General features: G+C 32.1%; 1 protein-coding gene across 1 annotated transcript; it reads right to left on the minus strand.

Annotated features, from left to right (window-relative positions):
* Window positions 1-19862: 19862 nt before the first annotated feature.
* Window positions 19863-34763, minus strand: LOC139498294 (perlucin-like protein). The gene is made up of 5 exons (XM_071286656.1): window positions 34689-34763; window positions 33197-33291; window positions 21955-22048; window positions 20860-21070; window positions 19863-19947 (listed from the first exon to the last, which is right to left on the minus strand). Exons 1-5 carry the CDS (start codon window positions 34720-34722, stop codon window positions 19917-19919), a joined length of 465 nt encoding a protein of 154 aa, XP_071142757.1. The 5' UTR covers window positions 34723-34763; the 3' UTR covers window positions 19863-19916.
* Window positions 34764-72089: the final 37326 nt, after the last annotated feature.

Genomic DNA, 72089 nt, shown 5'->3' on the forward strand with positions numbered 1-72089 from the left:
AATTAAAAAGTTTGGTAAGTCCTGGACTCGTCACTTTTGAAAATGGTGAGTCCCAACAAATTTTCATAATCTCTCATGAGTCCCAGAATTTTATGGTGAGTCCAAGCCAAGACGAAACAGTACAGCAATCAAAATATCTAGTAGAATATGTAAAGCATAAACATTTTACAATATACTGATCTTCAATTTCACGTATGTTATGCGTCTGTAAAATTAGCATTTTTTGGCATTTTTCTGAGGCTTCTAACTTTTACAGATTGGAAAATAAAGATGTCCTTCTTTGATACAAGTTGCTCCTTTTGTCATAAACGAGTGCCATTTTTGAAAAAAATGCTCAATTCCAAAATTTTGATTTTTAGCACATGAAAACTATTACTGAAATGAGGGATAGTTACTCATATGAGGGGTAGATACGATAACGTAACCCTGTGTTCGCTTCTCTCTCGACAGGGTTACGATTCCTTCCCATTACTCGTAATGACGCAGCCCAGGAGTGATTCATTCCTGGCATGTAAAATCGATTTACATAGTTTAGAATGTTTAAATTCTGCCTTGACTTAAAGCTAAAGTAACTTTAAACAACAAATAATTAATTTTATCACAAAGAAGCAACAGAATTCAAGAAATTGTCAGTTTTCAATTGAAAAATCAATTTATTTGTATGAAGTTCAAGATTGCATTGTGAACGCTGATAGTCAAAATTGAAAGGTTGTGCTTGTAAACAAATGTCTCTAGCAAGAAATTGCAATGTATTTATGATAGTTTTGCAATAAATCTCGTTTTAAATCATGTATTGCCATTAATTTTCTCGTAATAGAGAAAAAGTATTGCGTCATTACGAGTAATGGGAAGGAATCGTAACCCTGTCGGGAGAGAACCTGTTCAGTGTCTATCTTCAGATTACCTTATCCTTGGACATACCAAAATCAATTTATGAATGTTGTTAATCGTAAAATTATTTTGAATGGTGGAATCAGCCATTGTTTTTACTGGAAGTGTTTCCGTGGAGTTCAATTTCATAAAATTTGCATAAAGCTCGGGAAACCTTATCACATCAATGAAAGGAACATTTCAGGAAACTGCGTATAGTGACGAATGTCATATGTAAACAAATGATCCTCATAGAAACGAAGATGGCGGAATTACAATGGAAAATATTCTGGAAAATGTGAAGGTCAGGATTATTACAGTGCGATCACTTAAAAGGTAGGTCAGTAGTGGTTTTTCTTTTTGCGATTTATGAATGGAATGTGAAAAACTATATCTCGAGTGAACGCGATTGATACTTTAGATTATTTTTACTGATAATTAACCGCTACGAATTTCAGCTGACGGCGACTATAATGACGACCCTGCGGCACTTTACACACCTGAATTAACGACTGTCTGACAGGTAAACATCGGAAGCCATTTGCATTTCTTTTTTAAATACCGCTTCGACTCGGACCGGACACGTACGCAATACGGATGCATACGATAACAATACGGAAAGAATGATGCGTCCGAGACGAAACTTACGCGCCTTACAAGTATCCCTGTGACCAGGCTAACTTTCAAAGGGGCATAACCCTAACAAGGAGTCAACAAATCATTTCCATCTAAATGTAACAAAGTAAATGTACCGGTGCCAGTTGCTGAATATTTTCGATTTTTGTCTATGTCTACCATTTATGGTTACAGAGTTTGAATGATAACAAGGATCTCTGGTTGGTGGGGGATTAATCCGCACCGACAAAAGTTTAAGTCTCAGAGGGTGAGTTTTTATTACACCGATACAATACATATTAAAACCTCAGTGCAGTAAGTTTTACAGTTAGTGTGAGTTGGGGTGGCGGGGGGGGGGGGGGGGGGAGGGGAGGGGGGATGGCTTTTTCTCAATATTTAGGCAATTACATCTATTGGTGACATATTTACAACTAGATTATCGTTAACAGAGTGTTTCTTTTTTCTCAAACGTCTCTTTCTCTGTCTGTTGGATTTTATCTCTTTTAGTGATATTTTTTCCAAAAACGGAATTTTTTTATTTCGAATAGTCTCGTTTGAATTTCTTAAAATAAATAAAGAGATTCCAAAGGGAAATTTTGGCGATACAATTTTTTTTTCTTTTGTTGTTGGATACTCTTCTCTGAATTACTTCCATGTCTTCAGTGGTATCAGACAGTTGTGTTTTAGAAACTTTTCTCTTTTTTTTATTAATTCGTTTGTAACCGTAGCATAGGAGAGTAAAATTGAAGGAGTATGAATGAACAATTGAATTAAATGTGGTCACAACGTTTCATTAACCTGACATTGATACCCATGAAAATAAATAAATTACTGGACATAGCATGTATTAGCCTACTTGTCAGTATCCTGTTTCGCATATAAGTTGTTGAAGTGCAAGATAATATTAAGTGGTCAGGTCATTACTGAATGTTCTTTTAACTTAATGATTACAACTATTTATAGTTGTTTACAATCTTGTTGAGGGTTTCCATCATCAAAACACTGGTTGTATACATGTACTTTGATTTTACGCGGCTAGTACTCGTAAAAGATTTCAGTTAGAATTGACTTTTAAAACAGATATATTTGAATATTTAGAAAGAGTACAATGTCTTTGATGTGTAATCCTTCTTTGCTTACTTATTTGAGCTGTTGGTTTCTGTATTTTCCTAGTCCGAAAAACAGCATTTGAAATTCAAATTCAAGAATGGATACCGTTTTGCAATTAAAATAGGAAAAGAGTTGTAAAAACGCATGATAAAAAGTATTGGTGTTTACATATATGTTTTATACGTAATGACAAATAATATGAATAATATTAACAAAAATACCGACCTCTCATTTTTTAACAGAAAGGAAAATACTTGAATATATTTACATGATCAACAAACGAATGAAAAAAAAACTGTCATAGCTTAACTTGTTAAAGCCCTCAAAATGCAAACAAGATGTATCATGTCTTTTTTATCAGTAAACATTGCTACAGTTAACAGGGTTGAAACTTAAAATGTAGTTTCCATATTTACATACATTTTGGACTGACCTCATTAGTACACGTATATTATATCTGGGTGATAGTTGGAAGTAGCTTATGGTCAAATCAGATGATAGTGTGCATTTCTTTTTACATTAGCGGATTGAAAAGATATAAGTATATCAAAATTGTTTGTTGTAGGGGAGTTTTTTAGCAGTCGGTTATTGTCAGTCACCCCTACATGTTCGACTAATTAATTACTGTATTTAAACACGTTATAATACATTCATATAGGTATTACATTTCTATACATGTATATATAAATACTGTCAGTTGTAAGAACAACAATAAGAGGTTAAGAAATTAACACATTGCAAATATTTAAACAGTTATCGAAAAAAAAATGTAGTGCCTGTAGTAATTGTATGTGACTTTTAAACATCAAACAAAATCATTTAAAGCATCTTAATAACGAACATGTAGTTTTATAAGTATTATTTGAAAATCAATTGCTTATTAAAAAGCTGAAGAGCTATAATCCAAAATGCCGGGCAAGGAATCGCAATTTAGTGTCGAAAACAACCCAAATTTGGCAACCATACGTGCAATTTTTCTACATCTATTGGCTGTCGCTTAAGGTGGCTCGAGTGTCTTCCTCCATCTTGGATTTTGAAGAAGCAGATAACGTTGGTCTGGATATATGATGAAATGTGCAAATTTTGAGAGTTGTATGTAATTTATGTATAAGACTTTTGATCTAAATAAACTAATTTGTGTGTTTTATTATAATTTCAGCAGCTGTACTATCTCGAAAACACCTTGTCTTAGTCTGGTTGGATTTTTTTCAACTTTGCCAACTAAGGGGTGATAACTCAAATAAAGTAATTTTTATAATAGAAAGTGTTATGAATTTACCTATTTTGATATGTAGCAAGAAAAGTTCGGTGAACCTTATTTTTCTTTCTTATCTGAAATAAAATTGAGAAAGGAAATGGGGAATGTGTCAAAGCGACAACAACCCGACCATAGAGCAGACAACAGCATGTTAAAAAAGTAATCTTCTCACATTTTATTGTAAAATTCTGAAAGAATGTTTTCTTTTTATAACACAAAATTTGATTTTCCATGCATAATCTAAACAAAATCTTACAATTTTGCACAATCTGTAGCGTCCGGTGACCCATACTATTTAATATATCTTTGAAAAAAGCATGATAAAATCTTCATTTTGACAAGTGATGAACATCTTCTATCAATTTCAATTAAGACTCCCTAGCCACCTTAAGGATAATTAAAAAAAAAACACGTTTACAAATATTGCTGATATATACTTTGTCATGTTCGTACGATTTCATGCATTTTATAATGCTTCCTGTGGACATTTGTCATTTATGTTTTACGTTTTTCGATGTTGTAATTTGAGAGTTTATTTCGATTTGATGGGTATGTATCATGCATAGGGTAATGATAGTTTGTAACTGTAATGCATGGAAATAGAATACATGTTTCCAAGTAATTGGATAGCATGTGTCATGCAGTATTTTTCGCATTACATGTAATTGTAATTTAATGCATTCACTGATAAAAAAAATGTGTAATTTCATGCATTACATTACAATGATTACATGGCATTACTTTTTACATACTTCATATCGATCTTTAACAGATTGTTTGAGATTTAACTAAAGCAGAATTGAAGATTTCTGGATTAATCAAAAATATAAACATTTGGACATTGATTCTTTTTTTTTTATTTTGAAAGATTCACTGTAAAATTATTTTGCTTTTGTTAAAACATCAACGAATTCCTTGTTATGATTAAATTACAGGAAAGTTGACAATTGCAATAAAACACTAATTAGTTTGTTGAACAATCAATTTTTAAACATTATTTAGTAAGGAGAGAAATTCTCAGTCAATCTTTTTGTTGGGAATTGATAAAACAATGTATATTCATAAAAGTGAAGTTAACATTAGTTAAATTAAATATCAAACTTTATATTTTTTTCAGAGACAAAACAGAGATGTATACATTAAAACCCTATAATGTTAAAATGTAATAGTTATATTGAATAGCCGTTTTACTTGATGCAATATAATTGATTTGATATGTATAAGGAACAGTTACTGAATATGCCAAAAACCTTTTTGACTTCATGTTGTTTTTCAAAATGTTTGATTTTTTTTTCTCTTAGTATTAACATTTAAAAATGTTATGTGTAAGGCAATGCATTACTTTGCAAAAGTAATTGTAATGCAATGCATTACTTTGATAAAAGCATGTAATTGTAATTGTATTTTTATGCATGGTTTCGTCAAAGTGATAGTAATATAATGCATTACATTACAATGTAATTCGCCTAATTACTGGTATATATTTGACAATGCCTCTATAATGTATTTGCTTAGTAAATCATCGTTCTAGCAATATCTATTTTTTAAAATATCAAATGATTCCTCTGAATGATGAAATGTTAAGTGTTTGTATGTTGATTGTAAATATAAAAACAGCAAACATATTGCAATAAAAAACAGTTCTTATTATTTCGACATTGCTATGGTCTCATCTACTTTCACAACACATCTGTTTGCAAGATGTTCTGAACACTGTATCAAATAGCAGATACATAACAGGATTAACAACATAATTCAGCAGATACCCTCTGTAAAAAGACAATACAGTGACGTATTCAGCGTCTGATAAGTTATCCCAGAAATTACTTATGACGGATTCTACAATCATCAATGCAATTCTCGGGAAAAAGGAAATACAAAATAATAATGTGATTAGGAAGAACATTATAGAGAATCGATGTTTACGCTTGATTCGACAAAGAATTCTTGTTAATTCAGGTGTCCGTCTTTTACGGATTGTCGGAGGAACAGTACACACATGCTCTTTAGTATCGTATCCTACTTCTGCCTCCTCTTTTTGGTAGCGTGTCGATTCCATGTCCGTGTTGCAGGATTCCGATTTGTCAACATAATAGTTTGTTTCTTCACATCTAGATGAACTAGAAACTTGTATATACTGATTTGAAATACCACGATGTTTATTGACGTCTAAAGGGCGTATGGCTGATCTATTTTTTTTTCTGAAAGATTCTTGCTTATATATAATGCGGAGTAATACGCAATATAGTGCGACGAGTGCAAATATTACAGTCAAACAGAATAGTAACAGCGTAATTGAATAACCAAATAGAAAATCTCGATTTACATAAGGCACAGCGCCACAATTGTATCCCGTTATTGTTGTGTTTTCGCTTTGCAATGGAACCTTCGCTTCACCGTACAAGACAAAACACGGCAATGATATAACAGTTGATACAATTATGATTGCCGTAATTGTCAATCGTCTACCTCGCAGGCTCAATGAAGAGTTCGATAGTCGACTAACTTTAATATAACGTTGCACAGCAATTGCTAAAAGCATCAGACCCGAACTCGTTGCGGTAAGTGTATTTGCACTCCAGATCAATTTACATATCAAGCCATTTTGAAAGTTCAACGGATTAAAGTTCATCATTGTCCCAAATGATACACCTAGTCCACATCCGATCATATCAACAACAGCTAAGCATGGTATAAAATATCTGTCATCTGTTTTTGATCTCATTTTGAATGTGTATACGTATACAACTAACCCATTTCCAACCAGACTGGCGAATAACAGCAAAAATAAAAATACGGTATTTGGTATCAATAACGTAACCATATAATTGTTAAGTTCCTCCAGATATATGTTGGTGTCGCTTTCGTTTGAATAAAACATCATTGGTTTGTGCTATGATCTAAAATAAAAGAGTACATATGTTAAAATTGAGAATGAAAATGGGGAATGTGTCAAAGATACATCAACCCGAACATAGAACAGACAACAGCAGAAAGTCACTAACAGGCCTTCAATGCAGCGAGAAATTCCTGCACCAAGAGGCGTAGTTCAACTGGCCCCTAAACAAATATATATATATATATATATATATATATATATATATATATATATATATATATATATATATATATATATATATACTAGTTTAGTAATAAAAAAAACGCCATACTAAACTCCAAATTGTACACAAGAAACTGGATATAGTGCAACAAGCAATTATGAATGATAATAACTTTATTATATAATATAAGATTTTTCAATTGCTCTTACCAATTTTTGGGACAATCATACTAAGTGGAAACTGATCGATCTGTTAAAATTGTATTGCCCCGATAGCGAATAATTGATATTTTGTTTCGATTGACAGCTTATCGTGTCACACAGTAAATTAGCATTCGGTACATGAATGTAAACAATATGGATTTTGACAAACAAAATAAGCGTATATAGAATATCATTACAATTGGTGGATTCGAAATAAAGAATAATAATAAAATCAATTAGTTTAAATGTATTCATACATGAGTATATTTTGCGCTCCGCTTCGCGTTCCTTTGATATGTAAATTTTCTATCTATCAACATTTTTTTTACCTGTTTTATTTTATGGTTTCTACTTATAAATATCTGTCCAATCGCATAATGAATGTGCTCATATAATATCCGATTTCTTTTCTGTCTTGTTTTTATTACAAAAGTGAATAATCAAAGCGATCTTTTAAATTTTACACCTTTACTCTCATACTATCTAATGGATACATTTCACTAGGTAGATGGATCTGAAGATATACATGTACATGTATCGACTCAGAAACAAGTCATCATGTGATACGTTTTTTATACAAGTGTTCTCATTAACTTTAAAAAGTCTGCACATATCATGATGAGTACGTACTACTTTGCTTCATAAGTAGGTTGTTATCCATTCGTTTGATGTTTGAGCTTTTGATGTTTTAAATTTTAATGTTTTAGTTTTTGATGTTTAAGGTTTTGATGTTTTAATTTTTATTTTGTCATTTGAGAAGGGATTTACCGTTTAAATTTTACCAGGATATCGTTATTTTGTTTTTTTAACTTTTCGGTACTTTTGTTTACTAAATTATTTTAAGGAATTCATATTAAACGTAGATTAATTTTTAATTTGATTTATTGAATTCCATATGCTAGTTGATATATTAGTTTTTTTTTTTTTTAGAAAAATACAACACACTACCAAACTCCAAGGCAGAATCTGCTTACCCTCCCTGAGCACCTGAGTTTTTGACGGGGCTGTGTTGCTTATTCTTTATGGTTTTTTTATGTTGTGTCATGTGTACTTGTATTATTTGTATTTTCTATCTTTAGCAATAGATCAGTTACATTCGTACGTACTAAATTCGCAAAAATCAATCATTGTTCAGAGAACGATTGAAGGTCTTTCCACATCAAAGAAATTTTGAAAAGAAGCTAGTTTCTTCAGACTGATGCAATAAATAAATGGTTTTGATATTCTTTAAAGTGAATTCAACGAGAAAATGTGCTTCTTTTTGTTAAGTAAATGTTGCTTCCTGTCTCATATGATATCTTATTTCACATTGATTCCAAAAATACATAGTTTCTTAATACGTTTGGCTGTAAACCCGGATATAATTGACAACTTCCGGTTTATAGAAAGTCACTTCTAGTCTTTAGTGGTAAGAAAGTATATTTAAATTACAAAATATATGGATTCTGAGTACTTTTTTTTAAAAAAGAGAAACAATAGCTACTTCCGGATTTCTCAAGGTTGTCATTTTCCATGGTCATTTGTCATCCAACCTTTTGTTACAGGTCATATGGCTTTATAAAGAACCAAGTTTAAGTAATAATACATTAACCTTATAATTAGACATTTAAGGGGCATTAACCTCTATAAGATGCCATCAAATGGTATCAGACCAAATGTATCATATCTTCATTACCATAAAGCAATCATATTGCACTTATTGTTTTACACATATGTTTTAAAGTGTTGGAGAAAATCCCAAAACACGGAAAAAGTCCTAATTGAGAACTTGACCTTGATCTTTGACCTTGGTCTAAGTTGGGACCTAGGGGCCTCAAATAAAAACATTCCAGGGTTAAGCGGTTAATGGTTTATGAATTAATAACACATACCGATAGGTAGATAACTCATATAAAATTTCAGCGAATCGCTTCGATTCAAATTATCCAAAAATTCCTAATAATAATAATAAAACTAATAAAATTAATCATCAGAACAAATACAAAAGTTCTTAACACAGAAAAGTCGAAAGACCTTATTAAACATTTCTCTTTTAACAATTCAAAGGTGTCATGTTGAAATTCTGATTTTTTACTTTGCATTGTTTAAAAAAAAGTCAGAAGATACCAGCATGGATATTAACGCATATAATATGAAGACAAACTGAAAATTAGCTGATAAAAAAAGAAAACACGCTCGAAGCAAACAACTTTCTACAAAACAAAACATATAGTTACATGTATAAAGACTAAACAATCAGTGGTCGTTTCAAATGTCATAGAAAGGTAAACAGGCTAATTTTTACATGTTTCTGGTAATTGCGTTACGTATTTGAATATCAAGTAAGAACCGGAAACAAAATCAGCAAATACTTAAAACACGTGGTCTTTTGTACAGAAACATTTTCGGGAATTTGATTTTGGAACCAGATTTGTTCTTAACAATCTATTTCAATACATATTTATTCATTGTCATTGTTCTACAAAACAAACATATCTATTTTACCAATCATACCAATATCAATTAAGGTATTAGTCATAATAATGACCATGTCATATGTGTTTTCTTTGAACTCGAGATTTTGTTAGAATAATAAATCTACGAAAACAATTTTTTCGAAGATCCCAATAAACTTGTAAGTGCTATAAAACTAAATTTTATTTGTGTCTTTCATATATGTTAACTAGGCCTTAAAAGCAGTTATTACAAATAAGTACAACCAGCCACTATAACAATAGTTTGAGATGTTTTTTTTATACATTAACTAAGTCCTCAATCAAAAGATATGCTTTAGAATATGCATTTAACCGTGACGTCATTGTGAGTTGAACAACCAGCGTTTTTGGCAAGCTTTTCACTATTTAGTTTTTTTCAACTAATACATGTGTACATGAATATGTTTCAAAGACATACTTTTGAAGATTTTTTTTTTTTTGTATCATTGTTATCAATCTATAACTTTGAATGAAAACATACATTTTCCTTCCATAAATGAAAGCTGCCACTCGGCCACAACGATTGAAATCCTCATTATGACACGGTACGAAATATATTGAAAAAAGAGATATGACATTTCATATTATTATACTTCACGTTAAAATGCCATGTTTTGATTGGCTAATACGAGGGTGTCAATTTTCTCTATCACATAGGTGAGAGGATGACAATTTTTTTTAATGTTACCCTCTCGTCTAGACCAATCAAATATCGATAGTTGAAAGGACAATGAACAGAATTTACATCAAGTAATTAAATACAATGCTAAAATTCTACGTTTTGGCTCAGATTATAATATTTGACTGTCAAATTAGAAAAAACAACATCTTTTTGTTTTTTTCTTATATCCGTATTGTTATGTACTTGACGCCATAGAAAATGCTTTTAAAAATAAAATTAATCATTAAAAGACTATAATGATAGGACATTCAGTATAACAAATTAAATAACACATAGCTGAGAGGGTAATAGAGCATATTTGGTACCCCTCGAAAAACCATATTCAACCTTGGCTTCGCCGCGGTTGACACTGTTTTCGCGGGGTATCGATCTGCTCTATCATCCTCTCAGCTATGTGTTATTTATATACTGTACCTACTGAAGGTATAAAGAGAACTAACTCGCAAAAAATCGACGTTGTCTTCAAATTTGTCGAGGGCACTCAATTTCGCCGACATGTGCAAACAATATGTCATATTGCATAAACTCATCGTAATGTATATTTAGAAGTTTGTTCCTGCTCGAAAGAAACAGAGTTTATTGTTTTAAATATTCTTTTGATTAAATAGGGTGAAGGAATAGCAAAATTGTTTTGAATGTTATAATGAATTTATTATCAGCAGGATCTTTTATCCAATGATTTCGTCAGTATCATGATATCTGAAATACAGCGAACGTTTAATTAATGATAAATTAATATGAATATTGCTACAATGTATAAAACTGAATATAAAATACGAAAAAGTACATTTTAGTACCAAAATAAACATTAAAAGTGAAGTACGTGTTTTATCAAAAATTAGGTTTATGGTAATTAAAAGTAGGGTTCTGGTACTACGAAATGGTATTATACTTTCATTTCAATCATTGTAAAAGAAAACCGAATCAGTTACAATCTGCAGTTCATGATAATCAGTTAAAACATTTTAATGTAGAGAACGATTTGATATGAATATTCTTGTTTATGCTTATCGCTAGAATCCACCAAGATGTGTATTTTTTAAACGGTTGAAGTAGAGATTTGAATAACTTTCAGGATCAGTGTTCTTAATTGATTCAACAATACGACTGGCAAAACGGAACAGCAACCCAAAACGATTGATTTTTTTTTCGATTGAGCCGGTACGCCGAAAGGGAGAAAATCAATCGAGTTGAGATGACCAATGAGAATCTTTTAATACTATTTAACCTATGACGACGTTGTCAATTTAATTGCAATGTCCTTGAAAACGCTACGTGCACACTTAATTTTTAGCGATATTTTTTCATTCTACTTGACCCCGCTGAGAAAGAAAATTATCAGTCAGCAAGATCAAAGGAAATTTTCGTAACATGGCGATAATACCAATTCAAGTCTGTAAAACAAAATGTTTTTATGACAGTCAATTGCTTTAACATGGTGTAATGGCAATCAGCATCCTCATGTCATTTGGATAATTTGATGGACAGTTGCACAAAAAAAAAAGCACTTTGGTATGTAACATGTGTTTTGCTTAAGCAATTTGAAGGGTCGATCTCACGGGGTTTCTATCGATGTATTACTACACCACATAAATCATATTCATCAAAGGAATATTGTACTGTACGTATTCAATGACAACAGTGTTTACACCATGAAAACACTTATTGAACATTTTATAATTTCTCCCAAAATGTGAACGTCATAAAATAAAATAAATGTCGTCACAATGATAATAATCATTTTATGACGTTAGAGCTGTATCACTTACACGTTTTTGGTGTCATATAACAATACCATATCCATTTAGAACATTCGAAGACACCTCACCGATTTCATTTGTACAATAAAAAATCATTTTTCTTTCGGAAATAAGGTGTTTTAAATGTGCATTAATTTCAAATCTTCTCTGCAAATAGAGAGTGTTTAGTACAATAAGGTTATATATTTTTTTCCTTGACTATATCGGCTGCACTGTTTTCTGGTTTCCTGATTTAGATTGTCATTGAACTTACATTTTTTCACATACAAACGAAAATGAAGCTGTGCAGTCATTGTCATCCCAATTATATTGCCATTGGTTGAACATACAAAGACAATTCTGAATGGTGTTACCATTAGGTTCTCCTGGTCCCCAGGCTGTGTAATTGAAAGCCATGTCTGTTGTTGACCAAACCCATCTTCCTTCCTTTACATCATCCCGTCCCCCAAGCCAATAGTCATCATCTAAACAATTATATGTTACACAATGCAATTTATACATAATATTTTAGTCATATTATATACTTATATGCTTCACTAAACAAGACATAAAAAGACCGATTAGACCACAAGAGCAGTTGTGTTTGATATTATCGATGCCTTGTCCTATTGATTGTCCTTAGTTAATTACTGCAGTAACTATTTTTCGTTGAGTTAAAGTATTTAAGAATATACCTAGATTTATTTCCTCCTTCTTTTTTCACTAAATGTTATATTTTCATTATTCGTATTGTTATAGACCTTTATTAATATACAATGTAAGTGAAACTTAATTAATTTAGTTTACATTTATGAAATTTGAAGTAAATAATTAATGCGTTCTTTTTAATACGTGACTTCTGAGAGACTGATCAACTTTGTTGAACATCATAAAGAGTTTTCTTTTTAAATAAACGATTTTCTGTTTGATAATTTACGATTTGATGTATCTAACTGCAGGTATAATATCTTGAACAACAAATAAATCTAACATGATCTCAGTAATGCTTTTAGGCAACACAAATGGATAGGGACGTATCATTCCTATGATTTGGTTATAAAAAATTTAAAGTTTTAGCCTACTAGTATATGCATTTTAAATTATATGTGTTCACACTTTCTTGTCTGACAATGAATAACATTTTGATAAATTCATATGCAAAATTTAATTGAATCAATCAATAGCTATTTCTCATCTATTTGACATTAATCTACTCGATATTTGAGTTACAAAATAGTGAGTTTTATATTATAAGGTACATACTTCTATTGAAACGTAATGCTAAATCTGTCAAAAAATCTGCCTGTGCTTTTGTCGTAACTTCAGCAAGTCTTGCATCGTGTCCTCGGCATGAACCTTATCGAAATAACAAAAACAATTGATCTCTTTGCATTGTTGATGCGCATGTGACATGCGGTCATTTGTCAATGTATCAACCACGACCTAAAGTATAACATGCAAAATTAAATTACCAACGTATACATGGAATACATAATCCTTTTCTTTCGAACAAAGCAATCATATTTAGCCAAATAAAAGATTTTATAAAATAAAAATTTCGATTGAACGCATACATGTTTCTTTTTTCTTGAACGCCAAATATTCAGAGTTTCGAAATTATCAGGCAAAGCGAGACATGATTGTATTATGTCTTCAAACCGTATCAAATCGCGAATTTCTTTATTGAGGTTTGATGCCTACAAGGAAGCTGTTATACTAAGAGTTCAAAGTAGTGAAATTGAAGTCATCCAATCGTACATTTTGCGAACTAGTCTGACGTCGACACAAGCATTCTGAGATTTTACATCTTAGTACTGCATGCATTGCATGCTTAAAAGATGAGAAGAAACAAGAATATTCATATCTTACGTTTGGTTTATGATTGAATCAACGAATTCGCACTCAAGACTAGCACACTGATGTGGTTGCATTGGTAATGAAGTCATTTATCTTATGTGTTTTTAGAAAGAGTAGATATTTATGTATGGTATTTCATTTACCAGTATAATTCTTTGTAAAACTATCAAAACACCAGAAATAATCAAATGAATTAGTTTTATTAATCCGATTCCTCGTTGTTGGTAGTATTTATTTATATATTATTGTGTGTGTTTCTCATGACGTGCTGATATGAGATTATTCTTTCAGGCGACACTCTTTCTCTCAACTGTATACTCAGTCTGTCTACATCTTCTGCGATGTACGCATTGACGCATGATTAAGTTATTTGGGTAAAGGTTAAGGCCGTACTATATATAAAAGCTTTCGATGTGTCTAATTGATGTATAGTTAAAATGTGCTTGTTTTCCTAAATGATGTGACACATCTCATACCTCTGCAAGATACCAATTCAGGTGCTCGGCGCTGAACAGGTAGCATGATTCGCCGAAATGTATCCAGCCCAATGGACACTCACCAGTAGTTAATCCTATCAAATCAAAAGATTATTCAGAATGTATTATACTGGTATTTAACATATATGCTTTTTCTCAACTCATTTAAGATGTTACTAGCTATACAAAATACAAATCCCTATTACATAATAATTTACAAGAGCATTTCTAAAGACTATTAAACCTATATTGAAGCTCACGATTTCTAGATGAACATGCAGGTTCCTTGCCACGGATTATAGCTAACGATAATACATATGCCAAACAAATAAAGAAAAGTGTGCGTGACAGAAAGCAGTAAAATAGATCAGTTGTGACAAATTTTAGATGAACTATGTTTTGAAATTATAATTGATATAATTGATTATTGAAACACTTAGACAAGTCGGTTGTGTTCATGAATCGTTTTGTTTGCAATTAAAAAAAGATAAATGATTCGGATAAACATAAAACTTAAATTAAATGTATATAGTATTGCTATATCCGTTGAATAAATACTACACACATTCACATTTTCCATTATTTTCACAAAAATCAAAATAAACAATACTGCAATGGTCGACTGTGTTAACTGTAAGGTTTAAAAAAGTGAGGTGAAATATATCATTCAAACGCTATCGTCGAAAATAAACTGAGCATGTAAAAGCAGAAAATAAGAACAAGCACACGACAAACAATGGTACATAACATAGTACACAAAACACTAAGCAACGTAAACCGATGTTTATACCGGATTGTTACTTGTTTTCTCTCTTACACTAAGACATCTTCAAATTAAAAAAACATTTCATGCATCGTTCGTGAACATGTGCTATCGGTAACATCTAACTAGATATCTTAGGAATGTAATCAGTTGGAAAGTTATATACAAACGAACATATTAGGACGTCATAGAGGATTGAACAATGAACGAAATCATTTATGTATTGTATCGTTACGACCCTATACTCTAGGTTCTACGTATTGAGATTATTTGAAACTTACTTAGCAACATATTCCTATGGAATGAGTGAGTTCATTTGCTTCCGGACAATGTGCGGATCCTTTTCAATAATTATGAGGAACTAGTCTTGTTGTTGCTGTAAATGCAAACTGTTTTATTACGAAAGTCATATTTCAGAAAAAGAAGCTGGATTTTGGTTACACTTGGTAATATATGTCGTCATCTGTGCAACATATACTCTAAAATCGTCAATCAACGTATGATGACGACAGTTTAATGTTTGAAAGGAATACTTTAAAGTAGGAGTTGAACAAGTGCGCTTACCAAATGCTAGAATAAAATACCAAATGCATACACTGAGACTATATACTGCCATTGTGTAGTGTGAGACAAATCTGGTTCAGTTTGACCTTTTGATAAGAATAAGATTAGTTAGAGTCTGCAGTGTTCTTATTTACGGACGGTGTAAATTCGGTATTGATACATGCAATCTTAATATTGATTAAGGTTAATATACTAAGATATAATTCCTGGTTGTCAGATATATATTGTACGATATCTGAACCTTTAATTTAAACGTTACATCAAACATTTTTTGTTCAAAATAATAATGTTTGCAAAATAAATATAAAAAGAAATGAGTCACGAAGACAACGCTTTAATGCAAAATTTCCTTTCGGACAATTCGGATCACATTTTCAAAAACATGCATTCCATGCTTTAACTGCAATATCCTAATTGTTATAAAGGAATTGTTTGCCGTCAAAGGTTCTGCTTTAAAAGAAGAATAACTATTATATTTCTTTAACTATACCTAGACCTTGGAAATGTATATCTTACGGAGAATGAGTCCCATAGGATATTGAGTATAAAATTGATAAAATCTAAAACTTCACGAGATTTCTCGCTCGATGTCTGCGAATTTTGGAAACGTCTGACTGTAAAACTATTGTAACTACTAGATAAACATGATAAGCTAACCCATAAATTCAAACGTTTAAAAATGAACTGATCAGTTTTATCGTAAAGTGGACATATTCTGTCATACAAACGATTAATATTAATGTGTTTTTGTTTTGTTTTTTTTAATTTGAGTGTTTATGATGGATTGTGAAACTTGTGGTCACTGGGAATGTCATCGGCTCCATTATAACAGAATTTGCATTCTGTATCATTCTGTGAAGAAATTATTGTAGTAATTACAAATTAAATGACAAATTAAAAGTTAAACAGACTGGCATGACTTATAACTTAGATTGAAAGACAGTTTATTGCTATTACCGGTATCATGAATATTAAGAAAAAAGAAAGTAACGTATATCCCACATGTTCATTTACAGTGTATACAAAGTGCGAATCAAGCAAGTTCATTTTCACTATCATATGCGAGTATGTCTATTGTAGAATAAAGAATCATTGGAAAACTGTATATGTCTACGTTTCAAAAATACCAAAATAATTGATTTTAAGTTTAGTTTCAACATATTTCATTGTGATATGTCTTTTAATTGTACAAACATAGCATAACAGTTCAAATAAGAGTTATAAAATCAACAAAACATAGCATATCGATTATTGAAAGCGATCCATTTTAACTATAGATGCGATGAATTATCACTATTAGAAGTGGGACATTTAAAGACGTATCGTTTCCGTATCTGATACTTTGATGTATGTGTCTATTGGTTATTGCTACAAATTCATTAGTTATGTGTTTAAATAGTACATATTTATGGCTTTTTGTTTGTTATGTTAGATGTCTTTCGGTCATAAATACACTTTTTTTTTATTAAATGATAGTTTTCAATTTACATGATTTATGTTCACTTGTTTATACATGTATCTAAACACTCGATATTTAAACCATCGATATTCACATTTAAGGCATGAATTTAAATGATAATGATAGCTAGCTAATGGTTGAGTCAAAAACTGTGATAAAAAGTTCGAGAACAAGAACAAATATTCCTTTCATTTTTGGTGGCCTTCTGTTGTTTTCTGCACTTTGCTCAGGTTGTTGTGTGTTTGACACTTTCATTACTTCAATTCTCAATTTTATAAAAAAAAAAAATCACGATTTTGTCTCGCTGATATCGTATAATGGGGATTTAAAACTAAAGTCACATAATACAGTGTTTCGTAACCCAGGTATATTTAAATCTGAATAAGTTGACGTTTTCAAAATTGTGAACTAAATAATAATTCATGATAAAATCTTTTAATTTATCTTGTATAATAGATGTTTTTTTACTGTTAATATTTCTTAAAACATAAAATAGATCAACTAATTTTCAGCATCTACTTTAAAAATAATACCTGTTGGTTTTTAGGTATAGCTTATAGGTACTCTTGTTAATTATCGTCTTAATAACGTGTTGTTGGTGTTCTATTTATTAATTTTTGTATAGTTGTATCTTGTTTATTTCATCTTTTATACTATCCACTACCGCGTTTTTGTTCTATGTTAATTTTTTGTATTCGTGTCTATTAATTTTATTTTTGTTTATGTGTTTTGTTGAAATACTTCATTGTTATGTCACCCGAACGACAATGTCGGGTGACATATTGCTTTCCTCTGTTTCTTTTTCTGTATTATTATTATTCTTCCACCTATTTTGTCCGGCAGTTTTCTCGGAGCCAATGGAACCAATCCTTATGATAGTCAACTATAATGAAGAACACAAAATTCCGGGTTACAGTAGGTCTTAAGACCATTAAAAATGGCTGCCGTTACCATGGAAACGGAACAAGTGTGAAAAATTCCAGTTTTTTGTTTTGGTGTATTATTTGGAGATGCTTAAACTTAGAATCATTATATTTTGATACAATGTAGGTGGCGGCCATTAACTGATTTTGGTACGATTTTGGCAATCATTGGAACAACTATGTTGCCATAGAAACTACACCAAAAATTTCAAAAATATCAAAATACTCCAAATTTTTTGAAACTTCACAGTAACGATGAGCAACATTGGTAGATGTGCAATTTGGCGTTGGAATTTCGAAAATGTCTACTGTTACCATGGAAACAAGTCAAAAATGGTCAAAATGCTTCAAAAACCTTAAATTGGCATTTACTTTCTTAAAATGGTAGGTCAAATCCATTGAAACTTTGATGGTATGTTCCCTCCCATGAAAGAATGTGGTATCAGCCATTAGAAATTTGGACTGGTCTCTGTTACTATAGAAACCAGCCAAAATGTCAAAAATTTCAAAAATTTCAAAATGCTTCAAAATTGATGAAACTTGATATGATTGTTGACTGTCAAGTCTGCATGAGACTTTTGAAGTTGGAATTTCAAAAATGGCCACCGTTGCCATGGAAACTGCAGAAATGTCAAATATTTTCAAAATGCTCCAAACTTAATGAAACTTGCTATTATAATTAACTGGCATGTATAGATGAGACTTTTGACTTTGGAATTTTCAAAATGGCTGCCGTTGCAATGGAAACTGGAACAATGTCAATTATTTTAAAAATGCTCCAAACTTAATGAAACTTAATATTATTGTAAACTGGCATGCATAGATGAGACTTTTGATTTTGGAATTTTCAAAATGGTTGCCGTTGCCATGGGAACAGCAGATATGTGAAACTTTCAACCATGCTCTAAATGTACTGAAAATTTTACAGAGATATATATCCCAAGTCTGAATCTGCATTCACTGTTAAATTGTTTCTAAATTGCTGCCGCTTTAGTGGCAATAGGGGAAAGGGTGACATCCGCTATTGCTTACAATGGCAATTCTAGTATTGTTTTCAATTCGTTTGTGCTTTTGATTTAGCCTTTGGGGCATTTCTGTTGTTTTACTTTTAATAAATGGCACTAATTCTTAAAAAAAGACAACTAACAGTTTAATCACTGCTGATATTTGTGGAATGTTATATGGCTGATACATGTACGTTTTGCTTTTAAATTAAATATATTCAATCTTCATAAAAAAAGACGATATATGAATTACAAGTATTATATTGCTGTCCGAAATTAATATATAAAAAAGAAATCCTGATCACAAACGAAAACAGTCTGAAACACAGCAAATATAACACGACAACAATGGAACAACAGACGCACTGAACTGCAACAAAAGTCAACGACCTCTCTTTATCGATCAACCAGCCAGCAAGCCAACCAGCTAGCAAACCAGCAAGCCAGCTAGCAAGCCAGATAGACAGTCAATATAGACGTAATAAAGTATCATTGTAGTGGTCGAGCTCTTCAGGCTTTGTACTGGATGATGGGGCATTCTCTGTTATTGGGTGATTGAAGTAGTGTATAAAACATTGTCTTCTTTTGCACTTATCCCTAACATCAAAATCAACACTTCTTTGTCTGAACCTATTTAAAGGAACATAGTGGAAGCAAGGTAAAAATAGGTGTAGGAATAATGTTTGCTGTCTCATTGATGATTTACTCTAAAAATCATTTAATTAAAAGATATATTATTACTGCAGAATTGGAGTTATTTAAATTATGCCTTCAGTGGTTGAGAAAGTGCTACAAATAAAACCTTTTACTTTACGAATCTGATATATTTAATGTTTTTCACTACAAACAAGGTTTAACTAACCAATGATTTCGTCTGAGCCTGGATACCTAAAATAAATAGTCATATTGTCAAATTGGTTTACATTTTATAACTTAAAGAGCAAGTAACAATTTTCTTAAGTCTGAATTAAACAAAATGATCATGGCAAATCTTCATTTAACATCTAATAAGATATAACTAAACGCCATATACAAGTATGCGATACTCAAATGTCAAAATACGGTGTGTATCACTATACTGATGTCTGTACAATATATATAATTCTATTTTCATATGACACTCAACTGTGTGGATTTTAATAAGTAACACATTCAGATATAATCAAGACTGTTCTTTTTTCAATAATCCCTATAAATTAGAAGCAAGAATGTTAATTCACAAAATTATCTTTGATTAACAAACACTAACATTCAAATATACTTTGTTGATTTGGAGTTTGCACTGATCAGTAAATAATAAAAAAATTTGCTGTGTTTTTTGCTGTGTGTATGTTAATTCCACATAAGTTAGAGGTATGGGTAATATCTCAATATATATGTTTAACCCCGACGCATTTTATATACATTTTGTAGAGAACCCGCTATGCGATATTTGTAAATTTTCGTAGTAGACGAACAAGTGTCTAAGACATACTGCAAGTTGTTCAGTATAATCACCCTCCTAATTGACACACTCAAGCCGAACCTACTTATTTGTTAGGTTTTTTTCTTTCCTCTTGTCATACATTAGAATTGTTACAAAGAAAGATATATATATATATATATGGAGTTGTTTAAACCGATTGAATCTAATCGAATATAAAAATACAAAATACGCTTCGCTAGAAATGCACTAAAACAGAAACAGAAAACAAAATGTCAGGATCGAAATCTTTATAATTTATATACAGCGCATTTTGAAAATACACAAAAAACACAAACATAATGTAAGCAGTGTGCACGTGACTTAGTAGAACTAACTTTTTTTCGCAAACATAAGGACGGAGACTGGTACAAACGTCGTCGTTCCATTTCCATTGGTGTCCATAATACATATCAAGGCAGTTTTCATTGGCATGACCGTTTGGTTCTCCTGGTCCCCATGCCGTATACGTAAAAACTCTATCTGATGACGACCATGTCCATATCCCATCGGTAGAATCATCCCGCCCGCCAAGCCAGTAATGGACATCTAGACATAGGAATAACTGATTATTCCGTGCCATACAAGATTTGAGGGATGTAAAAAAACTGTGTTTGAAAAGAAACAATTCAACTTGGTATGTAGCATATCGGGTGACATTTTATATATTTGCACTTTGTAAGTGTAACATTATTTCAGAACTGCAAAAATGTGAGGCCGATTTTTTAGATATTTCTTAGTAATTATCTTCCGTTGTAGTCATTTTGTATTCTATATGTTTATACCTCGTTGTTAATTCAATTGGCAGCTGGGGATTAACAAGGGGCTTTCAATAAACACAGGCAAACTATCATGGCCAAAGGAGAGAAAGGCGAACAGAAAATCAACACAAACGATTACATTCTCAACGTTATCGCTACATTATAGTTCTGTATCACGTGAGAGCAAAAGTTTTATCCAGACGTCATTCCTAAGCCATAAATTTGGTACCGCGCATGTCAATTTTAAGGCAGACTACACAGATTTGACATCACGGTGATTTTTCACAAAAGAATGCATATAAGCTATGTCTATCTGATTAATTAAATATTTCATAGGATACATACCTTAAGGTGATACATTTAAAACTAATTTTGCGACAGAATTAGAAGTTTTAAAAAATAGATTTTACTTATAGTTAACTGAGGAGTCTAAATTAAAAGTCATTCACAAATATGCCTGACGATGGCGTTCAGCAGCTGGAGTGTATGAATTAAAAAAGAATAATGCATTATGGGATGTTTACTGCAATAAATATACAACACTGTGATATTTGAACGATCCATTTAGATTTTAAAATATTTTATATGTTTTATTATACTTAAAATTTATCAAATCTGATATATTCTAAAATTGTCATCAAATCCACTAGCTTTATCTGAAAATGTACATACTTTTATTCAACAGTTTTGCCACAGAGATTAGATAATCAGCTAAGACTTTTGTTTCAACTTCAGCAAGTCTCGCATTATGCGCTCGACAAGAACTCTGTAATGAAATAAGGCTATCATTTGTAAAAGAATAGTTTAGACAACAGGTGTATATGACATGATTAAGCATTACTTACATCATACATGTATACCATTAACTTTTTTGTATGAGGAGCAAGCCAAAGCCCCCAATTACCTATTATAAGTGAGTCCGTTGCATTCAAAAATACAGTTACTTTGTCTTGACAACCAAAATACATTGAACGATCCTATGCATGCTACAGTCCGTGTAACGTAAAAGTTAACAATACGAACGATGCCCGAACCATGAACGGACGATGCCCGAACGATGTACGTACGCTTCCCGAACGGTGTACGAATGCAAACGAAACGCTGACCGAACGTTGTACGGACGCTGAACGAATGATGTACGAACGAAACCATGTACCATAAACCATACCATAAACGATAACATAAGCGCCCTTTAATCGTATATCCTATGGTTTGGCGTAAATCGTTTCATTTAGCGTATACCGTATCGTTTAGCGTACATCGTTTCGTTTAGCGTATATCGTATCGTTTAGCGTACATCGTTTCTTGGCGTGCATAGTTTCGTTTAGCGTATATGTTTTTTTTTTTAAATATCAAACATGAAATGTGTTCTGTTAAATCTTTTTATATAGGTGATAATATGCGTAAAATTCGGATCAATCAACATTTTTTTTGAAAATAGCCTAAGGTATCACCCTTTTTTTTTCAAATGAACAACAATTCAAATTATTTTAGATGGAAGTCGGAATTAATGTAATGTTCTTACCGAAATATATTACGGATCTTAAGGTTGACTTTTTGTTTAAAAAGATTATTAAATATTTTTTATGTATTCTCTTTCATAGCATGTATTTTAAAATCGACTGAATAGCAGTTTTATCTATATGTCGTAATTAAACCATTTAGTTTTGTATTATAGATGTTTTTATTAATTTCAAAATCAGACGAAAAAAAACAAAATATTCGAGAAATTTCAAACAAAAACAATTACTTATTATGTGCCTCATCAACTCCAAACATAAATCCCTACCAATGTACAAACGATTGTGTATTATTTTACCAGTCCTATAAATGCACTTTACTTTAAAAAAAAACAATCATCAACAATTGTCCGGCAAAAAACTAGACCATTTCCCTCTATTCCTGATTTTTCTTATACCATTTTCCTTAATTTTCTTTTACGATTTTCCACTGTTCTTTATTTTGCCCGTTATACTCTTAGACTATTCTAATTTTGTATTTTTTTGTTTGCTTTATTTTCCTGTATTTATACCTCCTTAATTCGGAGCAACCCACCCTATGTATACATATGATACACACGGTCTATATGTCATCGTTTGTGCCGAAATACACATGTTTGCATAACACAGGATGTCCTTGTTCATATTTATTTTAAGTATTGAATGCTTTTTTTGTTACTTCATTGGGGTGTAAAAGCGTCGACCGAAGTACATTTTGTAAGAAGCGCTTCATTCTAAAAATGTGCGCACGGTCAACGCTTTTACAACCCTATGAAGTTACAAAAAGAAGCATTCAATACTTATAAATACATTTTTTAGCTAGGATTATGAAAACACGATTTTTATCAAGTTTTTATTTAATTTTCCTGTCCACTCTATTGTGGTACCTCGTGTATCTTGAATGATACATTTTATTGTGTAATGAAATTGATTAAGGAATAACGCAAGATTGCAGTGTAGCCAATCAGAATAACGTATTATAATTCAATTCAAATCTTTATTGCCATAAAACTACATATTTATATGTATGTTACACAACATATAATGAAACATACATCTAATGTTATCATAACATTGTAAATGTCCTCCTAATGATACATCTAATAGTTGCCACTGGACATTAAACAGCTAACTATAAATTCATCCGTCATATTTTTGTTATAATGTGAAAATCAAACAACATGATGATACACTAATTATTGCAGATTTTCAATAATGGGAAATAATTGTAAACAAAACCACTCAATCACATCCCTACGACACAAATTAAAGTCTACCCTTTTCACATTAAAATACGTTATTTTTATCTATTTCAATCTATTCTGAATAATCTTAAACAATTTCAAATCAAACGGTCATTTTTCTTATTTGCCATAAAAAAAACCCAATTATTTTCATTTCTCATTTTAAACAAATCGATTGTTTTTCAATGGTCGGTGCCTGTCAGCATTTATAAAACCGTGTTTGCCAGAGAAAAAAGCTACATAGAACAGGAAAATAGCAATGTCTTAGAAATACTTCGAGTCCCTACCTGTATTTTCTAATTTCTGTTGTAATGTGTAATGCAAAGTGGTAATTCCTGAATACTATTTTGTACCCATCAAGTATCTAGGGTTAATAACAAATCTATGGACAGTAGTCTCTTTTTCTTTACTCGCAAAGTATTCACCTAAATCATGTTTTATTTATGAAAATTGCTCATTGCTGGCGAATGTTAAACATTGATCTCTAGGTTTTCAATTGTTTAGTTGTTAAGTTACTTTCTGATATTGCAAATCTGACATTTTATGGTAATTGTTGTTTGCATCCAATTGCACCAATGCATCTAAAAGATATAAAGCGACACCGTACAAGAGTCGTTATTTTACATAAACTATTAGTATTTTTTTCTTTAACGAAAACGAAATACGAAACCACTTCTCGCAATTCGCTTTGGGGTTATTGTGCTTGTCTTTTGACAAAATATAGCATTGTTTCAAAAACAAAAAATATAAGAGTAATATATAAAACGGAACTAGAGTGAAGAGTTGAGAAGTAGGAATTCCGAATTTTAATTGAATGTTTTAAATCTTAGTGTATTTCTGATATATTTCACCGTCACCAGCTAATAAAAGCAACATATATATAATATTTTTGAGATGAACAATTTAAATTTTGTATACCAAACATTTAAAATTTTACTCGGCGTTTATAAATAGCATTGAAAGTACAACATCTTATAAACGATAATCATTGATAACAGGGGCGTAGCTAGAATGAAAAGGTGTTGCAAGCAACTACCTTTACGGGACCCTTTTATGCAGATTTTTTTTTATTCAATTTTCGATCATAGGACGGTAAAAAGAGAAGCTATATGTAGATAGGGCTTATAAAAACATATGAATGTAAAACTATAAATAAATCTTCTGAATAGAGTAATATACATAAACAGCACATATTTGTGATACAGAATTTACTCAAAATTGTCAAAAATCTGCTCTTTGAGTCTAGGCAGAAACAAACTGCTCTATTACTTTGTCAATATTCACACTGAAATCCCGATGAATATGCAGTAATGCTAGTAACCAGTGGCGGATCCAGAAATTTTCATAAGTGGGGGCCGTTGACTGCCTAAGAGGAGGCCCGTACCGGTCATGCTTCAGTTTTTCTAAGAAAAGGGGGCCCGGCCCCCCTGGGCCCCCTAAATCCGCCTCTGGTAATTGTCGTTGTTCATTGTTGATAGACATTTGTTTTCAACATATGTAGTACACTGATAGATCTCCATGGTAGCACTCGCGAGAAGTTATAAACCAGCGTACGTGTTCGGCATCGAGCGACCTCCCAATTGAATTCGTCAAAATTACATGCCAGGTAAGTTTCGTATGTCTCAGACAATGTTGCTATTTGTTCGTTTGTTATATTTCCTACAACACGATGAAGTAGATACAGCGCAAAGAAGCGATTTTTTGATAATACTAGACGCGACTCCATTCTCCAGATCCCTAATTATATGGTCTATGAACGCAACAATAATGAGACTTTCCAATACTGTTTTGGCGTGTTTGCAGGGTGAATGGCTCCGGTAGTCTGTCGACCACATCGCCTCGGCATATTTTCAACGATATCGACGGGTTCTGATTATTCTAATGCCGATTAGTACATCTCATTCCAAACTGATGAACCGTACACTGTAAAATGTGCTCCAAAACTACATGTCTTCGACTGAGTTTTACAAATTCAAATCTTGTAAAAGATACAAGTTACTGTCCGATTTTGTCATAATCTCCAATAAAACTTTTATTTTGAAACCAAATGCCGTTATCTAATGCTATTTCATCAATTAAAAAAGTGACAACATAGGTGTTACCTTTAACATTTAATTGATAAATTTTTATTTTGGCTTTTTTTTTTTGCATGCCGAATCGATGTGCACGCAACTGCGTGTTAGCGTATAGGGAGCTAGGCGCCTGGATGAAATTAAAGTAAATGAGCCACTCTTTCTCAGGTTGAGATGGAATATGTTCGTTATTTGTTTTAACGAGTTTAACAATCGAAACCCCTAAAATATCGTCTTATGACAAGCACGAAAAATGGCAAAACTAAACTTCCAACAGCAGACAATGATTTCTAATTATACGATATTCTTTCAATGGATGTTTTAAATGCAATGCAGAACTTATCAAGTAAGACATTTCTTATCCCTTTTCAAATATGGAGTCACATGCACGAAAAAGTTTGTCTGACAGCATATTTCATCCTGGCCACAACTCCCCCACACCTACCTTGTAAAAATTTAATGGTATCTCCCTAGTGTTGATTTCGACCTCGAGCTTTAATGGTTACCGCAGAGAAATAGTCAATTGTAAGTCGATTTGCCTCTATTCACCACCAACAAATAACCACAAGCTGAGTGAGGAGACTTTCTTGCTATAAGACGTCTAGAACTATTTTCAACCTTGTCGTCTTATTTTTAAAATTATGTCATTGATGATCTGATCACTACAACGCTTTAACAAAATATTCGTTCTCGTGAAAACTAAGATTTGTTTAACTTTCAAATTTTATCGTGGTCTCTTCTCATGATATAGCGGCTATTTGTATGTTGGCTTTACAGCTAATTTCCGTATGCATGTACAGCGAGACTTTGATTAGCTTGCTTGCTTAGTTTGTATATTTTACAATTGTAATTGGGATAATGTCCAATCAAATTTAAATATAATATATACAGATTAAAATAGAGGAAAACACTAAATTCTTAAACAAATATATTGTAAAATGGACACCAAACACATTTTGATAGAATAGTGTACTGATAAATTTTCTTGTGTATTTTCTATGTTCTGGAAACTTCAACATCCCATCAACAATACTTAAATTAAAGTCCTAAGTTTAATAAAGTAAATATATATTTTTTGAAATATCATTTGCAAGGCTGCATGCCCATTGTATCTATCGTTTTCATATATTTCTTTTCCGCCATGCATAAGTTTAATCTTTACTTTTACTTTATTCTATATATATATAATTTGTTTCAGAGATCGATTTATGAACTTTATGCTTAAAATAATTAACCCACAATATATGGTATACGGCATTTATATACATGTACATGCATAATAATAATCCCTTAAATATATTTTAGTTGATTGATTGAAGTTGTTTTATGTCCAGGGTAAACGATGTCAAACATTTTTATGAAGAAAAAGAGTTTCTAATTCGAAGGAAGGTTTTACGACATATTTTGCACAATGTAATTTAAAGTATTATTTCCTTGTTTCAAAGTAAAAAAAAATAAATATTATTTTTTTTCATATTTAAAAAAAAAAACGTGGATTTGTTTTGTGATCAATAGAACTTACTGCGACCGGATTTATAATAATGTTTATATATTTAGGTGTGTGCCAAATAGGGAAACAATAAACTGGTAATTGGTGACCATTTAGACTTCGTTTAGATAACACACGTCTTCAAAATTAATAGTTTAAAATAAAATTTTGGGAAGTTAAAAATTGAAAAGTGAAACGCTAAAATGTATATACAAACCTATTCTATCACTTTGTTCTGGGCAGTCTTAAGGGAAATATATATTGAAACTGTAGGAGATCATAGTGGGGTTAACGACAACGAGCCAGCAATCAAACAACAAAAACACATAAGGACAGCTAGTGGGTAACATATATAGTGTTCACCAATAGATAGGTGTATATGTTCCAGACCATATGAGTATTTGGACCGTACGGTCCGGATCATATACGTATACTCGTACGGTCCGACCATACGCGTACGGTCGGACCGTATGAGTATACTCGTATGGTCCAGTACGAGCTAACCAGCTAACTATATATGTTATTAGATCATATGGGTTAAATTCAAACAAATTAACATTAATCACAATCTTTATTTTTAGGTTTACTAATTAATATTATTACAATTACACGGATAAAATGAACAAATGAACAATTGAAATTAAATATCTGTTTAATTGTATATATCTTGTTCCTTATTTTGGTACTCTCAACCAATGTTACACTTGCTACCACAAGTAACGTACTAATATTTTTTACATTTACATGTTTGCAGTTTGTGTATGTTCCTTAGCATTTGCATTTTTCGTAAAGTTGCTAAATATTCTAAAACAATTGTCCTCCCACATTATATTTACTTCCAATATTTTCAATTTTAGTGTTCATAATTCAATTATTTTACTGAGTGATCGACATGCTAAATACAAGAGATTAACAGATTCAATTAGCGTGAATTTTTTAAATCAATAAAATATAAAAGTGGTTTTTTTTCAATTACAGTTAAACTTTTTTATATCAATTGAGAATTAAGTTATATTGATCTGTTATATGCATCTAATTAACTTTGCCAACTTCTTAATATAAGTCAGACCGTACGCGTACGGTCCAAATACTCATACGGTCTGGAACATATGTTTTTTTGTGTATATCAAATAACCAGTATTTTAAATCAATAAAATATAAAAGTGTTTTTTTTTTTCATTTACAGTTAAACTTTTTTATATCAATTTGAGAATTAAGTTATATTGATCTGTTATATGCATCTAATTAACTTTGCCAACTTCTTAATATAAGTCAGACCGTACGCGTACGGTCCGACCGTACGCGTACGGTCCGACCGTATGAGTATTTTGAAAAAGTACGCATACGGTCCAGACCGTACGCGTACGGTCCAAATACTCATACAGTCTGGAACATATACACAAAATGCCAATTTCTAAATCATCCCTTATTTCTTTATCATTGTCAATAATTTATCCCGGAAAATAGAATACATGTACTACATGTCTTTGATTTAACAAATGATAAAAGATCTGGCGTAAACACGTGATTCTTAATATAATTTAAAAATTGAGGAGAAAGCCAGAATAAGAAAGTTATACAATTTAAAGAGTACCATGCCATCTTAAAGTTTTACTACTTAGAGGTATATTGTTCCCCTTCTTTTAAGGCAGTGGCTATTCGTCTGGCTAGCCGGACAAATTGTCAAAAATGTCTATTCATCCGGCAAGCCGGACAAATAGCATTTTTACGGTTTTTCTCTATTTGTCCGACCAAAAATCATAATGATGAAGATATAGCTTCGTGTTTTGAAGGTTTTAAATAAAGCACGAGTTGTTTTAAAATAATTATATTGTCTAACATCGTTTTATGAAAAAAAAAAAAAAAAAACTCATTCTAATAAAAAAAAAAAAAAAAACTATACATTTGATTCAGATTTTTTTTATTCTAATATTCTAAAGGAATTTGGGTAGGAGGGGGATGATTCTCTCTTTTGTAGTTCTGCCTATGAATTTCATGTAAGGTAAATAGTCGGGCCAATCATTATTGGCTTTATCTGTGATTCCAAAAGATCCTGAATTCATTGTTTCTGTGAAGTTTGGTTAAAGTAAGGTCCCCATGTGATTATGCACGATTTTTAATCAGCGTAAACGTCAAGTAATGGACAAGCAACCCAACGAGAAAAATATAATTTAAGAAGCATCTACATGTACATGTATAACTAGTTTTGAGTTAGAGAAATCATTCAATGCCATATGATTCTATTCAGATTGTGCGTTTTTCGATTTACGAATAAGTCAATAGGATAAAAAAAGTAATTGAAGCAAAAAAAAAATATACATGAAATAACGAATTAACATAAGTTTACAAATACCTAGGTGCATTTAATAAAACAACATTTGAACTTATTAATACATTTTTTCCATATTATTGTAATTTGTTTATGTTCCCGATATGGAGTTCTTCTAAAATTAAATATAACTTGAATGGGTATTTCTGGTGTATATACATGTATCACACGTGCTATCTACATGTACAATATACGGAAATGACACGGCTGGGTATTGTAAAGTTACTGAATGAAGATTACTGTCAAGTGTATATTCCCGGGCGAAGAATTTACTGGTTTGTCAAAACGGTTAGGTGTAATTTGTCATATTGTAAAGGTTTGAATCGCGCTCATCTCTTCTTTTTTTTAAATATGAAATGCGCCAATAAATGAAACTTGACATATTCCCCATTTCCATTCTCAATTTTATTAATTGTGTCATATGAACTTCGAAACGATTAACCTATTTACACGTACATGTAACATTAGAATACTGACTTCAACTGTTGAATAACTTTATAATTACTAAAATTACTAAAATTTGAAATTATGTACTTCTCCTTCCGTATGCCATGTTTTTTGTGTCAATTCTATCTTTCCATCAGGTCCCTAGTGCACTATTTTGTTCTAAGTGCAATAAGGAGGCCCTTTCAGTTTGCGGTATCTGTACCTGTAAATACCGGAAAGGACCTCATCAGTGCACTAAGAAGAAACATTTGAAAACAAGTCTATAATATTTGCGCAATTCAATGATTGTTTTATTGGCGCAAATGAATGTTGCAGTTTTTACAATAAAGTGATGAAAAATAAGAATTGGCGTAATTAACTTGTGGCGCAAATTAATTATTTTCTAGCGAAACTGGATATCGGCCTTCAAAACATTGTGTGTACATAAACAAAACAGTATTTATCTTTTACGCAGTCTAGCCGGAGAATAAAAGTTTTTGCAATTTGTGTAGGATTTTAATTTTAGAATTTAATGAACAAGAAGATCGTTAGAGACCTTAAGTGAATCGGAAAATGAGCTATGCGCGATGAAAGGGAAAAGTTTGGTGCGTCGATAACAAATTTCATGGATGCATGTGATAACTGTAAAATGTCAAGTCTTTAAATAACACCCATTTGTAGAACTGATTATTTCGATCTTTCAAATATGTGTAGAATAATAATTAAAAAATATATTATTTAGTCTCTTTCATATAAATACTGTATTTGTATTTGATCATCGATTGCAAACATAACTTCCAGTGAGAAATATTTCATGTATTCGTACAAAGAACAAATCAACTCCTTTTAGAATACAATTGAATGGTTATTTAGGTAAATGATTTACGACAGAATAAGTGAAACTTGTCCAGAAGCTTACCTCTGAAATAAAGAAATATAAAAAAGGTAGGGTTATTTTTTAATTCTGTATTTTACTCATAATGTACTTAAGCACTTTTTACAGTAAAAAACAGTTTTAACACCGACAGCAGGAATCACAAGCGACGCTGGTTCCATAGATATCTTCAAAGAATTTTTATATACCCCTGGCAGTTTTCGGTTTATATCAGACTCTCACATTGAGGAGAACAAATACCATGCATGGATGTGTTGGCTTTTTTTTAATACATTTGGATATGAAACATGTACTTCATATAAAGCCTCATGAATAGAACATTCTTTATAATTTATTGTGTCAAGGAAATATTTGGATCAGAGATATGTTTGGCGGAGGAGAGAGAGAGACATAGAGAGCCTGACTTATATCGCGGTATTTGGTCTAATGTTATTCATGTCAAAATGTGATTGGAGGAAACGTTTCCCATTCGTTTTATATATATTCCATAATGATTGAATCCAATCCAAACTAATATTTTTTTTTTATCCCGCATCTTTTTATATTAAATTACTTTAACTTATAACTATAATAATTGAAATAACTTTCTGAAATAAAACCCTAACATACGTGTATATCAGACGTTTAACAAAACGATATACCATACGATTGATGAAACGCTAAACGATATCACATACCATACGATAAACGAAACGCTAAACGCTAAACCATACCATAAACCATACGACAAATAAAACGATTAACGATACCATGAACCATACGTTATACAAAACCATCAACAATAACATTTACCATACGATGAACGAACGATGAACGAACGATGAACGAACGCTGACCGAACGTTGTACGGACGCTATACGAATGATATACGAACGATGACCGAACTCTATACGAACGATTACCGAACGCTGTACGTACGCTAACCGAACGAAATAAGTGTTAACTTTTACGTTACAGGGACTGTATATGTGTCATTATATGTTAGTGCCGTTTAGCTTTGAATGTTTAACTAAATTGTAATTTCATTTGACTTTTGGAGGTCCGTATGTTGTGGGGACTTTCTACATCATGTACAACGTTATTTTTTTTTTTATTGCTATATCTTATTATGTAAACCATAAATTATTTTGATTATGATATATAAATGTACAATTCACATTACTATTGTTTAGATTTCACGCTAAAAAAATATATTCATACTAGGAGCCGTCTTTACTAGGATTGTAATATAAGTTCATATCTTGAGCTTATATCAATGAAAATAAAGAACAATTGTGGATACAAAAATGGATATGTTCAAATTAAGATATAAAATAATAAAGAAATAATCACCAAAATATAAACTCAGTCTTTCAAAGGAGTAGGTCTGGTAAGGGCCGATTTTGGCCTCAAATTTCTTGTTCATCTAACGAAAGATTTTGGACATTCTTTAAACACTTAAGTGTCTATTTCAATTGATTCAATTAGTTTATGTAAAGATTTTAACTGATTTAGTCATTAAAAACGTCTGATTGAAGCTTAAATGTGAAAAATCTATCAAATATGCCAAAAAACGTCACTTTTCAAATGGTTTTTGTCAAAATTAAAAGTGGCCGTATCCGTGTGCATCCTCAACCTTTATACATGTATATGTTATGTTATATCACCAATTACAACTTACATTTCAATATTATGAATGAACACGTATGCGGCCACTTTCATTTAAGACGAAAACCGTCTAAAATTTTACTAAAATGCTAAAATTGTGAAGATTTCAGTAATTTAGCATGACTTAATGATGCTAGTACCCGATATATGTGCATTGTATTGTAAAAAACAGCCCATATTTATGAAGCAGAAACATTCTTCTTTCCAGTAAAAAGCTAAAAGATTGCATTTTCACAATTTTGTAAAACTGCTATATTTTTTAGGGCCAAAACGGGTCTGACTGAACCTTCACCTTTAAACAAATATAAGATACCTGTGCAGTGAACCAATTCAAATGTTCTGAACTGAAGAGGTAACACGCTTCTTCGAAATGTAGCCATCCTAAAGGACACTCAGATCGTACACAGCCTGCAAATAAAATATAACTAAATGTTTGTTTTTTTTTTCTACATCTTTGTTAATATCTACTTTTAGATATCCAATAAGTAGAGCATGCTTGCCCAACTTATTTAGTCATATGATAAATATTTTCTGTTTCCATTTTTTTCAGTAAGCCAAATTTTGTTTATATGTCAATTGTATTTTAGTAATTTAATGTACTCTTGTTCATATTCAAATGGTATTCTAATATCAGTAGTTTAATGTTTTTTCTCTCTATTCTTATGTATAAATTCGGTTAACTGCATGTGTAAACTACTGTAATTGTAAGATGACTTGAATAGAATAAAAAAAAACACATTATATATTAAATAAAATAAAATAAATAGATTTGAAAAATGTCTAAACTACAGATATACCGAGATCCACACGATATGTCAAAGATTTTCGTTAGTAAATTGTGCCGTTATGATTTCGTGGATTGAGCTTCTTATTTCTGATAAAAACACATATATACCCACATGGTTGGACCATTTTAATATACGCATATATTTGGGATTACAAATGTGTCGAGGTTTTGATTGGATAACAACACACGAATTTTCAGGATATATTTAGAAAACTGCCGGGAAATTCGACGTTTGTGTTCCAAGTTTGAACCTAAAAATGTCATTATAATACCTGTCACTATGTGACGTATTGGAAAGCTATGCATAACAATATGGAATGGTATAGGCTCAAAGAGGGAAAATAATTACATGTATCCGTCAATAATACATGTCTTATACAAAATCACACAGTTTACACTTCAAATACTTAGATTTAATATTTTGAGTTATTAAAATTATTATATACAAGATAAAATTATTTTCACAAAAAATTACAAAATCTGTCACGTCACGCATATATGTGCAACATTTCAGGTCGGTGTTTTCAATATATATATTTGAAAAAAAAGCCCCACACACATACAAACACAAAAAATAAATGTACATTTTCTTAAATCAAAAAATGGTAAAAATAAAAAAAAAAGATGCATTTAACATGTTTAAATTGGTTACCTAAAATTTGACATGTAATGAATATACATGCTGCATTGTGTTTGTTTAACAAATACATTTTACCTGGACCGGCAAAATCATTAAAACCGGGGTAATCCGTAATATAATATATATATAATTTATAAGTCTCGAAGGTGAAGGTGATATATCACAGTATTTTTCATGTCTGAGACCTGAATAGAAAATAATGTTGATGACCTTACGCATATATATCGTCCAAATAATCATATGATACATATCAGATACATATAATGATGCCACTCATTAGTTTATTTAAATGATGTTACTGAGAGTTGTTAAACATTTGTTAAAAGAAACAACCACCAAATTATATTGTTGGTTATTATAATTATGCATTTACATTACCTAAAACTGCAATAAGGTACCAAATATAGACCATGTCGCCTATGGTTTTCTTTTATGTACAGGTGCATTGACGATTATATTTAAGATAAGGCCGCTATCTTTGACATATTTCTTTGTTTAATCGTGAAACCAGGGTCAAAGTTTTCAAATTAGACGAATATTTATACACCTCTGCATTTTAATTCCATAACAATTCGTAAACTGTACTGTAAATATATCTTGTCAGAAAATCTAAAATCAACATCTTTTGGATTATAAAAGTCCACGATTTATTCATTTACTCGGAAGTAAGAGATATCAATTACTAGGATAGACTGAATTACTTAGATTATGCTAATAGTCTCTTTCGTCTCAATAGTATGCTTTTATTGACAACAAAAAGTTTTTAAATACACATACAGTGTTTTTTGCATATTCAATATGCGCAATTAATACACAACAACACATTTGTTTTGGTTAGTTCTTACGTAATAAATATATTCAAACAACAAACAATTGAAATCTGGCTGATTATTTGACATGGCATTTATTAAACAATATAAACCAGAAACAATCTACAGCAACAAACTGGCAAACAAGTTTAAACTTGATGACAATTAGCTACTGAAGAGAAAACCAACAGTGAATGCAAAAGAATTTCTATATATACATAACAGCTAAATTAACTATATTTGAATACATCACAACCAGTTGAATCATGTTGATGATGACATCAAACGCACTTTCCATACTGAATGGAATGCCATAATGATAGACACAATTTGTTTTAATAATTCCTGCAATTTCCAAAATATTCAGGTTTCATTGAATCTGCCAATGATTGTTTAAACGTCTGACATTTTTGATGATATACATGACAATCTAATTTGAACATTCAATACTGTGGATTCATTTTTATTCGTGGTATACCAATTTTCGTGGGTTTCATGGATCACAGCGAACCACGAATTGAAGAACTCAACGAAGAATAATCCCGAGAAATGTGTATGGAGTTGGATGTTTATTTCCGGTTATGTTATGCAGTTCTAGTATAGTGTTGACTAGCGATAAACATTGTAACATAACACGTGATTTTGATTGAAAGAAGATACAAGTATTTTGATTAAATCTATAATAAATATATCGAATATCAGTGATAATTTACTTTTTAAAATTGATTAAAACTGTTCATGGAAAATAACTGCAAGTTGTTAATTACCGTGTCATAGTTTGGTTTACCTGTGATTAAAAATCAATAGGATTAAGTACGGGGATATTGCCCGTAGGTAATATTGTTTATGACAGGAACATTTATTTTCACACCTTATACTTATATCACTGTTTATTATATCGTGATTAGGGAAATTAGCTTTCAATCATAAAGTTTTGAATGCCTTATAGAATTCAGACAAGAATTTATAAATTGTAAAACAAACAAATAATTAGTTGTCTCTGCCCATTATTGTAATCGAAGTTATCAATGAACACTTTAACATAGAATGACCAATTAAGCCAAATTGCGCGAGGATTTTGACAATTCAAAACTTTTTCAATGAATTCCTTCTTTTTTGTTTTGTTTTATTATTGATCGAACCAAGGTTTTTTGTTTTGTTTTATTATTGATCGAACCAAGGATGTTATATGATCTCCTAAATCAAAAAGAAATCAACGAATTACGTATCTAATTTTTTTTGTTGTAATCAGCGATCCACGAATTTACGTATACCACGAAACGTCTTTTTTTCTCTATCCACGAAAATTGATACCCACGAAAATAAATGAATCCACAGTAGATTTGGATCTGTTCACAATGAAATCTGAAAAATAAACTAAAAACCGCAGCAATTTTGTTCATTAAAAGGAGCGATGGTAACACAATAAACAAATAGATGTATTTTGAATGCTATAAATCAATTAAGTTAAAAGTTCATTGAATTTCATTAGTTTATAAAATTTTATTGTCATAATTATTCCGACAATTTATTGGTTTTCCATAACGACACTTTTGAAACTGATCTCGTCAGTTTAAGCCGACCGTGCGAGGTCTTAATTGCCAGTCAATAAAATTGGGAAAGGAAATGGGGAATGTGTCAAAGCGACAACAATCCGACCATAGAGCAGACAACAGCCGAATGCCACCAATGAGTCAAGGTTGTTAAATAAAAGATGAATGTAAAAAATTACTAATATAAACTTTTGTTGTTGATATAACACTTTAATGTATAGCACATAAAATACCGAGAGAAATGTTTTGTTTTTTTTTACCAAAAAAACCGAGTAGTCGTTAAAAGATATTACCACTTTTACTAAAAATTCATATAAAGTAAGCTCGATTTGATAAATGTATTGCTAAACTTTAAAGCTAATTCAGAAATATTAACTTCCTATGAAGAAGCATTTTCAGTTCAGCAATTTAGATTTAGAAACAATCATAGGAGAGCAGATAGCATTTGTATTAAAAAAAAACTTCGATAATACAATAATTTATAAAAAAAAAAAAGAATATGAAAATTCACTCTTGCAGATCTTCTAGTTGAGAACGAACATTCAACTATTTCAAGTATTATTTTTGAAGCATATGTGCGTTAGCTTGTTTAGTCTTTGAATTTTTAAAAGAGGTTGCTCAATATTATAATACGTTCACCTTGTTTACTAAGGTAAACTTTTCTTTGTAGGTTGAAGTCAGAGTTCATCTCCATTATCATTTAGCCCTCTTGCATTAAGTTGCGAGTTCAAACTTCGCCAACAGCCGGTGTGGTTACCTCCGAACTTCACTGAACCTTGATTGTGAACTCATGTACTCTGCAATGGTCAACAATTATGGCACAATACTTAATCTTAAACGTCTTGTCATATTTTAAAATGTGTTTCTGAGTTGCTACAATCGTATAACATAACTTCACTGATCAAGTCTCTGGATCGTGCAATGATGTTACTTGATCAAAATGGAAATATCAGATCTTCTTAATCTTATTCTCTCACATATGTAAACTGAAAGACTTGTTGGTTTTACAGTTCAAGGATACATATCCACTTCGAACTTGTCTTCTTTGATTAGTTTTCAACTGATTAAAGAGGTGGAATATCATTAACTTTAATCGTCATGATGTCAATCGAAAATGAATAGTAGGTACTTTTGATGTACCTTACGGTATATCAGTGTATCCAGGATACGATGAAAATCTGCGTTAACGCGTGTTTACTACAAAGACGTGCCACTTTCGCGTTCACTGAAATTTGGCAGTAAACGTAAATTTAAAGCGCCGTTTACATGAAGTACACGCTAGTAAACGCCGCGTTAACTTTTTCCGCTCGGTTACATGTAATACTAGATCTGTACCCAACTTTAAATATTCCATAGTATTTACAATCCACATCTTATTGACATTGATTTTATATACACAACGTCATGATATGTTTGAAAGCCAAATTTGAGGTATTTACAATGGTTAGAGGAACTGCAAAAAGAGGTTTAGATAACTTGATATATGTTTTTTCTTGATGAGGTGTGTTTGTTAAATTACAGTATGCAGTTCGAAAGCGATATTTTTTTGTGCTATTATACTAATACCATAAGGCTGCATGATAAGAGAGGATGCATAATTTGTTTTAATTCTGTCTCCCTTTCGTTTAAATTATTTGGAATTTTGAATTTAAAAGGACTTTTAACATGTTAATTTTGACATCATTATCATATTCATGATATTGTTTCGGACATGATTAAAAACAGGAGATGTGGTATGCTTGCCAATTAGAAAATTATCCATCAAAGTGTAAGCATTTGTTGGAAACCGTTTGCTTTAACAACGAATATGGCGTTAAAAAGCCCCGCATTTCAAATGTGATACAATTCAATTGAGGAAACAAAGGACCTAGTTTTTAACAAAACAGTTTTAGAAAAAAAACAATTATGACAAACATGAACCAACAACAACCAAAGAACTTCAGAATCCTGACTTGGGACAGGAATATAAATAATGTAGCGGGTTCATCATGTTTCTGACCGCTCTGTTCTCCCCTATCCCGGGACAGTGCTGCAACAGTTACTCACAAGAACAAACTATACAAATAAGTTAAGAAAAGGTGTAACTCATCGGATGGATACAAATTCAAATATTTCTAGCAAAACGAGTAATCGTGAACGGGTACATACACATTCCCCCAATAAAAACAAAACAAAAACCATATTCATTGTTAAGAAATAATGAAACACCACCAACACCAGGCGTATAAAAAAGATTAGAGCACCGTGTATTCATCGTACATGTATGTCGTATATTTCTATTGCGTCTCCTAAATTCATAATTCATTTCATTTATTTGGCTTATGTTTTACCCATGTTTATGTATAGTCTTAAACTGTTAGTAGCCCGAAACTTTTAAGGATATTTTTTTGTGAGTGTATAATACCGCATACACGTTAATTTTAGGTTTATAGATTGAGTTAAGCCAATTCAATTGAAATGTTCTAGTGTGTCTATTCTATATTGTAATGTGTTACTACTATGTCAGGTTAAGGTGAAGGTTGGCGACTGTTTAAACGTTTACACCCGCTGCATTTTTATGCATATGACCTAAGCCAGGAGCATGTTGTTCCATGGGTGTCGTTTGTTAGTGTTGTTAGATGTTTCTCGTTCTGTTGTCGGTTTTTTTTTATATAGATTGTACTTTTTTTTATACATTTTGACTTTGATTGATTGATAGTTGTCTCATTGGTTTCATACCATATCTTCTTATTTATATTTAATACACTTTAAATTTTATGCGTTCAAAGCGATTATCTCAATATGCCAATAATATATATACGCGAAATAACTCAACTTATGGAGTTGTGGTCCATGTAAAAATAGACTGTTAATTTTGTTTACTTTAGAAAATTAATAGATTCAATAATAAGGTATGATAAACAAAAAATGTATTTAGATATCTTTTGAAAAGTGTCAAATATATTGTTTTAAATAAATGTGCAGAACTCCCGTTTGACCACAACGTTTGCTTTCTTAACCACAACAACCATAACAACATAAGGAAATAATAAAAAGACAGAAATAGAACATTCTAAGATTTAATCAGATATCTATATATTATACTAAAACTACCAAATTGAAAGTTCAATATAACTTATATGACTTAATAGCAGACGAGAGCTACCGATGCATAACTTCACTTCGTGTATATCTGGTTTAAACAGACAACGGGTTTTTCAAACGTCCCTCTCACACCAAACTCAGTGACATAATGAACCATAGTTATGAAATCATCACATGCTATTGTTCAATACTGTCTACAATGGTGATTTGGGATTCAATATTGAGTCATCGCTGCATATAGGTAGAAACTGTTTTGGTATAATATGGATGGTTGATCTCAATGAAAGTGTACGAGACAGAATGAAAGACAGGTTTTCTCTTGCATATGCATAAGAGGTTCCCTACATAAACTGATGAAAGAGAACATTTTAATGAATACATTCATGGATCATTTTTGAAAAAGGCGATTTGGTGTCACGATATCACAGTAGCATGGCTTCGAATCCCTGCGAGGAAAGAACCAAAAATTTGCGAAAGCAAATTTACAGATCTAACATTGTTGGGTTGATGTTTAGACGAGTTGTATATATATATATATATATATACATGTATATAACCCATGAAAACTTTCCCTTTCTAGAACATCTTTTGAAGCAGTTATGAAAGGCTTTTTGATGATTTAAAGTGCTTTTTAAATAAAACATAATTTTAACTACATGTAGTTTACGTGTAAATTTCACTTAGGTAACACCGAGTTTAAGTCAAAACCTGTAGTAATTGGGTTCGAATGTTTCTGTCATTTTTATCAGACAATTTGTTCTGACATAAAAAAATTGCTGATTTACAATTAGAACATACATGAAAAAGTGATTAATACGGTCAGTTGTGGTTGATGCATACACATAGTTTTGAATAGAAAGAGGACATGCTGACAGTATACATTAATGCGACTAAAACATTAAAATCGTTGTTGTCCAATATGCTGTTATTGTATAATGAGTTACATAGTATGTTAGTGACCTAATACAATATATACTGTTTCAATAAAACAAACAAATGGATGAGAGCGGAACTCGAACCCCATATGTTATTTACTGACCCCGTGTTTGTCGTAGTAGGTCACTAGCACACTATGCAACGAATTAATTTGACCGACTATCTTTATTTGTTGAATTTAGACTGAATTGTTTCATTTGCACTGATCTTCTTACTTTGATATAAAGTGTTCAAATGTTGAATTTGAAGAACCTACTTTCATTGGTATGCATAAGAAAACCCAAATGTCACCAATTAAAATTGCATAACAACAACATTGATTTAACGATATTAAAAAGAACTTTTATTACATTTGAATAATCAAATAATGTCAAAGTTGAAACTCTGTTAATAACACTGTGTTGAATTCCGTCACGACTCCCTACTTATCTAATATGGAATAAACATGGTATTTACGAAACAGATTCCTAGGAGTATATAGTAGGTATGAATATTTAAAGTCACGTTTGAATTCAAAATTTAACTGAACTACTATTCCGGTGTAAAAATTTACATTATAAATTGCACATATGGTAAATTTTGGTTAATGCGGACATAATGTTATTACACGAGTCAGTCTGAGGTAGAAACACTACTGATTTTCGTTTATTATTCAATATTTTGAATACAAAAAGCACAATCAGGCACTATGAAATGAAACAAACACACTTTTGTAGTCATTGTTTTCCAATATTGCTGTCATTTATATTAAACAGTCCCTCTAGATCTAAACATATAACTAAATAACTGTGCAGTTATATTGATTAACTTGATGAAGTGGAAAGATTGCCAGTTTGAGTTAACGAGGTCAAATAATTTTGTTATAGGAGTCATCTTGAGTCACACAGTCTGAGGTGTCAAAACTGCTGGATTTGAGTGATGATTCTATTATATGAATTTAAAAAAAAGACATATCTAGACTGTTTGTTTGGGCAGACAAAGATATTTACTGTGATTAATTCTCAATTAATTAAAGAGGTGGAAAAACATTATTTGTTAACTATTATCGTCAATATGTCTATTGAAAATGACCAGTTGGTAATTTGATGTTGATGTGCCTTATCGTGTAACATTTAATATCACTGTATTCAGGATACAATGATTATCTGCGTAAACACACGTTTACTTCAAACTGTAAACAAGCGTTAACTGTTGGCGAAAATAGAAGACGCGCTTTTTTTCACATTAAAGTAGAAATAAACGCGAAAGTAAACGCTTGTTGACTGCCTACAAAATTAGAAGACGCGCCGATCTTGCGTTAACTCGAAAGTCAAAACACCCGTTTCATCTTTGTATATCTTCTGCAATTTCGTAGTTAACGCACTGTCTACATGTAAGGCTTGGTATGCACCCAACTGTAACAAAACAACAAACTACAACCACTGAATTACATGATCTATTTTTTTAATGGGCACATGCATATATAATATGAGAAGGGGAAAGGAAAATATGCTAGAGAAATTCGAACACCGCCAAATGTTATTCATGTTAATAGGAGAATACGTTTCATCATCCATTAACAGAAATACCAAAAAGAAGCAGTAGTAAACAAAACACTATAAAAAAAAAAAAAACAATTCGGAAAAACTGAACAGAACAAACTCAACGTTACGTTTTACAGAATATCTAATTCAAGAATTCAAATAAAGAAAAATCGTCAACGAGTGACCAAAAAACACATTAATTTACGACTGCGGGTACATCCTTATTATTGTTCGGTCACGAGTTGAATATCTTTCGATATCTGAATTCTTGATCAGTTATTTTTTTGTCATATTAGCGAATGGCTTTTAAAATGAAATTGAACATGTAGAACTATAATATCTACACATTCATAATTTGTTTTGATCCGAAGTTATTGACGTCTTGTCATCGCCTTTTGTTATATGACACAAGAGGAGTGAACTAACCACGTTTATTTCAAATAAGAAACTATCGGTTTCTATTTCACTGCGAAATCTATGTAATTCATTGAAACTTATAAAATGATGGATAATGCCATATACAAGTTGCAAATTTGTTTCGAAAGTCAGAACTTACCGAATATTTTTTTAGTCTGAAGAGCAACAGGCGCTGCTAAGCAAAACCATAGACACATATACATTGACATTTTTAGATGTGATGGATTTCTTTGCAGAGTACTGGCAAAGTGATCCGTTTAAATACTTCTTCTAAGCATTACAATTCTTTTGTTTGAAAATTCACCCTTTTATAAATAATCATTTTTAATATTAGCAACGAAGCCCTCTTTGTTTAACCTTTATGAATACATGTTTTTACTTTATTTCCTTTTCGAATAGTAAATGAATCATAAGGATTATTATAGCATTATACATTTGTAGCCTTTAAAACACAAAACGATATTAACAAAATAATTCAAAAGTAACACTTGCACAAATCAAACGCATCAACAAGTAAAGTCTACATTCTCTTTTATGTGATGTGGTTACGCCGTTAAAGAATTGAAAACAACACGTTTAATAATTTTATGCTGTCCAAAGCGCTTTTCTGGATTAACCTTCATCAGGATCGCTCAAAGCCAAACATTTGAAATCCGAGGATGTATAAATACAAAAAACCGTTGAAGAGCTATATGTCAAAATACCTTAAATAATTTATGGCCAGATTGATCTAAATTAATCTTCGCCTGAGGAAGTTGAAACCTTATGTTCTTGATAATTTCAATACAGTCACTATGTTTTAATATGTTTCAGTTAAGTGGGTTGAATAAATTGTGTACAGAACGTGTATCTATGTGGGCCAATGTAATCATTCGAAATGTAGTTGGATCTTAATCAATCATTCATGGGTATATAATTTTACACTATTTTGTAAACGTATTTATCATAACTAACAACTGGTATTGCTAATCATAAATCATCAAAACTATAAAGTCCAACATTATGTTTTAGGACTATATTGATTCATTGTAACTGGTCCTGTAAGAGTAGTGTGGACATTTTTGGTTAAGCATGATGGGTTTTTTATGTTGAGTAGGTATATAATAACCCTTCCGAAACACTTGAGATCACCCTTGGTTTTGATGGTTTTGTTGCTTAGTATATATAGTTCGATTTAATTTAATATTTTGTATTGTATTTGATTGTTAGTCTTTTGATGTTATATGTATATAGGACAAATAGTATATATCAGTATACAAAATATTCATTATCTATCAGTAAACAGAACTAAAAGAATGTATCAGTTTACAAGACGGACGCTATCTATCAGTATACAAGATAGACGTTATGTGCAAGTATACAGGATACACAGTATGTATCAGGAAATAAGACAGACGTTATTTGCCAGTATACAAGTCAAACAGTATGTATCAGTATCTAGACAAACCGGATATATCAGTATACAGGACAGACACTATGTTTCAGAGTATAGGACAAACAGTATGTATCAATATACAAGACAGACATTATGTATTAGTATACAGGACATATATTATGTACCAGTTTACAAGAAGACATTACATGTCAGTATACAAAACAGACATTACGTATTAGTATACAGGACATATATTATGTACCAGTATACATGAAAAACATTACATGCCAATATACAAAACAAAAAAATACATATACAGACACGACATTATATATCAGTATACACTATTGACTTTATATAACAGTATACAGGACAATCATTATGTATCAGTATACAAGACAGACATTATTTGTCAGTTTACAAGACAAACATTAGCTGTCGGTATATAAGACAGTCTTGGTGTATTAGCATTCAAGATAGACATTATCTATTAATTAACAAGATAGACACTACATGAATGCATCAGTATACAGGTCAGACCATATACAGCAATGTACCTTACTGATATTGCGTTTAAGTATAAAGGAGAGACATTATTTATCAGTAAACGAGACATACATTATTAGTATATATCATTATACAGAACAGACCATATGTGTATGTATTCAAGACGAATTTCATATCTCAGTTTACAAGACGGACATTATATTCATAGAAGATAGACAGTATGAATCAGTATACAGGACACACGGTTTGTATCTGTATACTGGATAGACAGTTTTTATATGTATACAGGACGGGCAGTGTGAATCAGTATACAGGACAGACAGTATGTATCAGTATACAGGATGGACATTATGTAACAGTATACAGGACACACAGTTTGTATCTGTATACAGGACAGACAGTTAGTATCTGTAAAGAGGACACACACTTTGTATCTGTATACAGGACAGACAGTTTGTATCCGTATACAGGACAGACAGTTTGTATCTGTTAACAGGAGTTTTGTATCTCTATACAGGACAGACAGTGTGTATCTGTATACATGACAGACAGTTTGTATCTGTATACAGGACAGACAGTTAGTATCTGTATACAGGACATATAGTTTGTATCTGTATACAGGACAGACAGTTAGTATCTGTATAAAGGAGATACACTTTGTATCTGTATACAGGACATACAGTTAGTATCTGTATACAGAACATACAGTTAGTATCTGTATACAGGACAGACAGTTTGTATCTGAATACCTGACAGAAAGTTTGTATCTGTATAAAGGACAGACAGTTTGTATCTGTATACAGGACAGACACTTTCTATCTGTATACAGGAGGGACATTTAGTATATGTATATCTGTATGTATACAGGACAAACATTTTGTATCTGTATACACAAGTTTTGTATCAGTATACAGGACAGACAGTCTGTATCTGTATACAGGACAGACAGTTTGTATCAGTATACAGGACAGACCGTATCTATCAATATACCAGACATACACCACGTAGAAGTATAGATAGAGGGAAGACAGTATATATTAAAATACAGGACAGCCATTATATATCATTTTACAGGTCAGAACGTATTTCTTAGTATATAAGACAGACTTGTATGATAATACAGAAGAGAGATTGGAGAAAAAATATGTATCAGTATACAATGCAGCCATTTTAAATTGGCAATATATAAACATATAAGGTACATGCGTTAATAAAATTATTTCAGATACTTAATCTGAATGTATGAAAAATACATAATTACTTACAAAAGATTATTGTTTCTTCTGCATGTTTGAACAAGAACATTACAAGTACCTAGCATATAAGTAAAAACGAGAGATTAACGTTCCATTTGCATGTTTTACAAGATCATTACAGAAACTCATATCACTAAATGCCATGGATAAATGTTTCTTCTGCATGTTCTAATAAGATCATCACATATACCAAGCCCGTAAGTATATACAAGTTATGATAGTTTCTTCTGCATGTTTTTACAAGATCATTACAGATACCAAACCTATAAGTTAATACGCTGGATGATCATTTCTTCAGCATGTTCTAGTAAGGTCGTTACAAACACCGAGCTTTTAAGTACATATGAGGTTTGATCGTTTCTTCTACATGTTTTAATAAAAATCACTACAGATACAAGGGCTATAGAGGTAAATACGACGGTTGATATTTTTTCTGCATGTTTGAACAATATCATTACTTATCGAACTACCGGTAAAATATCACGTTGTGATTGGTTTACGCCGTCATGTAGTGATCACTATTGAATCGTAGGGGGTAGTTAAATTCATAGGGGTTCATGACGTCACGTCTACTGTTAATGGTTACGTCATCTTTGACTGTTGTTGTTGTTAATTGTTTTTTTTTCAACAAATATCAGCAGAAAAAGACAAGAGTGCGCTAAGTTTGTTATGCGGTTTTCTACTGACCCCAAACGGACCACAGAGGGTGGATAACATCCGTAGGGGATTTGTCTATGGCCTCAAACCCTATGAAATTTTACTTATCCTCTGTGGATCCGTGGGGGTCAGGAGCGAACCATATAACTTCAAATATCTTAGCCTACAAGTAAATACGAGGGATGCTCGTGTCTTTTGCATGCTTTAACAATATCAGTACCTATCTCAGCTTATAAGTAAATACAAGAAATGATTGTTTCTTCTGCATGTTCTAACCATATCAATTCATAAACACAATGTCACATGTGTAAGATTTGTATTTATACTTATTTCTATATTTTAAATATTTAGAAGAAAGAACATGTATATCTCTTTTTTACATTAATAGTGTATGCTATAATGTCGCTGAGCTGCCACAAGTTAATGTATAGGTTAGCTCTTTGTAAAAGTTACATTTTTCTATTCAATCATTCACTACTTAATTCATGTGTAAGCTTTAGTGTATAAAACACATTTTGTCCAAACAATGTCCATGTATGAATTTGATCTTGCTTGAGAAAGGATTGTCAATAAAGCTTCCAGCGGCCAGAGATGTTAGTGGCATGGTTATGTCAGAGAACAAATTTCAGCATATTCCGTAACATTTACTCAAGGGAAAATGTAAAACATGAACAAAATATATTTGTTGTAATGGTACATTTATATACATAGATTTGTGTAGCAAGATGCATGACGAACTAATAAACGAAAAATATGAGACAGACAACAAACAATGATGACGTGGAGAACAAGTGAAAGGTTTGGCTAGATAAAAAAAAACCCAGGTATATCCACCATTGTCTATATAAAAAAACGCCTGAACCAAGTCGGAAATATCACATGTGTTGTCCCTTCATTTGATGTATGGGAGCTGTATAGATGACTATGTGGTATGGGCGTTTCTAATTGTTGAAGAACATACGGTGACATATAAATGTTAGTGTCTATGTCATTTGATCTCTTGTGACGAATTGTCATATTGGCTATCTGAAATTAGAATTAATAATAACCCTTTTATTTAATATTTAAAATAATAAAACGCAGTTGCAATTCGTGTCAGATCTACACGTATTCAACTTCGAAGCACAATGTGTTGTTATATTCGTTAATCTGTGAACTAAAAAAGGTGGTGTTTTGTTTTTAAGCTAGTAAAGAAACTACAAATGTTTGAAACATTTAAACACATTCAACGTGCATGTTTATGGAATCAAAGTTTTATTTTATAATTTAATGGATCATGTATTACCTTTGATACTTTTGAAGTTATAAATTTATGCATACATTTATAAAGATCACTATGATAAATGTTCTTGTGTGTAGAAATATATATAGATTACTAATAAATCCAACATTTCCGGTATGAAAAGTTCGATTTCACAAGTATTTTTCTGTGTTTTAACAATCTCCAGGTGAAGTTGTACATGAGTTACGTAACTATGTAACGGTAGGTATGCAACGTCATTAGTTGTTGTTGAGTATATAAAGGGAGATAAATCGTAATACACTTAGTCTAGATATAAAAGTACGGGACGTCATGATCACACAATAGAAAATGCATACATTGCATTCAATCGTGATTTGAATTTTAAATTAACATATATTTCCTAAAATCCCTCGCCAAATTCGTCTAAATGTTTGCTCAGGGTTTTTTTTCTGTATTCTGGCTGCCGTATATGCTGTTTGTGAATTCGCATTCTTTCTATAACACTGCTCCCTGTTTGGCCAATATTAATTTCCTGGCAACCATTACATTTGATACAATAGATACAAGTATTTATTGAAAACTACATTCAAACATCAAACGTATGATTGCGTTGGGTAAAAACTTGTATTTTGTCTATCTGATGAGTTAAGGCTTCATCAACTGATTTTATAGTGCATTGTCCCAGGTGCGGAGGAAGGTTAGGATCCCGCTAACATGTTTAATCCCGCCACATTATTTATGTATGTACCTGTTTAAAGTCAGGAGCCTGTACTTCAGTTGTTGTTGTTTTTGTATGGGTTACATAATATTTTTATAATATTTTAAATACATATTATATTGTTTCTGTTTTTTGATTTGTGCATTGGAATAATATTGAGCATATTTGTTGCACTTCCCAACAGAAATATGGATGTACAGGCAGTTTTGCCGGACAGTGACATATTCGGTAATTTTTATTTTCTCTGACATATACTGTATGCCATTATGTGGATCTTTTCTTGCAACTGAAGTATACATTTCTTGGATATAACGTATTGAGGTACATGTAAGTCAAAATACCTTTACAGATTTAAAAAAAACAAGCAGAATTGGAATAAACAGTTAGGTAGCCTCGTCAACTGCCAGCGGATTTTCTTACCCTTAGTTACAACGATTTGTATTGAAACACTGGACAAATTGGTGGAAATAAAAATAACTTGTAATTAATAAATCAATCAAGAGTTCATGTCAACGTTATGACACTTTAAAAGGATTTTGAAATGTTATGTTTAAGCTTAGTTTGCTTTGCTATGAGAATAAAACGGGACAACTTTGAATTCAAGCCGAATTTATTCTACGAAAACCATCTTAGAAATATCAGTATTAATCACGCTTATCAGTCTCCAATAAAACCATGCATAACAGTCGACAAGGGGGTCATCAGATTCGATTGAAACTTTGTGTGCTTAAACAATATTATGAAAAAAAAATTTGATCTGGTTTCCATGTCATTCAGTTTGGAGATGCTGTAATGTACAGGGAACCAGTTTTCCCATGTTTGAGGCGGTATTTTTCAATGAAATTGACAAATTTCAACACCAAGAAACTTAAAATTGCGGAAAACAACGAGATAAAGAATGATTATTTATCGACTAATCAAGTGTTAAAGCTTTAGGAACTCTTCAGTTCATACATGTTTCAAGAAACAGTTTGTTGATAAATACAAGGGAGAGTAATTTTTTTTCAGAAAATCTTAATAACAACATAATTCTCTTAAAAGCTAGCCAGCATTCGTTCAATCTTTTTTATATAAATAAGGCCGTTGGTTTTTTCGTTTGATTTGTTTTATATTGTCATTAAGGGGCCTGAAATATCTGTTTATGTGGTAATGGCTTAACTCGCTATTGAAGGCCGTACGGTGACCTATAGTTGTTAATTTCTGTGGCACTTTAGTCGATAGTGCAGAGTTGTCTGCATAGCAGTCATACCACATCCTTTTTTTATATTTCATACGTGTCAATGTAAAACAAATTTCGTTGTAGATGGGTCTGAATACAGCACAAACAACATTTTCCAAAAGAGTGAAAAAGTATATAGATTTCAAAAACTGTCCGCAAGGTATTCTCATTGATTTCGGATATTAAGTAAATATTTTAAAAAAAAAAGTACTCATAATCCTGAATTTGTTATCCATTAATTTTGAAATATAGGTAAAATAGTTTGGTTATTTCTAGAACGCAAACATTTGCAAATATGCTGCATATACAAAAACAAATAGTGAAAATAAAGAATGTTAATCAATGTGTAACATGTTAATGTTATTGTTTTGCATGGCTTTCAGTTATAATAGTTGGCATGAAATAGTTTGAAGTTAGTCGTTTGAACGTTGATATGTGTCGGTTAAATGTGGTGTAATATTAAGTTACTTATCTGAACTTTGAGGCAGTACCGAGGGCACCTTGTCTCGTGTGTTTTCAATGTCACGTCTTACGTCATTATCAGGTTTTCATCTGTTGTATCTGTCGTACCCACCATATCGTCAAATTCTTCTATGTAACCGATAGATGTTCTAAAATGAACTCCTGGTCAGCACTTGTATTAGTGCTAATGGTAATTAGTTATCAAAGGTACCAGAATTATAATTTTAGTGCGCCAGACGCGCCTTTCGTCTACATAAGACTCATCAGTGACGCTCAGATCAAAATAGTTATAGAGCCAAACAAGTACAAAGTTGAAGAGCATTGATGACCCAAAATTCCAAAAAGTTGTGTCAAATACGCTACAGTAATCTATTCCTGGGTTAAGAAAATCCTTAGTTTTTCGACAATTTCAAAGTTTTGTAACAGGAAATTAATTTAAAAAAAGACAATATAATTGATATTCATGTCAACATGTAACAGTCATATCAATTTTTGAGGGAATTGTGATGGTTCTATTTATGCAAACTTGCTGAGTTAAAATCTCACCTCAACCGCATTTATCACTTTGTCGTTGATAGTAAGTGTCCAAAATATCTAGCCCAAGTATATCATCGTCTGTTAACGGTACTTTGCACATATTCCATATGTTTACTCTATCAATGTCGAGAGAGGTGTTCTTTGTAATATTTCCAGTAACCAGCTGTTCACCTAAACCCTTTAGCGTTACGGTCTCCAAATCTTCATTATCCGCTAAAAGTAATTCTCATTCACTAATGTTATCTTTGCAGTGGTCTCCATTGTCATTCTCACATTCTGGTCATAAAGTACCTCGTGCTGCTAGGCTTTTTTCCAATTGTTCGTCTGATGACTATATCTGACGAGGGCTTGGGCGTCTGTTTGTTCGGTTTCGCCATGAGGTGATGTTTTATGACCAATATACTTTGGAGTCGACCTTCTATCCCAACCTGTTGCTGTTAAGAGACTCTGTTGTTGGGGTTGCGCTTTGATTTGCTCTGTTTCCTGCTGAAGGTGATAGTTGCCTAAAATAACCAAGATTTCTCGATTTTGTCCGTGGAGATACTGACCATTGTCTTTGGGGACAATATGATATCTTGCTTGGTAGGGGTGTTGCTGGTCATAACAAAGCATAATATCAGCCAGTTTTGTGACAATTCGAGTGAGGTTAAGCATCTCATTTTCCAATGTACTGTTCATGTTATCTTTATCCATCGGTGATACTTCACAAAATACTGATTAGCAAAGACGACCTACCGATGGGCATACTTGTCAATGTTTACTCCATATATCGCCATCTGGTTGGTTTATGATGTTTTCAATTGTTTTAACGATTTGTTTTTGTTGATAAATTCTGGATTTCTCTGTATTACATACTTGCAAAAGTGTTGTCTTTACATCCTCGGAGGAATGCTTCGGTTCCAATATGGCCTGCTGAAGCGCTGCTCTAATGTTTTTTCTTAAGGCATAGGAATCATCATCTGTGTTTACCTTGCGAGCGTATTCCAAGGCAGCATCGGACAGGAAATCTATGGGGCACCTTTTTCTTTTTTTCTATTATCGTCTACCGGCAGTCCTTTCAAATTGGTAAATGAAATCCTCCCAAGTCCTGTATCTTTGGTGTGATATTTGTGTTATTTTTGGATTTCGACTCCGGTCTCTGGCACCATAATTGTCTTGCTGTTGCTCTTTTGGTTTCCTCCCCTTTTTTGCATCGGTCAGTGGAGTCAGTTTGCTCGTGTAGCAAGCCTGTAAGAGCTCCAAGAGCTGACGAGGTTTTCATAATTGTAGTCATCAATGTGGGAGGAGGAGGATTTGCCATTGACTCGACAGGGATGCATGGTACTGTTAGTACGCACTGCTGTCAGCTTGGGAGAAACCTGATAGGATCAACTTGCAGCTAATTGTTTCTGTAATGGTGTGCTGATCCAAACCAAATATGACTGACTCATAGTAGGTGGTAAGTGTGCTTAAGAAGACACAAAAGCCATTTGCTGGTATCCTTTATCAGTACTAGAGATTTTTTGTATGTTCTCAAATAGAGGTTGTCGTTAAATAATTTGAACTGTCCCATGCAGGGTCAAGGACCCTGAAATAAGACTTCTGACTTTAGGTGAAGACACCAAACTTACCTTCAACAAAGTTTGTGCTGTTAATGGAACTATATGGGAAAAGGAAAAATGCAGGGAGTTTGCTATGTATTTTTGGTGTACTTACGTTGTACCGGCTAAGGTCAAATTTTGGCTAAGATGATCTGTCCATTGCAGGAATTTTAACTTCTTTATTTCGCGTGTCCACTAATTCACTTTCAACAGATGCCATTTGTTGGAAAGTACCCTGATGTTCAATTGCACTTTTAAAATGAACTGCGTCCCCCTCCTCAGTTGTTGTCAGCTTGTCCATCCGTCCCACCACTACATTGAATTTCGCATTGGTCTGACCGTCAATTTCGCCTAGCGCTTACAACTAGCCTTATGTTCTATCATGTATTTGAATTGCTGACGTTGCTGTGATATTACTTCCATCTGTTCATTTAAATATTAATATGTATTGCCTCTTTCTGTTGGACCGGCATTGTTATGAGACCAACGCTTATTTCACCAATTAGCGCTTCGCTCTGTTTTATATTGCGGTCAATCTCAGCTGTTCGTTAAACGTTAAATTCCATATCTGCTAAAATTACTTGGTACAATTGTTGAATACTAGTAATTATTTTTGAGTTGTCCTCTGTTAAAGTGTCTTCAGCTGTGGGTTTCTCCATATCCCCAAGTGATTCAGTTATTGCCTTTTCACTGATATGTGTTTATACTCAAATCATAGTATAATATCTCAAATTGAAAAATATTGCAACCCAAGACTTAAGATAGGCACTGAATAATATCTTACGGCAGATGAATCTCAAATTATAGCTTGTATGTGTGACCCAAGACCAAATATACTGTAGCTTTAAATGAAAGCTAGAACTGCAACTTTTTATAAGAGCTACTACTTTGTATATGAAATGACAACTCAGGCTAAATCAAAAAGACACAACTGGAACAGAGACTAATAACACTATACTTTAATAAAATGAGTAAATTCAGGTCAATTCTAAAAAAATATTGTTTATTTTTCAACGCGATCATTTTGAAAATATTCGCCATTTTGTATTTCAAAGATATATCACAACAAACTCTTGCTCAGTATAACATATCATTCAAATATGTTGAACGCGTGCTTCCAACATCAAATCCACTGCGTTTTTTTGCAAAACTGGAGATTATTTCAGAATTATGGCGGCCATATTTAAATAAACCGACATATAAGTGTTACATTTTCTCTTCAGTAGTATCTAGAATTTTTATCACAGTAAATGATATATGAGCATGGAGATGGGATCAATTGTATGAATATATAAGTCTGATTCATTTTCCGGATTAAAATATGATTGCATCATTTTTAAATATATCAGTTTTTCAGTGCTTTTTATTAATTTTTAACAAAAGTTCAAATAGTTGTGTTTCGACTATCATTGTAGACTGATTATTCACTGAAAAGCACATGACGTTCAGTAGTAAATGAACCTGACAAATCTCCTGATAGTCATGTTGCATAACCCTGGTATGGTCTAGGGTCATCATTTTTATTGTATGTGTAGTGAATATATATTGAACAATTCGAAGTTCAAAACTATTGATATAATGAAATCAACATATTTTAGAGATATTCTAGATTAACAATGAAAACGTTAAATACATTTTAACTTTACTCAGTATTTAAAATGATTATCTTTTTATCCAGTTTTAGTTGACAAAAAAAAGATAAATTCGTAATGATAATATTTGCATACTTGTATCTAATTGTAAGTCTCCTTTTTATAGATCATTCTGATCATGAAGCTTTTTGGTGTAAATTCACGACTTTTGAACCTTTTTATCTTTTAACCGATATTATTTATATTTGATTTACATTTGATTTATCAAAACAGTCGTTGATATTGTTTAAAACTGTCAGAAAAGAGTTGCAGCTGCTACGTTAGTTAAACAGGTAAGTGACCCCTTATAATATATTTTTGAATGACTCATGATTTTTACATTCTTTTCGCTCATGTTATATCTGCAAAGTAGCAATTGTTTGTTCTTCCCTCAATCGGATGCAAGCCATTGCTTCTATGACATCATGCAATTTACATAAATATAAATCACTGCACATTATTTAAAAGGTCTATAACTCATCAACAATGAAATGAGACATTTTTGATTGAACATATTATAATCAAAGTTAACAGCAAATCTACATTTTGATATATATTTCGTCATATTGCATAAAGTATAACTTTTCGCGATTTAAAAGTCTTAAACTCAACAACGATCGATATAACTTAAAGATGTGAAAATCGAAAACAAACCTCATTTATTTAGAGGAAACAACATACCTTAATTTTAAATGATTGCGTCAAAGCGTTTTCAAATCATTTCACGATCACAGTTTGGCCGCTATATGGCAAACGGCCCAGCCATCCGCCGTTCATCGCAAAATAATGCATCTATTTATCTAACTCACATGTGTATATATAAATTGCAGTTCTAATTCAACACAATCATCGGTTGAACGTTATTTTCAATATAGACTTGTTTATATGTTTATATAGCTTTACATAAAGAATATCAAGCGGAATTTAGGAAATTTGCTGTCTTTGCGGCTTGGGGAGGTCAGTTTAACATTCAAAATATATTGCAAACGACTACTGCAAACCGCTTAAATGATAAGGACCTCTTATTTCCATAAATTAATATGTGTATACATTTGACTGGATATTCATTTACTTCCTATAAGAAAATTGTCTTGAAAAGTTCATCTGGTATATGTACGGAGGGTTCAGAATGTCATATGTTGGTAAATAGAGAGGAAAAGGATTAACGTTAAGTCTTATTGTGTTTATGGAAAGCTAAAACTACCAGATTGATATTAAAACCATTTGACCATGATGACGGGTGAAAGATCAGATATGCATATTCTATTATCTTAGCCCTTTTCTGCTGATTGTGCATTGTAAAGTAAAACATTAAGGAAGGTCGTTATTTAGTTTCAAAATAACAAGCTTTTCATAACACTGGTATATATTGAAAGGGGATTAATAAAAGAACCAAAAGAACCCCAAAAAAATATATGGGTCAATTTGCTTTTTTTCGAGATATTTTTGGCGGAAAAATGTTCTCTAGTGATTTTTCATAGCTTTATCATGTATTGACAGACTTAAGTTATCATAAACTATGAACAAATAACAAAAAAATTATTACGCGTCTGGCGTATTAAATTATAATCCTTGTACCTTTGATAACTATTTACACAACTGGAGCGTTGCCACTGTTGGTGGACGTTTCTTCCCTGAGGGTATCGTCAGCCCAGTAGTCAGCGCTTCGGTGCTGACATGAATATCAATTATACATGTTATATGGTAATTTTTTTAAATTTCCTGTTACAAAACTTTGAAATTTTCGAAAAACTAAGGATTTTTCTTTACCAGGAATAGATTACTTTAAACGTATTTGGTACAACTGTTTGGAATTTAGGGTTCTCAATGCTCTTCAACATTGTACTTGTTTGTTTTTTCTCACCATTTTGATCTGAGTGTCACTGACGAGTCTTATGTAGACGAAACGTGCGTCTGGTGTATTAATTTATAATCCTGGTACCTTTGATAACTAGTAATTTTACAGATGGCTTATACTTATACATGTACAAGATTTTTTTTTAAATGGGGGTCAATGGGCATTTTATTTAGGCATTCCAATAGGTAAAACTAGAGGATTCCGAAAATCTTACAAAAATTTCGAACATGACAAGCAAACATCCGTAAGTTGAAGGTACAGAAATGTGTAAGACATATACATACTGAAGTTTTTATATGAACATGCAAAGCCCAACTGTAACCGAAAGTTTATAGACTTTAAAAGACAAAAAAAAAGTTCTCAATGTCTTTGAGCAGCATTAGTCGTCTCGTTTGTTCGTTTGTTATCTACAAAAGTCATGTAATCAAATCATACTTAAGTATCTTGTATTTTAAACCAGAAAAAGTGTTCCTGCGTGAATCCAACAGAATGTCATAAAATTTGAATTACACAACACTTTGACCATGCCAGTTGGTTTTGTTGAATGGTTTGCCTAAATTAAATTGAATACATAAAAGTAAAAAAAAAACTATAAATATATAATCGTGTTATTTGTAAGGGGTAATACTAACGATTATCTGTAGTTGTCAGAAAAAGGACGTCTAATTTAGTTGTTTTACATTTTGGACCATCATTTTAAGAATCATTTTGTATTTCTCGTTTTTATTGTTTTTGTTTAAGTATCATATATAACCGAGATGGTAACAAAAGTTTAGTGCCTAACAAGATTTTGTGAGTGGACGAAACTGACTTTCAGACGATTTTATTGAGTTTGGTGTCCAAAAAAGGGAGATCATACTAATTATTTATGTACTGACTACTTTTGTTTGAGAATAATTAATGATATTGAAAAAAATGTTGCTTTAAGTTAAAAAAAAAAGTATTTTAAGCTGTCGTAGCCATGCGTCAAGTTTGTTCAGCAATTCGTTTTAGAAAAATTACTTCTGTATTGGAACAAAACGACTGTTTTACGTCTTTGGTTATCATGGTTATTGTTGACTAAACAGAATATTGAATCTACTATATATGCGGAAAACTTTGTGAAAATAAAAGACGAGGCATTTTTTATTTTGCATACCATTTGTTCTATTGATATATCAAATAATATATTGACTCGTGTCAAGTTTGAAGCCAATTGAAGTTGCTTTACACGTGTTTGTGCGTTTACAAAATAACAAGAATAACCAAGCCCCTATCCGTAATCGATCTCGCATACTTGCGAAGGCCTGAATTCCTAAGACCATAAACACTCTTCACGAATCCTGAATGTCGATTGTTGCCCTGTATAAAATGCTGTAGGAGAGGTGACCATCAGCAGCAATCAGCTTAATATTATATATGGTTGATTGCAGAATTTTCATTGTCTATGCATTCAGGCGTTAATGAATTAATCGTAGACCGCCGGAATGTAACGACTGAATATTTCGGGTTAGTTTAAAAGGAAAAACAATTAAAATTCAACTTAAAGAAAACGAAGATTTTGAATACTTTTTGTTTCAAATTTCAGGTTATGAGATTCAAATGAAAAACAAAACTTTAATTTCTTTGTTACATTCATTAAGTTTTGATTTAATCACTTCATTTGTGTGTGTGATGTTTAGGTTTAAAAACTTTACATGTTTTTGACTTTATACTTAAATGTACCACAGACAAGACATACTCACAAATTAAATTATTTCTAAAAAAAGTGTAAAAAAAATCATTCTGCTTGGTATTGTCATCAATTTCGTTGTAATGCACCGTGATTTAGCAAAAATATTATCACACACTTTAGTAGACGCATAAGCAACCAACGCAATAAGTCTAGATGAAAAGTAAAATAACATTCGGCCATGTCTGTTCTGTTGTAGTTAATTGCAGTAAAAGTATTTGGAAACGAACATTTAGTTGTTTTTATAACGTTTAAAATATTACTCGTCGTTTCATTTAGAGTTAATGATGGCTAATGTTCAAATTCGAAACAACGAGTTATTTTTATGCGATGAATGATATGATACTGTGCGTTGATCGGGCATAAGTTAACATCACATGGATTATACTAAACTTTATCTTTATCAACTAACCAGATTTCGTGTATGCTATTTTAGTTTTCAGACAGTTACAATGCGGATACTCAGATTAAAAAAAAACATGATCAAGTCATAATAAGCTTAGTCCTTTGAATATTTTCAAATTCATCTGAAATGATTATTTTTACTGATTGACGACCTATTCAGATAGCTTGTTTGTAATATTGACTATTCGCTTTGCACCTTAATTTTATCATTTTCCAGATGCAATCAATTTCTAATAATATACAATTATCATATCAGTTTGTAAGGTTAATAGTAACATGGACGCACGTTTCATGTACACACAAAATCATTTGTGACGTTAAATCAAAGGAGAAACAAAGTAAAAAGTTGAAAAGCATTATAGAACTCAACATTGTACTTCTGTTGTTTATTTCAATGAAGGTAGCAGTCAAGGTATTCCTTTTATTATTTATCTAAGATAAAGATAACCATGGCATATTGCGATCTACGACTTTCATTATTCTTGGACTTTCATGCTGTTTATCTATTATACTTTTGTATACCGAACATGTAATTTCTAAAAGTAAAAAGTGGTAATATCTTACTTCCCAAATGTTTTTTTTAGAGCACAATTTTTCTAAAACCTTTGTATACCTTAGTTTAGTTTAATTCAAGTTGTCTTTTTAACATTGAGAAATTTGCGCCTGTCCCAAGTCAGGAGCCTCTGGTCTTTTTTAGTCTTGTTTTAATTTTAATTTTAGTTTCTTGTGTATAATTTGGAGTTTAGTATGACGATCATTATCACTGTACTAGTATACATATTTTCTAGGGGCCAGTTGAAGGACACCTACGGGTGCGGGAATTCTCGCTACATTGAAGACTCATTAGTGGCCTTCGGCTGTTGTCTGCTCTATGGTCGGGTTGTTGTCGCTTTGACACATTCCCCATTTCCTTTCTCAATTTTATTGTCAGTTTTAAAAACTTTTTGGACAAATACAGTCCATGTTTGTACTTTCGTGATAACAAGGATGTTACTTTTACATAAGATTTAGTGATAAAACTTATGAAATTCTTTGAAAACACGTGAATCTAACACTTGCATAGCTCTAATTTACTGTCCGGATTGAAATATTCCGTGACTCCACTTTAGATATATCACATTTTCAATGTTTTATGTCCTTTTAACAAACGTCAAAATATGATTGCCTCAAGATTCACTACAGACTTGTTACTCATTTAAATACACATGAGGTTCGGTAAAAACTTGAACCGTTTTTTTACTGTAATGTGTCCGGATAGCCATGTTACAATACTCTGGGTACCCTTGAGCTCATTGTTTTAATTCATTTGTAATTGATAAATATTGGTCAATTTGTAGTTAGTTCAAAACAGCGTATAACATAAAACCAACATATTTTGGAGGTTGAACTTTAAACATTGTTTAATAGGACTACCTTGTTATATAATGTTTTCGTTGCCAAAAAAGATTATCTGATGTGCGAGGCAGGGACTTGTACTCGTGAGCTTTGTTATGATAATATTAGCCATCTAGTATCTAATTATCAGTCTCCTGTATATAGACCAGTCTGATTATGACGCTTTTTGATGTAAACTTTTGAACCTTTTTATCTTTTCTCTTTAATTATGCATAATTTACATATTTCGTTACACATTTAGCCCAGCTATATTAGATTTGTAAATTTGCAACATCAAGTGTTTGTTCTACAATAAGCGCCATCCGAAATCCTTGCTTATGTGACATCGTGGCATATAAATAAAAAAAAATGTCAGCACAATGAATACAACATTATTTCTATCATGTTTATTTCGCCTGAGATTAGGTATCAATGACACATTTTATTTACGGTAAAGTATGCGTAATTGTGTATGTCTTTCTATTTTTTTCTAAATGAATCCAAATAACGTCAAATTAATTAATGTAGGATATGTAATTCCGGTGCTACATTGAACAAGAAGTATAAAATACAATTATCATTTAGATTTATCCAAACCTATCTATCTGTATATTGACCTATAATGGTTTACTTTTATAAATTGTTACTTGGATGGAGAGTTGTCTCATTAGCACTCATACCACATCCTCCTATAACTTTCTAAATATATTATTGTAAATAGTTAAAGCATGCCACTTATTCAGTTTGCTCTGTTCTTTTACGTCAATTTAATTGTGCGTTTATTTATGGGAACGGCAAATTATGATTTTACCTAGAGCGCATCTATCAAAAACGATTGCCGTATATTTCCTATTAGAATCGAAATAATTTATGAAGGCTTAAATATATCGTGAAATTACATGTACCACAGATTGTCCCTTTATGTCGATATTTTACTCCTTGCTATCTTTCAGATTCAAATATTTGTCACACAAAGCCAACCCGTGGTAAAATCACGATATATGCAAGCCCTTATGCATAATTCCTAAATCAATTTGTTTAAATGCTACTTTCAATTCGCTTTCTAGTATTTGTATTCCTTGAACGTGTCTTTTCTAATTATCACTTGTTTATTTGTTTAGATAGATGAACTGTCACACAGGGCAGAGTGAATTAAATTCTTATTTTGCTTCCGTCGTCTGTCGTCGTCGTCTAAAAATCTTCTCTTCTGAAACTAGTTGGCAAAATTTAACCGATTGGTCACAATCATCAATACAAACTCGTGTTTAGAACATATGTCCGATGACCCTGCTTGCCAACCAAGATGTCCGACAAGGCAACAAATAGAATATATAGATAAAAAGCAAGTTGTGATTCTGTATATTATATACTACATCCATTAGATGTATGTGTTGATGTCATAGACAATAAGTTGTTTTTAACAAATTAGAAAATACATGAATATTCATAAAGACTTTCGTCTTTTAATTTTCTTTGGATTTCCGTTAAATATATAAATAGTAATTAAAATGCATATCTAATTTGTTTCAATATAGATATTTTACTTACCGTTTTATTACCTAGTATACAGTATAAGTATTTTTCACTTTTGTGGCATCGTTTCGATTGTTTCGCGTTTGAAGCATGATACTATAAATTTGTATTTTATAAATGGCAATCTAAACATGCTAAATAGAAAAAAGATTTTCGGAAACAATTTTAATTGAAAAAAGGATTGTGGCGATTAAACAGATGAGAATTAACATAGACAATAACGTCAAAGAATTTGATCCACAACATTGAATAAACTAAAGGTATATAAAAACATGAATACATACAAATGTCATGTCACATATTACTCCTATAACTGAGTTCCGGTACATTAAAACAAGCCTGTAAAAAATATATATATCTTGTATAACAAAACAATGAACAGTTATATTCAAAAGTTAACACTTCATGGCTTAAATATGACAATAAACATGAACACAATTACAATGTAATCAGCTGAATCCCTATTTTGTTTTAAAATTGTACCTTTAATGTCAGTTATTTTGTATTCATATTTTCGTCTCAATTGTTTGCGATTGTCATACACGTCTGAGGCTTAACTAGTTGTACCACCACGTTAAATGCACAAATTTATAGATGAAAAAATGCATGTTCCAATAGTTATCAAGGTACCATAATTATAATTTAATACGCCAGAAGCGCTGAGGACTCAACATTCTCAAAAATGTGTCAAACCGGTTAAGGTAATTTATTCCTTGGATAAGAAAAACCTTAGTTTTTCGCAAAATTCAAAGTTTTGTAAACAGGAAATTAATAAAATTGATTATACAATGTATATGCATACCAACACCGAAGTGCTGATTACTGGGCTGGTAATATCCTCGGGAACGAAAGATCCACCAGCAGTGGCATCAACCCAGTAGGGCAAATACCAGGATTATAATTTTATACGCCAGAAGCGCGTTTCGTCTACATAAGACTCATCAGTGAAGCTCAGATCAAAAATAGTTATGAAGTTAAATTCGGTGACGAAAGGTCCACCATCAGCGGCATCGAACCAATGTTATCAATAGATCTGTTTGATCTTTTGATTGTGCCATTTGATTATGAAGTTACCGTTTTTAGTTCGGTATTTTTGTTATTTTTCTTTAACTTTCGACTACAATGTATACCTTTATTGGTGGCTCCATTTTTAAACAATGATCGTGTCATACTAGCTTTTTAGACAACAATTTACATTGATTAAAGGTAATATTTTGGAAAGAAAACATTGTGTGCGTGAAAAATAATTGCTGCAGTTTATAATGTATTTTCGACAGTAGCATAATAAACCCTTCAGAGGATCACGACCTTGGTCACTGACAAATACAAATGAACAATTCAAATGAGGTTAAGAATGCTTTGATAATTCCTTGTATCGCTTCTGCCGAGACATATTTTTTCGACGGGGGGAGGGGGATTGAGGGGTCAAAATGCTGTTGATTTTTTGTCGTTATCACTTTTTGTCGTTATGACGTTTTGTCTAGACCTTTATTGAATAGACTGTTCATATTAATTTAAAAAAACATAAAAAAAACTTGTATATGAATCGAGAAAATATATACCCATAATAGAATTTTTGATATATGTGTAATCTGTTTGATGCCCTGATCTTAACTCAGAATCAAAAGTCAATTGCATAGAAGTCGCTTCCATTGTTTATAATATAATTGAATTGATAAATTCACATTTAAATTCATGATTTACAATACAAGTATGATCTCCCGCCAAAATATGAATAATAAAAAAGCGTTAATGATCAAACTAAGAATGAAATCAATAATTATCGTGTTACTCTATTAATACACATATAATTTGTACCACGGCTGGACTTTAAAAAAGAATTAAAATTCCTAACTCTGATTTTAAATGAGACCCTTGATTATGTTTAGATCACAAACACCATTGGATATTAATATTTGAACTTAGAATAAAATATTTCACATTCAAATATAGAACAAAAAAAAACTAGAGTAGACAAAACCTACACCAGCTTGTCCTACAAAGTCAAACACAAAGCACACACTATGAATAACTAAAACTTGACCGTGATGATATCCGCGTTTTCTTTTAAAATGTGTTTAAACTCTCCTCGTTTGTTGTTTATTACAATTTTCCAAGTCCGATGTGTTTCTCCAGTCAGACACTCAGTCATCAAAACAAAAATCTAACCATTCAATCTATCAATCAATCAATCATGCATGTTTCGATCTGATTTGTTGTTTGTTTGATTTTTTTGGATTTTGTTTTTTTGTTTTTTGTGTCGCTTTTGTGTTACAGTTTTGCATGTTATGATTAATTTACTTGGAGCCCAACCATTCTGATGAAAGTGTTCGAAACCATGCATTGTGTATCGTTTTTTTTTTATTTGATTGGTTCATATTTACATGTAGAAGGTTTAAGTTCATCAAACTCTCTATCCAGCAAAATTTTTCTTTCGAATGGCGGAGCTCCGTTTGAAAGTATACAGAATGAAAACAAAATTGAAAGCCGTCCAGTACCTTTCCCATACTGTGTCATAGTCAGGTAAACAAAATATTTGATCGGGTTACTCACTCATTGCTGTCTCTAAACCAAGCTATATTCAACTGTCGTAGTCTGAGTTTGAACAAGCTTTTTAACATGCATGTTTAAATCCTTTTCTTAAAAAAATACGTAGAATCAAAGGTTATTGATTTATATTGCGTTATATTTCGGGTGGTTCTAAAGACTTTCCTTTTTAAAAATTACGTTGGACTTCAGTATTTTATCAATACTGTTTTACATTTTTGTACAATTTGAGCTTGTGTGTAATAACTTTTACAAAGCTAGAACAGATTGGAGGTTTATTTGTTTTCTTTTTTTTCAGAGGTGATTTTGAAATGGTGATACATTACTAAAATATTTCGTTAATGCAAATTTTCAATTTTCTATATGTAAGGGTTTTGAATATGCATTACATTTTACTGTTTGATATACATTAGTTCAATGTTTGATGATTCGCTCTATTTTGCAGTTTCAACTATGAAATTCAAAACCGATGGAGAGCTACTGATACATTTGGTAATCATCATATATTTAATTGGATTATCTAAGCAAGGTGGACACCGAGAAAATACCAGTATTTGTAGATTTGATATTGTAGCTGGAGAGGATGCAAAGCACACGTTCGAAGATTTTACCAAAATGGAAAACGCGTGGCTAATTTATTTCGATATTACTCTTATACCTGATCCGTTCATTGCAAATACCATATTCGACGGAACACAAATCAATGGATTAACAAGGTGGATTTGGGTTTCGAGGAAACATTCAAATCTTCTGTCGTATCCAGTAGACTTAGATGTTATAACGTTTCAATTATCAAAAAATGTTGAAAAAGAAATGGCTGTTGTGGCTAATGCTTCGTTTTTATTTGATAGCATTAATTTAGATACTTATTCAATTTGCATAGAATCACTTTATTGGACTATATTAGAAAATATACTGAACAGAAATAAAACTGACTGGATGTTTTGTAATAGATACTTTGATGGCCAGAGCTATAAATTTTGGTTGTACGAATTAACTGGCGCCTGGCTCGGTTTTGATTTTGCTTGCTTTGACTCTGTTCACGACAAAGTAACCAGTGTAACGTACATTAAGAAGGGAACTGTGAACATTGTCATTAACATTTTCTTTCTTGCACTGTGTTTGTACCTTCCTCTTTTATGCTTATTACTTCCCGGTCGTTACAACGTTGAACAGGAACACGTAAAATTCTATAGAAAAGGTGAATATCCTAATAGCTTTTCTAGACTTATTTTAAGGCTGAATGATACACCCGAGCAGAAAAAAAACACATCAATAGATGACTTTGACAAATGGTGGGAACAGTTTGACATGAGTCAGTTTAAACCTGAAATTTACCTTCTTTCATGGTTGTTTATCATAAATTTCATCGCATACATATGTCAATTTTTATACATACAACATGTTATTCCAGATAACAAATCCTTTCCTGACATTTTTCATTCATTTGCAACAACTTGAAGTCTTGTTCTCGACTTGTGTGTACTCACATCTTTATATTGTGTAGTCATTCCATTCAGTATCATAGCAATGACATTTGTGTCACAGTCTGATAGTCTTTTTTTTTTCTCTCAATCCATGTGGAATTATTTATGTTAAAGATGTACTTAAAAATGTTGAGCCGGAAAAAATCAGATATGTTGGTTATACAAAGTTTGCGATGAAATTTCTCGACCGAATGAGTTGTTTTTTTACCCTAAACCTATGGACAATCTCCTTCAAATATATATTTACAGCTGATGGTTATTTATCGAAAATTTGGAACACCGTCTTAACTAGTTTGGCATTATTTGGGAATTTCTGTCTATACTCTCTTCTGCTGTTGGTTCCTGCTATCCCTTTTTTACTTGACTGTTTTTTTGTTTTTCCCTATTACTTTTTCCGCCACGTTTTACAGCATAAAACGGGCTTCAGGAAAAAAATCATAATAGTGTACCTGTTTTTTCCTATATTTATACTAATTTTTATTCGGGATTACATTCTTTTTGTAATACAATTTGTATTAAGATCCATTATATACGTCGTTTTTGTAGCATGTCCTCTTTTTGTTAACGTTTCTGAAACTGCGTCTTTATTTTGGGTGTGTGTTTTGTCAGTTTTAATCTATTTAGTGAAATATACAACTTCCTTCCACAGAAGTTATAAAAAGCTCTTAGATGTACTGCTACAGATCAAAAAGGAATATGAACAAACAATTAAGAGCAGTGAAAAGGCAGTTGTGCATACTGACATAATTGATGTAGAAGACTTTAATACACTGGCTGAAAAATATCTTCCACTTCGACATCAACTTTTTGTCTTCTTCCTAAAAATCACACTGACTACTTTATTTTTGTATGTTACTTTTGATACTATAAATCAAGGGGGAAATGATAAAATAACATCTTCACTCATGCCAATTTTACTCACCGTTGCAATACCAGCATTATTAGAGAAATTGTGCTCTCCTTCTAACATCGAAGACATACTAAACGTACATGATGATGATATAAAAACAGACTTTCTTGAAAGACTAAAAACCCCTCCTTCAAAAACTGAAGATAGTTCTAATGCTGAAAATGAGGAATTATCACTCCTTTATTTTCCATTGTATTATTCTTTTAAGGTTTTTGCACTCTTCTTGAAAAACGTAATTCATAAATCCAAGAATGAATCCACCGTCGAAGCACAAGAGTGTTCTACTATATTAACTGCTTGTTGTAGAAAAAAAGGAAATAACAATGAAAGTGGTGAAACAAATCCTCTATTGCAATTATAATAAACGTTAGATTTCTAAAACATGTGTTTTGCGACAAGTTGTTTGTCAATTTAACTGTTAAGGCAATGGTACAAAACTGTTGATGATTACCGTAGGTTTTTTAATTTATTTATCATATATTATTTGTTTTTTTTTTCATTTTTTTTATATTAACGTCTGCATAATTAGTGTCATTTTCATAAATTGAAATTCAGGATATATATCTGTGTGTATATATTAAGCATGTATGAATACATTTCTTTAACAAATGAGTTGTTATATGTTTAAATGTGTAGGGCCTTCGTCCATCAGCAGGGACTAGTCAAGGCAGAGCATTAATTTGTTATTTAAACGTTGTTGGAAATGTTAAAGTTGTTAGATTATTGTTTACGTTTGACATATTGGTTTATTCCTTACAAGTATAACAGTTAACTTCAACTGATTCCCAATATAACTTTAGAAACATTGAACAGAAGGGCAAGATAACTTAACCGATGGTCGACCAGAACTACACCTGCTTTAATAAATAAAAAAAGCGATGTGGTATGAGTGCCAATGAGACAACTCTCCATCCAATCATCAATGTATAAAAATCGTACATAACTAAGTCAAAGTAAGGCTTTCAAAACGGAGGCTTGGCTCACATAAAACAGCAAGATAAAAAGGGCCCCAGCATAACTTGAGTAAAACAATTAACACAGGCAAACCGAAGGATTTATCTATATAGAAAACCGAAAACACATATAAATCACACCAACAAAAAACCACTACTGAACAACAGGATCCTTCGTGACTTTGAACAGGTTCATACAAATTCAGCGGTTAAACTTTGTAACGGGAGTCTTACCCTCAATCTAAAATGAAACAGTAGTCTAACATTACAACATAAAATTTCACACAATAAGATATTAATTGAAATGGCTTAACCAGGGCCGTAAATTACATGGAGGCATGTAGGCAGTTGCGGGCTGACCCCCCCCCCCCCCCCCAAAAAAAAAAAAAATACGAAAAAAAACCCAGAAAATACATAAAATAGTTAAAATCATGCATTATTTTAATAGCACCGGTTATTAATTTGACCAACAAGGTGATTAATCATAATTGCAGGGTGTGTTCGATATTCAAATCTGGTGAATATCGCTGAACGGTACGTACCCAACTCCTTTGCATACGTAAAATTTCCCGCCAATTTTGTAGCACGGGATTTTCCTGTGTCTCATTCGCGGGCATAATAAAAATCCTGCTGTCTCGCCATATCAGACTGAGGAGCAAATCGCGAGGTTGATTGAAACTGGACCACTGGTTCTGATGTTGCGCCACATTAAATGGTTAACAACTAGAAGAATCGTCATAATTTGTGCATAGACTAACCAACTTGTTAATAATGTAAGTATAACTGTGAGTTTTATGTCAAGAGCCGAGGTTCCATGACACCTCAATTTAGTTGATATAATTTATAATAAGCGGTCCTGATCAGTGTCGGTTGATTTTTTCTAGACATTTATAAAAGACAGCCTGTACGTTGTCACTTGTTTTTGAAGTCCCCCGTTAATTCCGTCATTATATATTTAACATCCTGCATATTTTCCGCAAACCGATATTTATAATAAACTCCTACCCAAACAATCTGAGTTTGTCGCTTGTATGAATTTATTGCTATGTGAACACAGTTGCTGATCAGAGGTTTGAGTCGGGAAGTTGGACCCACTTTTTATTTTGACAACCGATGTATTCATTTCGTATGGCAACATTTTGTTGACCCCCCCCCCCCCTTTTTCTTTGCAGGAATTGCATGTGTTGGAATTCCCCCTTTTCAAATAGATCCACCCCCATTACATATCATTGAAGGCCCGACATATAATAAAAAACTAGAAATTAAACAATTGGAAATTTTATTGCAGGTCAAAACGCCAAACAAGTAACAAGCAAAGAAGTTTGGATTCTTACTTTAAAGTTGCTCGACAAGCAGGAAATGAAGAAACGGGAGACATCGATGAAAATTCAGTAGCTATTAATCCATCCCCAAATGAATCAGTGATCGAAGCAGAACCTGCGCTAGCATGCAGTGAAAACACGCTTCAAAATCTTCTGAGATACTATTATCACCAATCGATTGCAGTGATCCCGTCCAATTCAACAAATGCTCTCTATCAGATGAAGGTCGACTAAAACTACTGAAGACAAAATGGATACCATCGTCTAATTCTTATATATATCATAAAAATAACCAAAATCGTCGCTACAACAAATCATGGGAAAATGACTATTACTGGCTACGATATTCTCCTTCACAAGATGGTGCTTACTGTTCTCTATGTATTGCTTTTCAGGATCACCCTAGTGAAAATACACGATACAATGAATTTATTACCATACTTTACAATGACTGGAAAACGCACTAGGAGAGAAGAGAGGTCGTCTTGCGCTCCATTCCAATAGCGGGCGTCACCTGAAAGCTCTTGAAAAAAGTGGTCTCCTACTATCGGTGTCGGATCAGTGACGGCCATCTATAGTCCAGTCTTTTAACAAAGCTTACAGTGGCAAGGTTGAAAAAAATAGAGCTAGTCTTTTATCTTTGATAGACGTAATAATCACCCTAGGTAAACGTAATATAGCATTACGGGGGAATTGCAACAAAGAAATTTCAGAGGAAGATGGAAATTTCATGTTTTTTTGTGAATTGGAAATCTTCTTTTGACTTGGTCCTTAAGGAACATATTGAACAGAAATGTTCTTATGGGAAATACTTGTCGCCATTGGCTCAGAATGATTTCATATATTGTTGAGAATTGGAAATTAGAAGTAAAATTGTAAGCAGATGTAATCAATCCAATTTCTTCAGTGTGATGGCAGACGAATGCGCAGACTGCTCGAACCAAGCGCAGCTTTCTATCTATATCCGGTATTGTTATACAGAAAACGATGCTTGGTATGTAACGGAAGATTTCTGTGGTTTTGTAGAGCTTGTTAAAACGAACGCAGAGACTATATCAACATGCATACTAAATAAACTTCGTGAATAAGGATTCGACTTGACCCGTTTAAGAGGACAAGGTTATGACGGATGTTCTACGATGACTGGAGAAGTATCTGGTGTCAAGACGAGAATTACTCAAGAGCTTTCAAATGCGAAGTATTTCGTGCACTGTCGATCGCACTGTCTTACTTGTCGTTGTTAACAGTCGTCAGTCAGTCGCAGTTGTCAGAAATTTTATGGCAATTTTAGAGAAAATCACATGGTTTATCAGTGCGTCCAGTAAACGCAAAAATATTATGAAATCTGTAATGAAAGATAAAGGTCAAATCGCGATTCAATTTGATTAGATGTATGATCACGAAGAAGGTTTATTCAGCCAGGAAAAACGACTACTACCGACACTAGCAGGAACTCGATGGACATCACGAACTGATACATTAACTTGGCTGTTCAACTCAGATGCTACATCTTACAAAATGACTCTTCTTAACTTTGAAATATAAGTTGTAGCGGTCGTAACCCAGGTCCTACTAGGATACCTAAGACCCTTGTCCATTGAACTTCAATCTGAAAACTGTGATCTTGTGGAAGCACACGTTCAAGCTCGTTCACTAGCTGCATCTTTTCTCGAGATACGGGAACACGCAGAAGAAGCTTTTGATGGGCTTTTTAAAAGAGCATCTACAATCGCAAATAAGAACGACATTACGATCAACAAACCGCGAACATCTGGACGCCAACACCATAGGGCAAATGCAGCAGAACAGCATTATCGGATCAACATTTGTATACCTCTGATTGATCGCATCATTAAACATCTCAATGACAGATTTCCGGACGATATTAAGCAAAAAAAACGAAAAAAAAACCATTTTTTGTCTAAAAAGAGTCCAAAAAATGTTCGCCTCGCTCCGCTACGGCCATGTAAACTCTATCAAAGATACATTTAAACAAAAAAAAAGTAAACACACTGAACGAGAACATTTTGGCTATGCCACAATATAAATACAATATGAATACGTAGATGCCTATAAAACACAGACATTACAGATAGCTACAAACAAGAAGTAGGAACAGTATCAAAAAGACAACTATTACCTGAGACAAAATGGTGTTAAATGAAACAACGTCAACATGTGAATTTAAATATACTAATTGTTAGGGGTATGTGAGTAAATACTTTATTACAAACTTAATAAATTTGTTATTCGGAGTTTGAGTACAGAAGTGAAAATTTACCGGCATACTTACATAATTAGTACTTACCAAACGCAGTATAAGTTTGAAGTATAAAACTTTTCAAGACTTAAACAACACTTACAATGACGTAATAAACGTATTATCAAATCTGAACCCTTATACATGTTATAAGAATGCTGGACCAGACTCTATAACATCAGGAGTATTCAAAGTACTATCGTTGTATATTGCGCCAATATTAACAACCATCTTCAGTCGGTCCTATGAAGCAGGTGACTTATCCGATTTTTGTAAAAGAGCAAAAGTCCAAGATAGGAAAATGGTTTGACGCAATAAACTACCGTCAAGTATCACTCACCTGCATTTGATGTAAAATCATAGAGCACATGGTAACAAGCCACATAATGCCAATATACTTTATCCATTACAACATGGATTTAGGGGAGGCCTATCCTGCGATAAACAACTGATAAAATGATTTTGCAAAGGCCTTCGATAAGGTAAGTCACAGATTACTAATACACAAACTGGATGAAAATGGTAAAAAATTTTTGGTATTTTTTTTTTGTTACGGCCAGACATCACCTTTAAATTGTAGCCATCAACAGGTACAAATGTATAATACAATTTGACAAGATTAATTAGAAGAATACAAGAAATATTATGCAATAAGAAATGTTGACTTAACCATGTTAACTTAAAATATATGTCAGACCCTATTGTTTTTTTCTTTTCTTTATCCGGAATGTTTCTCTTAACTGCAATTTAAAATGTCTAATAAATTCACAGTCAAGTATGAGGTAGTTTATGTTCATTAAAGTATCAGTCAAACAACTCCAAAAGACGTCTGAGAATCCAATTACATTAATATCTGATTTATAAATTTATTAAAAGAGGGACGAAAGATACCAAAGGGACAGTCAAACTCATCGTGTTGCTTATGTGATTACAAATCCGGTAAATAGTCTAATTCGGTAGGTCACATTCATGAAAGGGAATGGGATTGTAGTTACGACGTAATGAACATATCCGATATCATTTGTGAAACGGTTATTTCATAACGATCAACCAACTCGTGATGGCGTCCGTAAAATTTACGAAGGGATGATTTCAACTTCACCATTTGGAACTCTTGGTTTAATAGCTTCCTTGTGAGCAGTAACCCTCTGTCAAGAAAATCATGATAGGAAATGCAAGCACGGGAATATCGTATCAATTAGGAGATATATACCCCGTATGCAGATGCTGCTGGAATGTTGCTACTTAGAAATGGAAAGTTCACAATTGGAAAGCTGAAATCATCTCTTTTGTCGTAAAGTTTTGTTTTCAACCGACCCTCATTGTCAATTTCTAGATGTAAGTCAAGATATGAATAGATATAGGAAGATGTGGTGTGAGTGCCAATGAGTCAACTCTCCATACAAATAACAATTTAAAAAGTAAACCATGATAGGTTAAAGTACGGCCTTAACTGTATCTGTAGTATCCTTTATCTCCAATTCGATGGGATAGATGCGTTCCACATAGTCACCAAATTTTGAATTGTTTAGTGAAAGAACGTCATCGATATAGCGGAAAGTAAAGTTAAAGGATATTGCTAACTTCTTATCTTTCTTCCTAAGAAGTTCCTGCATGAAGTCAGCCTCATAATAATAAAGAAACAAGTCGGAAAGTAGAGGGGCACAGTTTGTTCCCATTGGGATGCCGACAGTCTGTTAAAAAACACGTCCTCCGAACGTTACAAATATGTTGACAATCAAGAAATCAAGCATCTTGATAATATCGGTTTCAGAGAATTTTTTGTTTGAATCAAAGGGATTCTTTACAAAGTATGATTTATCCCTCCCTAAGACAAGATACTTGTATCTACGTTGGTCATTCTTTTTTATAAAGCAAAGTAATACCAACTCTTTCAATTTGTCTTTTAGTT

Source organism: Mytilus edulis, chromosome 12 (genome assembly GCF_963676685.1).
Source record: "Mytilus edulis chromosome 12, xbMytEdul2.2, whole genome shotgun sequence".
Lineage (NCBI taxonomy): Eukaryota > Metazoa > Mollusca > Bivalvia > Mytilida > Mytilidae > Mytilus > Mytilus edulis.

What these genes read in the sequence shown, in the direction of transcription:
- LOC139498294 (XM_071286656.1), bottom strand. Translation starts at nt 34,722, where the DNA reads ATGGTCTATATTTGGTACCTTATTGCAGTTTTAG. An exon ending in TGAATTGGTTCACTGCACAG is followed by an intron (nt 22,049 to 33,196) that starts GTATCTTATATT and finishes ATTTCATTACAG; the next exon opens with AGTTCTTGTCGAGCGCATAA. An exon ending in GGCAAAACTGTTGAATAAAA is followed by an intron (nt 21,071 to 21,954) that starts GTATGTACATTT and finishes TCCTATGTCTAG; the next exon opens with ATGTCCATTACTGGCTTGGC.